Source organism: Taudactylus pleione, unplaced genomic scaffold, assembly GCF_031769625.1.
Source record: "Taudactylus pleione unplaced genomic scaffold, aTauple2 ptg000155l, whole genome shotgun sequence".
NCBI classification, from domain to species: domain Eukaryota; kingdom Metazoa; phylum Chordata; class Amphibia; order Anura; family Myobatrachidae; genus Taudactylus; species Taudactylus pleione.
In genome coordinates, this window is record NW_028284557.1 from 9,703,495 (window position 1) to 9,775,583 (window position 72,089).

Consider the following 72,089-nt stretch of genomic DNA (forward strand, 5'->3'; position numbering starts at 1 on the left):
TATGAGGAAAAATCCTTATACTAATTTAAGTAATACTTATAAGTAGTTTTTTAATAAGCCATATCTCAGTAATGGGATAACAACAGCTGTCACAAATTCAAGCCCGGGTTCACAACTGTCATCCATGTGCACCAAGGAATCTGTGACCATGTAGAGACTTTATTATAAGCAAGACCTTTTAAAATATCAGGAGATAATTGGTGTATTTTTCTTTATTGAGAGAAACTAGTAGCCTGGCAATGTCCTTTTATTCTAGTGCTTACATACAGTATATCTAGTTAATAAACTTAAGGGTGTCTTGGAAGAATCATATAAATCTGAAGGCATATCTTTAACATAACTTGCTTTGTGTTGTTTCTGTAATATGTTATACAAACTTCAGATGTCAATTGGAGTCTAGTTAGAAATGCTATCTAAAAAGGGAAAGTTGCATACACTAGAAACAGAGTCACTGTGTAAAATACAATTTATAGCAGGATTTTGGGATAATAAATTTTACAGTTAATTATTTCATCACTTGAGATTAATGAAAGTAAATACTATAACCTCATAGAGATTGTCTCTAATATAAATAGAGTTTTGTTTGAAACCCATTGTGTGTTTGCTCTATGTCTGGGGAAAGGAATCCTTACCTCTCTGCCAGAAGATATAAATAGCGAACCAACGGTGCTAGTGTGGAATGGACACTATAGAAGAATGGATTTAAAAATCACACCTATTCCACTTCTTTACTTAGAAGAGTGATACATATAGACCATCTATAGTGTTCATTTTTAATACAGTATTACATACAGTATACTACATAGTCTATAAGGAAAGCTATGTGTACATATGTATGTCCAGGACCAATGCTTGGTTCTTCTGCCGCTTTCCATAACTTCTGGACTTGCTCCAATGCTTTGCAGACACTTGGATGGTGGAATGGCACCCACATCTATAGAAAAAAATTCAGCTCAGGTAGGCTGGTCCTATTGCTGCATCTAACAATTTGCTATGATTAATGACCCTGTATATGTCTGAAGTGTTACCTACACTGCAATTTGCATGATGCAGACTATAGTTTCTTCCCTGAAATGTCTATTCCTGCTGATCCAGTTGCTCAAAAAGTTTTGGTTTTTGCTGTCCTGACCTTGTCTCCTAGATTGTCTCTTGCGTATGCCAGCCCTGCCCTTGAATTGTGCACTGACCATTCCTTGTCTGCTACCTGTCCTGATCTTGGATTATTTACTCTTTTGCAACAAATGCAATCATTCTTGTCATGTTCACTGGACTTTGTTCTCTTCTCTGCTATTCTCTATCTGCCAGTATCCTGCACCATGTGGATCTTCTTCTATCTTCCTTTCATTTAAAATACCTCTAGCAGTAGTCTAAGTCACTGTAATCTGAAGTTGAAAACCTACGAGTGTCCAAGTACTTATAAGTGTATTGTGCCTTATGGTCAAGGTGGCTCGCTAAAGGAAGAGATCACAAAGCAGTTCTAGGGAGCTCTAACAACCAAGTAACCAGAGTACACATACACAGGTGCCAAGTAACAAGGAACTCAGCAAGCAAGTACTTTAAATAATAGCAAACTTCAGGATGTCTGGGTTTAGTTAGCAACACTACACTTGGGAGAAGATTTGAAGAGCATCAACATAATCACTTTTTCTTGTTAGTAGACCATGTTAGTCTAAGCTGTTAGGTCTTAGTAAAGACAAATTTGAGTGAAGTTACAAGAGTGCAGGGCCATAACTAGGAGTAGACAGCTGGTACTGCCGCATAGAGTGCAGGATTCTGTGAGTGGCACCATCTCTGCCCCAATGCCCTGGAACAGCACCCTGCAGCCAGAAGCAAGGGCTCCGAGCAGTACACTCCAGGCAGGGCCGTAACTAGGGTAGTGCGACCAGTGCCATGGTACAGGGCATTGCAGGGCAGGGGGCGCTGTTTGAGCCTGTCAATTTTCTGTTTATTACCATTCTCACTTGTAGCTTCTACTTCTTTTATCACCGGCATCTCCTGGCCTCCTCTATCTCTTCCCTGGCTCTTCCCCATGGAGCCATGGCCCTTTTTCGAGTGCGTGTCTTCTGTCCCTAGTTGAAAAATAGGGGGAGGCACCAATGCTCTTTCTGGCACATGGCACCAAAAAGTCTAGTTACGGCTCTGACTCCAGGCATTGGCAAGTGCTAGAGACCCGGCTCCCTCTGTGTTACATCATGACGTCATGCTTTCAGGGGGTGAGGCAGCACATTGCTATAATTCCATAAGTATGTCGTTTTGATTATGTACTGTGTGAAGCCATACACCACAGGGTGCCTTCAAGTGAACTATGAGAAATGTTTAAAAAGATGTAGATGCAGGGCTGAGGTTCTCTCTCTATACTGTGCAAAATTGGGGTCATGGTTCCTGATGGACAGGTTGTAAATTTTCAGCCACAAATGGTTTGAGAAGTAGCCATGGACTTTGCTACTGTATGTAGCTGTCAGAAGCTGGAAGACAAGAGCTTAGTCCCTACCATATGGGTAGAGGAGTGAAAAATATAACAGCAGCCGGAATTGTGCATCAAAGAGACTGGGACAAAGATGCAATGAGATGAACTACTTGTTGCATTTTAGCATTTTTTTTGAGCTTTGTGTGTTTATACAATAAAAGGATGTATCTTTCATCTATTACTAACTTCTGTGATTTAAGCCAGTGTAGCCAGGGGTAACACATAAAGCTGACCATTGTGATGGCAGTATGAAAAAAGCTACACGTTACTCAGTTATCCTCACATCCAGGGCCGACTCCAGGGGTCTGAGCACCCTGTGCCGCTGAGTTTTGCCGTGCTTGACCAAAATTGGGGGTGTGGCCTCATTACTTTAGGCCATGCCTCCTACATGATGTTATTTGGAGGCGTGCCCGCATGGCACGCCTCCAAATAACGTCAGGCTGGGGGTAAAGCCCAGCCCTCCGTCACTGGCTGGGATTCCCCCAGCCCTCTCCCGTCTGTGAATGGATGCCGTGCGCATACGCGCATCATCCATTTACACACCGGGGGTCTGGCACCACCACACAGCTGCGGCGGTGGGGGTCCCCAACCTCCTGATTTCACCACCCGCTGGCCACTTTGGCCCACAGGTGGAACAGCAGGACAGCACTGTCAATCGGGATGTTGGGGAGGGGTGCGCCCTCTATGGGTGGCGCCCCTGTTCGACCACACTGGTCGAACACCCCTAGAGCCGGCCCTGCTCACATCCACCTATCACATCCACTTCAAGAGTAGAAGGGCTTTTTACAGTCTTTGGTCTACAGCCATGACCCCACAAATCCCAAAGTAATCGCATTTGAACTGACAAGAGCAAATATTTATATAATCTTTTATTTATACAGCTCTGACATATTTTACATCACTGCACATTAAGACAATCATCACACAAACACATTGCATACTATGATATGAAGAGAAGGTAAAGATGGACATATATAATGGGTGCAGGGTGTGTTGTGCATACGGGTCCTTGGGTTCAGTGAAGCCCACACCACACACTCTGCACCAGGGCTGGGTTAAAGGGGGGGCAACAGGGGTGATCGTCCCTGGGCCCCCACACCTGAAGGGCCCCCACACCTAGCCATTGGGGTTAAAGTGAACCGGATGAGACGGAACCAGTTCTGCCTCCTCCAGCCAACCTAACCCCGGCGCTGTACGGAGACACCATTTGCCAGGCGCCCGATGAGATTGTAACCTCGTGAGCTCCGGCTTCCGGCTCACGCAATGACGTCTCTCCCTGAGTGGAGGGGAGCAGTGCCAGCCGAGCGGACCAGATGGCAGCAGGAGCGGGGCTTAAGGTAAGCATGACTGTTTTTTTCTTTTTAGCGCAAGCGGCTTTTCTACTGAGGGCATTGCTCGGGGGGGTTGCATTACTACTGGGGGCATCACTCGGGGGGGCACATTACTACAGGGGGCATTACTCAGGGGGGCATTACTACTAGGGGCATTGCCATTGGGGGCTCTACTTCTTGAAGGCAGGGCATTACTACTGGGGCCCTACTACAGAGGGAACATTACAATTAGGGGCACTAATACAGGGGCATTACTACTGGGGTACTACTACAGAGGGAGCATTACTATTAGGGGCACTAATACAGGGGCATTACTACTGGGGGCATTTATACAGAGGGTACTACTGCAGGGGGAATTACTACTGGGGCTACTGGGGGCACAACTAAAGGGGTATTACAACTGAAGGCATTTATAAAGGGGGCATTACTACTAGGGCATTACTATTGGGCACACACAGGGGCATGACTACTGGGGGGCATTACTATTGGGGGCACAACTACAGGGGTATTACTACTGGGGGTATTTATACAGGGGTCATTACTATTGGGGACACTACTACTGGGGGCATAACTACTGGGGGCACTACTACTGGGTGCACTGCATAAAGAGCACCACTACTGTGGGCTCTGCATACGCGGCACTACCACTGTGGGCACTGACACTACTGGGGTCCCCATTGTGCATACCCCCAGTTCGTCACATTCAATAGGGGCCCCCACATGTTTGTTGCCCAGGGGCCTCCACAGACCTTAATCTGGCCCTGCTCTGCACCAATACATTATACTCACTTCTCCTGAGCCCGTTGTTGCAGAAATCACGGGGAAAATGGCTTTCCCACAATTTTCCTGAAGCTTTGTGTATATGCACAGTAGTGAAATCACAGGAAACATGACACTGGCACAGTGCCAGTCCACTCTGTAATTTCACTGGGGAGGGAAGAGGCGGTGGGATCTGCACATAGACTGCACTGGGGCCCCCTCCTCTCTGAAACCACCCCTGGAGATAGTCCTGGCCAAAAAAGCTTACAATCTAAGAGGGGTTGGGAACATTTGATACATAAGATAGTAGAATAAGAATTGCAGCTACTGGTGGGGATAGTTTATAAGTTGGCAGCTCTACACCTGGTGATAGAGGTTTGCGTATACCTGTAGTTTTTTTTATTTTTTTACACTAATCAGTTCAAATAGCTGAATACATGAAAGTGGTAGCCGCAAATTACTTAATATATTTGGCCCTGCAAAGATGCAGAGTTGGATCCATATGTACACATAAATGTGCACTAGCAGAGACAACATCTAGTGAACAACTACAGATAGAAAAGGGGTAGCCTATTAGAATATTTTATTTGTAAAATATTCATTAAAGTAGACACAATAGGTATATTTTGAGTTTTTATATCTCCATTTAGCCAAACCAATGCTGCACTGCATAGGGATCAAATTTAAGTCCAGATAAATTTAGAGGGTAATTCAATTGTTTTTAACGCAGTGTAATTAATGGGTGCCCGACAGAGCAATTCAATTGTTGCTCTGTTCAGGCGCGAGATCTGCGGAAGTTTCCATTTCTGCTTTCAGCCGGAGGTGGCGTACAGAAATGTGAGAAAAGTCCGTGGTTTGGGCTAAACCAGATGCTTTTGGGCACGACATGCACAAAAAAGTCATGGGCGATTGAATATCGCACCTCAATCTCCCGTCAACTTTAGACGGGAGATCAGGCACAAAAAACAGTTGAATTCCGCCCTTAGAGTTGGGATGGGGGTCCTAGCTCAACTGTAAATATAAGTTGAAAGTGATGACCAAAGCTCAATTACTGTCACTTTCAAGGCCATTGTCTGTTTAAAAGGACTAAAATAGCTCTGTGGACATCTGCTGATTGGACATTATTGCAAAAATGTGTAACTGACGTTCCAAATAGGCAAATTGACATTTCAAAGCAGGAAGAACAGCTTTTGCCCTGAATCTTTACATTTGCTTTATTGGGTCAGGTGCTGTGTAGATATGTATTTTGTCCACTAGATGGTAATAATGTTCTACTAATAAAGATATAGTAATTGGAGACATGTTTGTGCTTTTCCTTCTGTCTCAGGCATACAGTCAAATAAAGTCCCCGATTTACATTCACTGGTTTTATACATAAATAAAACCTATGATTTTTGTGGAATACACCCAAAATTGTAGCATGGAACAAACTAAGAAGTATTACCTGTCTTCCAAAATTGACAATTAAAAATACAAATATTGTATTAGGTGCTACCTTGAGTTGCAAATAATTCTATTCACAATTAAACACACACAAGTAAGGTGCTTGAATGTAATAAGACATCACCCAAAAAAAACAGTGTACCATCCCCATACAATGTGGTAAACTTGAGGACAAGACATAATAACTTCCCATATGAATAGACATAAACAGAATATCCCTGTGAATTCACTTCGGGCCTGATTCAGCAAGGAACGCAGTTACAAAGACGCATGCAATCGGTTGCTGCGTTCTGCGCATGCACATGCATTGCAGTGCATGTGCGCGAACTAGCAATTGCGATGGAAACTGTGGACCTTATTCAGAGCCGGACGCTATTTGCGAACGGTTGTTCAGAAAAAGGGTCCGGCTATTTAAATTGAGCGTTCGCTCTTTGCGGTCTGTTGACGCCTCTATGTCTGAGCGAGCGAACGAAACATGCGCTCGCTATTTTGTAAAGACGCCCTCTGGCCGTTCGCATCATACGTCATCTCCGCTATTTATTAGATTAATCGAGTACATCGAAAGGTTCGCAGTGCTTGTGGTAGGTTTTACTTCCCGCAATCACTGCGAGAAGTTCAGGCTAAAAGACAACCAAGTGACGTGGTCGATGATGCTCCTTCACTAATTATGCACACCCATTAAACACCCGTTTTGACCGTTTGGCACGCCTGCGTTCGGATCTCCACTCCCCGTTTTCAAGCACCTTCCCCTGTTACCACCCACAAACGCCTCATCCTGTCACTCAAATTAGCAGGCCCTCGCTGTTTTGCGATCGCACGATTTCCGACCGCAATAACTAGTTGGCGCATGCGCATTATGCCCCATACGCATGCGCAGTTGTGCGAACATCGCTCGGAGCGAATGAGCGGCCGCTTACGAGTGGCTCTGAATCAGGCCCTGTGTTTGCAGAGGCTACTCAGACCCAGAGCAAAGTGATTGACAGGAAGTGCAGTTTGTGGGTGTTGATGGGGGGGATGGTCGGGCGAACACAGATGTGCCAGTGCGTTTCAACGCCGTTACATGGGCGTGCATAAATTATCCTCTGTGATACCTGACGCTTATGGGTCCGATATTACCGATCATTTTGCTATGTTCCCCTAGAGGGCCTGATTCAGCATGGATAGCTATTCTGCTTATACACACGCAACTGCATTGCTAATATCAGCGGTGCAATGTAAATGTGTGCATTCACATTACATATGTAGCCTGACATAAGGACGCCCACTTCCCCTTACTCACATCCGTATACTAGGGGAACATAGCGAAACAATTGCCAACATCGAGTAACATCGGACCCATACACACAGTTAAGGAAGCCCAGACCTCACTCAGGCATAGCTAACTTCTGCGCACGCTATGAGACCTCAGGAGGTGTCAGGTTTCGCAGTGGCTAATTTATACACGCCCATGTAAACGCACTGGCACGCCTGCAATCGCCCGACCACCCCGTCACCACCCACAAATGGCACTTCCTGTCAATCACTCAGCTCTGGGTCTGTGTAGCCTCTGCAAATGCAGTTTCCATCACATTTGCTAGTATGCGCACCCACACTGCGATGCATATGCATGTGCAGAACGCAACAATCAACCGATTGCGTGCGCCTTTGCAGCAGCGTTCCTTGCTGAATCAGGCCCAGTATACTGATGTAAGGGGAAGTGGGCGTCTTTATGTCAGGCTGCGTACGCAATGTGAGTGCAAACATTACATAGCACCGTTGATATTAGCAATGCAGTTGCATGCGTATAAGTAGAATAGCGATCCATGCTGAATCAAGCCCTTTGTCCATAGTGATATATATGTATCCCTCCTTTTTTAGTCAAAAATGTATTTACACATTGCACTCACATTGAGTAGATAAAAACAAGCATGTAAACCCACAATGAGTGGGAGTCCCCTGGATACACATGCTTCAATGGTTAATTGCTCACTTCTGGCCAGATAATCTTGGCTAGCAATGAAGACATACCCAGTCCCGGTAACCAGCAGTCCCATAAGCACCAATACAATATTACAGCAGTGTCACAGAGGTCCTTTGTCACAGTACTTTAACGCATTTTCGATCCACAAGGGTTCTTCCTCAGAAATTTTCCACTTCACTTCATTATCTGATATGCTTCAATCGGCCCATTTCATGGGTCAGATTCAATCAGTCGTGAAGCTTACCCCGCAGCTGATTGCCTTTATTGAATAGTGACAAACTACTGCACGCGCATTAAGCCCCAGAAGGTGCACTTAACGCAAATTTTTCTATCAGCCTCAAGAGCTGAAAGGAAAAATCTCAGTTAAATGCACCCTCTGGGGCTTAATGCGCTGGGTAACCAACAGATTGCTGCTCTTAACACGAACACCTATGGGATAATGCACGATACCTTCAGGTTAACCATTCGAGGACATTTTCTAAAAATTTAATAACTCCTGGTGTTACACCTGGAGTTTTAACCGTTGGTAGACACAACAGGTACTTTAATCTGCCCCTTAGGGTTAACACTGCCCTAGCCCACATTTTACAGCAATGATCAGATACAGTTATTAGTCCTGTTACACTTCTGTACAGTAGTTTTTATTGTTGTGTATTAAAGTATTATTGAACTTATAGAAATGTTTCCAGATCTTTGTAAAACTGGAGCTTGACTGTAACTTTGTATGTTTTGAATATGCAGAAATTACTTAATGGAATTGTGTTTATTGAAAAATATAAAATGTTCTTTCACAGCGGACAACTTCTCATTAGAGATGTGCGCCGACCCCCGTGTTTTGGTTTTGGATCTGTGGACCTGATTCAGACCCGCTCGCTAGATATGTATGCAAATTCAGCAAGGCAGGCGATTGCATAGCAAGGCATAAGCACACCCACTATGTCTTAGCGTGCGATCGCTCTGTGTATGCAGACGCCCACCAGCCTGTCTTAAGACGTCCACTTGCGCACGTCATTTCCAGGAAGTGTATGCAACCATCGGTAACATCGAGTATCATCGGATGCATATGCAGCACTTGTGGTTGACCATACCCTACCGCAAGCACTGCAAACGGTTCAGTGTAAAATTAAGCCAAGTGATGTGTACTATGCGGCTGCCTCTTAATTATGCACGCTTTTGAAACAGCTTTAAGATGCTCAGGCACGCCTGCGTTCGCACCTCCACTCCCCCGATTCTAGCGGCCAGCCCGTCACCACCCACAAACGGCTTCTCCTGTCACTCATTCAGCCCGGCAGTCTATGCGCAGCGAGCGAACGTTTCCCGTTCCCTTGCACTGCGTGCGCATGCGCACAATGCAGACATTGGCAGTCTGCGTGCGAACGCTTTTTAGCGAGCAGGTCTGAATCAGGCCCTTTATCGCCTCGTGTTTTGGATCTGGATTTGCCAAAACCGCCCTTGCGTGTTTTGTTTTTGGTTCTGTATTTTCTTCAAAAAATCATAAAAACAGCTAGAATCACATAATTTGGGCCTGTTTTTGTTCTTACAGTATTATTAACCTCAATAACATTCATTTCCACTCGTTTCCAGTCAATATTGACCACCTCAGAGCTCACAATATTGTTTTCAATATTCCAGTTTAGGCCCAAAATTTGCACCAAGCTAGCTGGCTGACTAAACTAAAAAGCAGCAGTGGGCGGCACAAACATGTGGCAGTTCAACTTCCAACATGGCGCATCAGGAAACAAATGTTTTTATTATTCAAGAGGCCTGAGGGAGTTGGAGTATGTATGTAGCTGAAGGCAGGGACAGGAAGGGTTGATTGGTAGTATATTTAATTTTATATTTTGATTCCGAAGTAAATTTATGAGGGAGAAGGGGAAGGGAGGCATTTACAAAAAATATTTACTCATTCACATCAGTCCTTGCCACCAGAAGAATCCTTGAGTGCCATGCCTGCTGCTGTTGCTGGGAGTGGATTTTCATCCCAGAAGGGGACCAGGAAGACTACTAGTAGTGCTTTCTAAAACAATTGACTGTTAAATAATCCTTTACAAAGATTCCACTTGAAACTTTTTCCCAACCTGTACAGGGACATTAAAAAAAACATAGTTAGTTAGTGGCCTTCAAACTACCGTAGTACCCACTGTCCACTTAACGAGCACAGATGGACAAGCGGAACAGAGCAAATGCAAGATTTCAGATTTAAGGTTTAAGTCTTACATTGTGTATTTCTTGAGAATCCTTGAGTGCCATGCCTGCTGCTGGGAGTGGATTTTCATCCCAGAAGGGATGAAGACGTTGTTTCATCTTCCCAACGGACACAGATCTGAAGAGATGTAAAGAGCTGTTGATAAGCAAATTGTCAGCTCAAGTGACACGTGATGCGATGGCTTCTCCTTGAGTTTCTCCAGCAAGTGCATCTGCTGAGTAAAAACTAAACTTTCAAAACACCCACTGGTGATGCAGTTGAGTCAACACAACCAAGTTTTGACATTTGGTCGGGTCAGAATTGCCTACAATTAATTCCACCTCTACCGTGAGTGATACGGTCACCATTCAAAAAATGGTTGAGGACTATTTAAAAATGTTTAATGATAGCATCCAAATAGGCATGTCAGACAGTCCGTTTGACAACTAGCAGGATTGAAAAAGGTAATTTGGAGGCCCTTGCACAAACTGGCGTTGCTTTACTTGAGCTGCCCACCCTCCAGTGTGTACTCAGAAAGAGTTTTTAGCACAGCCAGGAACCTTGTCAGCAATCGGCCTATGAGACTACTTCCTCAAAATGTGGAAAAGATGATGTCCATCAAAATGAACTACAAATTCTACGAGGAAGACCTTTACCGTCAATTACTTGCAAAAATGACAGAAGTACCTGTAATGGTGGATTCCAGCGGGGACAAAATAATATTGTGTGAAGATGATGTATACACTGATGAGGGTGAGGATTCGGATAATGATGATGGTGACAACATCTTGCCTCTGTAAAGCCAGTTTGTGCACATAGAGATCATTGCCAGCAATGTCAGCTGCCCATTGGTAGCTTGTTTTGTGGAAGGCCAAACAAACCAATCTACGAGGATATTGTTGATATTGTTGGTGGTCAAGCTGGCAGGTGCTTGCATCTAGCAGAGAGAAGGGAGCTAGCTGACGCTGGACTGCTTCTTGTTACTTTTTTAGCCAAAGTTTCTGATTTTTGCAAAAATGTTTTTGATGGATGCACTGCAGATGGTTAAGGTCCCTATCTCTACTAATTTTGGCTTTGCAAATGGTAGTTGTCAGGATTTGAGTTCAAATAATTCCACACTCAAGGATTTTCTGGTCTTATGCCCAGACGTCACCCCTGCCTATAACCCCAGTTTATATCGTTACCCCAGACTATACCAGCACCCAAGCCTATATTGTCATCCCTTCCTGTAAAATTTACAGCTGCGCTCCCTGTTAGATTGGGGATTCATTGTCCACTTTAGTGGATGTGTGCTCCATTTTAGTCCATATCACCACACTCCCTACACATCTTCTGACCTGGGCTACAGCAGGAGCAGCTGCACTCTGGAATACGGTTGCATGGAGTTGCCCCTCTGACTCGCTGAAATTCAGGCAGAGGGGCCATGGGTAGGGAATAGGGACACTATAATGAGAGAACGCAGGTTTAGCTGCTTTATTCCATTTATTAAACCATATCCTCTATTTTCACCATTTGAAAATATGTTTATGTGAATCTCAGCTGAGGCGTTTGTGATGTCATTATGTTTAATATATTATGCACGTTATTTAGCACTTTGTTGTGGTCTTGTAATCGGCGTGTAGACTAATAATTTATTCATGATTGAGGAAAGAAATTAAAAGTTGCATTTTTTTATTGCTAACTTTGTGTTATTAAATTGTAAAATTGTGACGTTTCCACTTAGTGTCACAAGATTTTTTTTATGAATAAGAAAAGAATAACACACTGCGCTACCACTTAGTGTCACAATATTTTTTATGAATACACTGCATTTCCACTTAGTGTTACAATATATTTATGAATACACTGCGTTTTCCACAGTCACAATATTTTTTACGAATACATGCATTTTCGACTATCAGTGTCACAATATTTTTTACGAATACACTGCGTTTTCCACTTAGTGTCACAGTATTTATTATACACTGCGCTACCACTCAGTGTCACAAACAATACATGTATGAATATTACACTGCGTTCTGACAGGCAGCGTTACAGTAAAAAAAATAATAATAATATAGTACACTGGGGTACAGCACAAAAAATATATATATTATCATTAGCTTTTATTTTTTTATACACTGGGCACCCTTGGATGGACAGACCCCGATGGACACAGCAGCCACTGCCCCTTGATGGACACAGATACCCCTGGATGGACACAGCAGCCCTTGGATGGACACAGCAGCCACTGCCCCTGGATGGACACAACAGCCCCTCTTGGATGAAGCACAGCCCTGACAGCCCGGCACTCGGCAAGCAAATGGCGCCGATCACCTGGGGGAGGAAAATTTTTACAATCCAAAACCCGCGAGAATCCGACAGCGGGATGATGACATTTTGCCTCGCTTTGAGATCCGAGTCAGGCGGGAAAACCCGAGCCGGACTCGGATCTGCAAGTTCGGGTGGGTCCAGCTCTCGGAGAACAGGACCCCCTCATCTCGACTTCTCAGGCATATCCCAATATATCTATTTGCACAGACAGAAAATGCAAGGTGTTTTTGGTAGGCACCGGGTGATGGGCTGCAGATACAGCAGAAGAAAGCTTCTCAATAAGGCTCTTGGGAATATGCAAGACACAGATATCTACAGCGCAACAGTGGGCTTACTTAGGTTTCACAGCCTATGTACTTTCTAATATTTAAGGTTGATGTTGTGATTTAAATTAATAGACATAAAGGTGAACCAACAATATTACTCTGATCAGATGATAAATAGATTACTCTCCTTCTGGTGAGCTATGAAATATAAAAATGTCCAGTCAGGTTTTATTTATTCAGAATATAAACAACGATTTCCCTTGCAGGAGCTACAAATTATATATTGGCATTTGTTATAGCCCATTTTTTGGGATATATTGGAAATTAATAGTTTCAGGTCAGAATCAAGTATCACTAGTATGTAACACGATAGAAAGCATGAGATTCCTGATCATCAGCCCTTACAGGAGTCATCCCCAAAGCTTTTTGGAACTTGCCCGTGTTAGCTAACGCCATCTTCATCTTCATCCATGCAAACTTCAATAATTTATTATGGAGAAAGCGCAAAACACTTTTATGCAGCATGATGATCATCTATACCTAGCTCTCATGCTATGTGTACAGTGAATTATGTAAATCTGTTTTAGTGAGCAGTCTTGGACCATGTGGTAGTGTCAGTATTACAAAGTTTTACCATGGCATCCCGTGGTTCTGTACACACTGTGGTCTGGGTATAAGCCACATTGAGTTGATGACAAATCTTAAGAATAAAATGATCATTTCACTATAGGACACGTCTCTACAACACAACCAGGACCAACATTTCAGTAGAAACAGCATATTTAAGGTAAATACCGCCCTCTAGTGGAAAACATTGATTACGAGTCTTCAAAGTTATCTATATAAACAAAAAGTGTTTAATTTATGTTGGGATAATGACCACAGACCATTGAGTAGTAAACAGCAATAATGGACATCTGAAAATGTGCAAATCCTTTAGGGTTATTTTTGGCAGGTTAGTATGAGATGTTGTACAAAATACATTAGTAAGTACTAGTATGTATACAGCGGTGTAACTTGTGGCCTGGATCTCAAAGCATGCTCCACTATGGCCATAAGCTCTGCAACTGCTGAAGAACCTTTTTTTTTTTTTTTTTCAAATGATTAAGTATTAAGAAAACATTATGTAATGACATCACTGTACAGCAGTCCCACTATGTATATTATAATACTGGCTTTATGTTTAAGTACTGATACAGAAGGGGAGATGTATCAAACCTTGGAGAGAGATAAAGTGGAGTGAGATAAAATACCAATCAGCTTCTAAATGTCATTTTACAGGCTGTGCTTGAAAAATAACAGAAGTTGATTGGTACTTTATTTCTCTCCATTTTATCTCTCATTATCTTCACATCGTCTGTGGCTCCAGCACGGTTTATATAGGTGAAAGTGCAGATGAAACAAGGCAACCTTCTATAAAAGGATGAATGGTACATACTGTACAAACAGAGAACAGTCCTGATGCAGGCAGAAGAAAGCAAACATGCATTGCAGAGTCCTCTCAAACGTTTCTCATGTACAAAAGCAATGTTCTGCCAGAACTATAGAGGAATCAGACTATATAATATTATATTATTATTTTATAGCGTGAAAAACTACTAGCTGCCGTACCGGCTGCTGCTCCGGTTCCATGAGAGAGAGAATTCCCTCTAATCTCCCCTGACACTGTTTACAATGTTGTGAAATGTGCAGACAATACAGATTAGTCTGGTACTCTGTACTGTGCAGAATTACAGGACATTGCTGCAGTAATTACTATTTGTTGTGGTTGTAATGAGAGTTATTAGTTTGCATTTACAAGCACACATTCACATCTTACACTCATTAATATGCTCTAGTGATTAACTTTAAATATGTTGTCAGCAGAAATTAATCAGGAAATTAAAAGCTAACACTCATAAAACATTCTACACAGAGAAAAAGGAATGTGTAATCCATTCACTCGTACTAACACGGATTAAACTGTCTACATGTCCCACCTGTTATACATTATTATACCTGACTGCAGAACTGCACCTTATATGATTGAATGTAAAATGGAAAATACGACTGATATAAACAGAGATAAAATACAGATACAGCACCTACAAAAAGTAGTCATCCCTTTGGTATTTTCCACATATATTTTATATAATGGAGTCAAAATGTACTTATTTGGAAATTGTTACCAATGCTCAATGCAAATATTCTCTAACTAGTTAGCAACCCGTCAAAATGACGGGACATTGTCGCGGCCATGAAAAATCTCATTTGAGCGCTCAAACGATTCACTTTTTGGCCATTTCTGCTCGCCAGCTCGGGGGGCTGCAACTAGAAATGTCAGCACCTTGGGAGAGAGTGTTTGGGAGCAAATGGTCGATTACCATTTGCTCCCCCATACATTACCAAAATTTCATTCCAACCAACTAGTTGGATGGTTAAAGAGATAATCTTTAGGCATATGGCCAACTTTAGTAAGGAAGATGAATATTTACTTTCTAATAGTTTGTTGTGTTTACATATTTGTAATTAAGTTAAAGCTTTAAAGTTTTTTTTTTTCTTTAACATTTTAGAGAGTATTATGCGTTGATCATCTAGAATGTAAGCTCTTGCAAGCAGGGCCTTTTTCCTTTGATTTCTCAACATAATTATGTAACCTTCAGGTTATTATGTATGTACTGATGGCAATTTTGTGTGATCTATTCCCTTTATCGGGTGCTACAAAACCCTGGTGGCGTCATATAAATAAAAGATTATGACGACAAGTGGTAAGAATTCCTATATACATGCATCTTTATTTAATGAAGAAGATAGAATATAAATACTTTTTCATAACCACTGTGTTATTTATTTTAATTGTATTAGTTTTATTTAAATAGTTATGATATAATCAATAGTTGCTTAATTTGTATGGCACAAAAGTCACAGCATTATTGGATAACAGCTGTTGGGGTTGGGTATGAAATTCCGGCTGTCGGTATGCCGCTTGTTAGAATACCAACAGCGGCAGCCTGACAGCCAGAATCCCGACACCCGTAGGAAAACATAGTAAGTATTTTCTCATGCCCTACCCCTAACCTCCCCCTCCCCGCACCCTAATCCTAACACTCCCTCCCCAGTGCCTAACCATAACACCACGAAACTTACCTTCGGAATGCCAACGGTCGGGATACTGGTGCAGGGATCCCGACCTGTCGGAATTTCGGCACTGGTATTTAGACCGTTGGAATCGCGCATGCCGGGATGCCGACTACATCCCGTTGAGCGGCATGTTTTTTAAATAAGTACATAAAGGTAAATGGACATATTGTAGTAGATTTACTCAGGAGCAGTATTTCAAAATCACCAATCATCGGTAGCTTGGACTTATAGTTTTAAAACAGCAATAGGAATAAATGCTAAACAACTCTGTTCCTATTGTGGTTTTAAAACTATTGGTCAAAGCTGCAGATGATTGCAACCCATGCTTTAGTAAAGCTACCCGATACAAAAGTAACGAACTGCAGCCAGGTTTGGTATCTTAGCACTAGGTACCAGAGACTGATACCCCTTTTACACCATAGCTAAAACCCGGGTTATTGCAGAGTTAACCAGGGGTTGGTTAGGTGTAAAAGGGGCCAGGGTTGGATTCCCAGGTGGAGTGACCCAGCAATCCAACCCAGGTTATTTGCAGGGTTTAACGCAGGAACGACCCCTGTAACATTGCTGCTTAAAATGGGTAACCCGGGTCCTGTTTACAGAATGGTGATTTCTGAATTTTCATCTCATCTCCAAGCGCCGGCAGTGTGTAGCGTGAATGGCGCTGGCCATGGAATAACCCAGGTCGGCGCCACGGTCTGAAGGGGAGTTGTCCCTGGTTCCAAATCCCATGTCAGACCCAGGAATTTAGTGTAAAAGTTATATGAGAAGATGCACTTTCCATGCACAGCTTTCATGCATAACTTAGATGTACTAAAACTGGATGCACACCTTTACGATCAGCAGCTGATTAGGTAAAACTCTTCCGATGAGCCATGCAGTGTCCCCAATTTGACCTACATTTGTGGAAAATTCTGCAACAATGTTGGGAAGAATTTTACAAACAGTATTTTATTTACATTGTAGAAAGAATGCCCGAGTGTGTTGGCAGTTATTATCTGAAAAAGGTGGCTACTTTGGTAAGTAAAAAAAACTTTGATTACATATTGTTAAACAAAATGATTCTATTTACTTTTATCCCCAATTGTTTATCTGTTCTATGCTTTAATATCAGAGTACATCGAGACATTAAACTACTTAACCTTTAATATAAATCGGGAATAACTTTTGTATAGCTACGGAGAGAAACCTACTTCATCTTTAGCTTTTTCAGATGTAGGGTGAATTTAGATAGATCCCAAGTATGCTTAGTCCCCCTGGAGTGTTCGCTTCAGTTGGAAGGCTATTCAACGTACTACCATTTAAATAAAGTTATTGTTTCAAACCCCACAACTATTACTTTTCCTTTCATTCTTATTTTGTTGAGGCTTCCATTAGAACTATATCTTCCAGCCAGGAAAAATATCCCAATTATCCATTAACATTTTGGCTTAAACATGCAATTGACTGCTTAGAAATATGCTTGGCTTTAAAAACTGTTTACTTTCTGTAGTGCCCCCTCAAACCCATTCATCATGACACTAGACCTGGCCAAAGCTTCCACAGATCAGGGCCTGCCGAGGCAATGAGTTTTGGCTAATACATTAGATGTCTTGATGGAAGCTGAGCTATACCTGAGTGCCACAGCACATCTGCACATTGTTGCTGATTATACACTGCTATTCATGGCAGCAGTTTACCCATTTGCAAAATTATGCGCCATGACACAAGTTTCATAAAGTTCTGGAACGGTTCAAGAAACATGTCAGAGAAATCACCAGACTGCCATGTGATCCATAGATCTCAAACCAAACAGCCTTCAATGTCATAAGTGGAAGAAGCTATTCTAAGTTTATGTTTGCTATGAATTAGTATGCAACTAAAGGTCACATCAAATCCTACAAAGGCCAGCAACTTTGTGGAGTAGTTGAGATCAGAGTTAATTGTCTTTTCTGAGGGTAAATGAGGAGCACTGTAGGTCTGCCTAAAACAAGATGACGCTAAGTAAATATTAATAACACAAAATTAAAGAGAATGTCAAGCAAAGTTCCAAAAAGCATTTATAGAAAAAAAAAAAAAAAAAAAAAAGCTATAAAATGCAGCTTTGATTTAAGGGCTTATCTTCAGGAAAAAAAGTAATGTTAGATATAAACACTAATAACCTATATAGAAAAAAGTAATTAAGTTTGACTTACTCATAAAAATTATTCTTTATCTACAGCCAAACAAAACATCACTATTTATGAAGGCAAAGTTCTTGTAAAAAGCAGGTTCCCAGTGTAATTAGAATCTGGCAAACTGACAGGAATATACTGTAGTAAATATTGAATGGCTGCAGGAGCACCTGTCATTTTACTGACAAGAAACAATTATACCTCAATTCATAAGTTTGGTAACATGATGTGTATTTTTCACATTCCTATCTGTCAGCATTCACCCCTCCTTTATATATGCTGCATTCATTAGGTATTTTATATTATTATTATTATCATTTATTTATATGGCACCACAAGTGTTCCGCAGCGCCTTACAAAGTACATAAACAAGTTGTAGACAAGCGACTTACAGAACAATGCAATACAGGACCAGGACATGGTTATATTATGGTAGATCAAACTCTGTAATGTCCAAACACAGTGAACTTATTTATTAACATTTAGTTATATAGTGCCAGTATATTCCGTTGCACTTAACAATTGATGCAGCAGTACTACATAAATATGTGCAAAATTACTAGTGCCTCAGTTATATCACTAGTTCAGAGGTTCCCAAACACGGTCCTCAAGGCTCCCCAACAGTTCAGGTTTTAGAGCTATCCATGGTTGACCACAGGTGGTTAAATAAAATTGACTGAAATACTAATTAAGTCACCTGTTCTCAACCGTGGATCTCTCTAAAACCTGAACTGTTAGGGAGCCTTGAGGACCGTGTTTGGGAACCTCTGCACAATTTCAGTAATAGACGGAATGTTCACGAATATTAGTTTGTTCAATGGTATCACTGCCTCCACTGTGTGCAGGTCATAAGTACATTTTAAGACGCATCATTTTTATTGGGATCATGTTTCACATACAGAGATTAATTAAATCACAATTATGAATTACAACCACATTATGAAATTAGTCAATGAATGGATCATGCTGGCCATTGTATTACAAAATAGAAACAGCAGGTAAGATCCACTTGGCCCATTTAAAGATAACCCAATAATGACACTTGCTCGCACTTTTGTCAGAATAACAAATTATACTTCCACAGAGCAGAGCACCAATAGGACTTTAGGAAGCCGTCTGCTGCACTGTACAGACATTCCAGAGAATTGCGTTAACAATACAGGTCAAAGCTGTATTTTCACATTGATATGCTCAGGAAGAACACATACCATCATATTGAAGGTCCATATATACTACTCCACCAGACAATGCCATCATAGGATAGGATGCAATTCCATGCACATATAAAAAGAAATGTGTGCAATATTATTGCATTGTACTACAGCAAATCTCTTTATAAATAAAATAAAGTCCCTAGTTTAGAGGTCTGTCACTGCGTTCGGGCTAATCTCTTGAACCACTGGACGGATCTTGACGGGGTTTTCACTATTCTATACAGCATTGGTCGAGGAAGGTTTAGTTGAATGAACCATTCATCTGTGACAAAAGGGAGCCAAACAGATGATTTTAGTGGAGTTAAGTCACAGAAAAAAAAAAAAATAAATCTTGCACCAAGCTGTTGTATAAGAGCTGGCCAGGGTGCTAATACAGCAAGAGCATCTAAAACGGAGGCTAGGAGGAAAAAATTGTTGTGCCGTGTAAGTAATTTACTGACTACTGCTGCATGGCCGAGGGCTGCGCTTTGATTGACTCGCCAAGACAGTGAGAGCAAGAGATAGCAATGTGCCCTGTTGCTTAGCAGCAGCCTTGAGAGGGGAGGGAGTCAGGGACTGAGCAGGGTTACGTCTGAGGCAGACAGAGTGAGAGACAGCGAAAGCATGAAGATGCCCTGATGCAGAAACAGGAGCCAAGAAAGGCATAGCTAGCAGGATTTTTTTTTTTAAACCATCGGAATGCCATCAAATGATTTCCATTAGATGGTGGCAAACACCAAATGGTAAAAACACTACCATCAGAACAAAAACATCAATGGCTAGTAACAACCCTACGCTGAACCCACAGACATACTACAGCCACCACTCCTCCACCGTGAAATGCTTCCTCTGCAACAACCTTAACACACACACAGTATACATACATATTCACTTAAGAAAAAAACCATACCGTTACACTGACAAACATGCTTTAAATGAGCAGTGCAAAAGTGTACACTACTACACAGGATAAGTATGCACATGATATATTCCTAGATTGTCTGTTAACACATCACAAAGCTAGATGTAATTACTGTGACAGGAGCAGTGATATGAAGTGCGGGGAGAATGGAGACAAGCAGGAAACTATAGTGTTTGTGTGGAATAGGATGTTGGAGTTTCAGGCAACATGAATTTATTTTGGATAGTATTACATTTATTTGAACTCAATTATTTGAGTAAATAAATATTGTATTTACAATCACTCGGGACAGCCATGGGGCATGGATTTGCACCCAGGTTTGCAAATCTGTGTGCAATTGGCAACAGCCATATAGAGACAACTCAGTCCTCTATGGTCCTTTTATTGACAATTTATAATTTGGAAAAGGAGACATGATCAGGAACTAGTTTGTAAATTATTCAAATTCAGACACTTTAAATTTAAAAGTTCACTTACTTTTGACTTGGCCAACATTAAATTTACTGAATTTGGCCTTTATAGATTGAAAAGGAATATAGTTATTAGCATTCACCAGCTTCTCAATGCAAAGTGATTATTTCCTTCCATGGATAAATAAAATACCACTAAGAATAAATTACATAAATTGAAACGTAATTGCACCCTAGAATCCGATTAAAATTTCAGAGTGATTTCATACTTAAAAACTTTAGATCCAAGAGATATATAATCAGAACCTCAAATTAGAAGATGCTAAACATGCCAACAATCTAATCGTTAAGCTTAGTGGAAATGATGAAAAAGGAGAGCTGGATGGAGATAATACACACAATAACCCGAGGAAGAATAAGTTTTTAGATAATGTTCCATTCATCTCTAAATGTAATCTTAAATCTAGAGAAATAAAAAAGAGCCACACATAATAACTATCCCTTTCTAAATAGGACATGATTTTGTCCACTTGCATTGCACCAGAACCTGTTACCGTATTTAATAAAAATTTTAAAAAGTATTTCAGCCTCCCATGAGTTGAAAACCCATCCCTTGGTTGCCACAAATGCTACCAGGTTGCTATTCATGGTCAGTCTGTGCAACTTGCAATATATAAAGTACACGTGCTCTCCAATACATCGGTAGGACCACAAGGACAGTTAGATCAAGACTCAGGGGACATGGGCTCAATATACTGAAAAACAAAACTCATAGTGTATTGCAACACTTCACCTCATGCCATTGAGGTAATATAGAAGATTTATCTCTGACTCTAAAGGAGATAATTGAAGGGACCAAGAGGAGGGATAAATCCTTCTTAAAAATTATATTTGGGTGAAACATTAATTCCCTGGCACTTAAAGGATTGAATGGTTCATTAGACTAGAGTCTATTGTTGCCTAGATTAAGATCTGGTGGTAGCATATATTAAAGAATCTGGATGGACCTCTACACAGTTAGGTCTGAAAAAAGGATGTTGAGGATTTGTGCTCCATATCAGATACAATATTATACCTGGTTCAACCAACAGGTGAACGGGAATATGAACGTCCAGTGGGGAATACCACCTATGTAGTAATACAATTGAAGTGTCCACAAAATAACAATTATATCTGCAAGTCATACCTGTGATATTATGATTGTAATTTGACTAATTGTAATTTGTGATTTTAGGTTTGATACATTTTTTATTTTATGAAACAATTTTCTTCAGTATTTACTTCTTTTATTAAAATGGTTTGTAAATAAACCTACACCAGCACAGTGGAAATCCTTTTATGCATGTGTAAATTTGTCATCAAAATCCTTTGCATATAAAACTACTTTTCCAAACCAAAAAAAACAACAAAAACAAAAAAGTTGTCAATTATTTTATTTTACTTGCAGTTCATAAAAAAAGGTATTAAAATTACAACTTGATACACTTGGTTAGCTAATAACACAACTGCATAAAGATCATTTGTAGATCATATTCCGCTACAAAATTGTAGTACTGTGGGGATTAAAATGTAATTTAGATTGCACCCGAAGAGTTAAAACAACCACAACTTGAAAGAATGAGGTTTCACTGCTGTCTTAAGTATTGGAGCAGGACTATTCTATACCTCAGTGTATGAGAAGGACAATCTGCCAACAGTATACAATTTAGAGGGGATGTCCGTTAGACTGTAGATTCCTTGCTACAATATCCTTTGACAACCATCTCCAAGGGGCAGTTGTCCGTTCCTTGCTATCCTCTTCCACACTGCATCAGCAATTCATAACATAATAAGGAAGCAGTACACTGTTGACAACAGTACCATGGAGAAAGATATTAATGAACAATGTACACAGAAAATAAAATAAATCAGTAGTAACTGAACTACCACTGTAGGGGGAAATGCACAATCTTCATATTTTAGGAATGACACCAGCAGCGCTCACTGATCAATCCATGGGTGACAAAAATACAATAAACAGGCTGTTTTCAGCTAAATAGAGTTCAGTCCTTCCGGTCTCCTTCTTCTGCCACTTGGTCTGTAGGGGGTTCTTCCACTGTACCACTGTTACTCTCAGAACCTGTGTTACTGTCACTTGTTCCTTCATCCAGTGTACTATCCACTGCCTCCTGCCCACTTTCCTTGTCATCAGGGGTTGATGTACCTTCCTCTCCATTCTGCTGGCTCTCACTTGTCTCCTCTGGAGGGGGTATAGAGGGGGTGTCAACTGGATAGAGAAAATGGCACAAAATGTTATATTGTGTGTAGAGGAAGGAGATAAACTGATTTAAAAAATATAATAATTTTCTCAAAACAACCTAAAATGTCCTGTCCTATCTTCAAGTACCATTAAAAACATTCAGAGTAAGGGAGGGGAAAAGCAAGCGGTCAATAAATTAAATTTTGCTTCCAGAAACACAATGCAAGAACAGTGTAAACAATAATTCACCTGGCACTGTATTCACATCTTTCACTGTCTCATGCTTCCAGCAAAGTAGAAGCCAAAAGCCTAAGAGGACATTTTCTTTAAAAAATTAAATTAAAACAGCTTAAATTTGAATTGTACAGTCCCCTTGGGCTATCAAATGCTTGCTACTTTCTTTTTCATCGCAAGAATGAATTGTAGAGGTACATTTCAACAAATACTATATTATATGGTATTATAAAGGGCGTTTTACTCGCTATTGGCCCCAAAGTTATTCTTTTAAAGCAATTGACATGATTTAGTGAAATGTGACACAGACATACCTTGGTCTATGAGAAACATGACGAAGTCATAGCAAGTGTTCGCCATAGCACCCAGGCGTGAAAGCCAGCTGTTCACCACCCTAATCAGCAGAGCAGCCCAAAATTCAAATAGGGGTGCCACACAGCGTGCCAGTGAGGATGGCAGTTGAATTTTGGAGCCACCACTGCTAGTCAATAGGTATTTCTGCTTCTGACAGTTCTGTTGTGTATGGAGGAAGACACATTCATCGTGTCTGCGTTATATCCTTCAGCGCAGGGGTGCCAGACTCATGGCCATCCAGCTGCTGTGGTACTACAAATCCCAGCATGTCCTGCCACAGTTTTAGCATGCACGAATAGCCAAACTGTGATACTGGGATGTGCAGTTCCACTGTAGCTGGATGGCCACGAGCTTGACATCACTGCTTTAGCAACTCCGTTTTCCACTATGTGTGGACAATAAATACACGATCAACTGTGTACCGGTTCATATCTGCACGTAACACATAGACACAAGGTGGGGCTGTAATAAACTTCACTAAATTACATCAATTACTTTAAAAGATATAAGAAAAAACTTTGGGGCCAATAGAGCGTGAAACACCCTGTATTAACTTGTTCTTCTCAGGCCAGTCTACCTACTATTACACAATATATAGCTTAATAAATGTGGCATTAAAACAGAAAACAAGTAGAACATCGGCATCAACAGTCTAAGGCTAGTGTCAGACAAAAAGTTTACGGAATGTGGTCTTTCTCCACTAGAGTATTGATATGCTAGAGTTCCCTTACTAACAATGCAATTAGGTGTACAATTTACACTAAACCAGACAATTGTTTTTCAGAATTTAATTTTCAATAGGGAGATAAAAGTTGGTTGCAGTGGTTTAGTACAAACCCTAAATGTAATGGTAGCGCTGCTATACTCAATGAAAGTTGTGGTTCAGGTACATAAATAAAAATGCCACCTTGTAAAATGCAGTATGTAGTGCTTTAAGAGTATAAGTGCATTCGTGTCAAGGGACTGACTCCTACAGCCATGGCCAAATGTTTTGAGAATGACAAATATGGGTTTTCACAAAGTTTGCTGCTTCAGTGTTTTCAGACCTTTTTGTCAGAGGTTACTGTGGTATGCTGAATTACAAGCATTTCATAAGTCTCAAATGCTTTTATTGACAATTACATTACATTTATGCAAAGAGTCAATATATGCAGTGTTGACCCTTCTTTTTCAAGACCTAGCGTTCCCGCTAGCCTGTTTTAGCGGGGCGCGGCGCCCTGCCCTTCTTCTGGAGGGCAAAAAGCACCCTGCCCTCGAGGAGGGCAAAAAGTGCCCTGCCCTCACAGCCTGCGGGTGCCGTTCTCACCCGCGGGACGCAGTGTCCCGCGGGTGGAGAAACATGCGGTGTCCCGGTCACCGCCGGAGAATAGACGCCGGGCGCATGCGCCCGGCATCTATTCTCCCTTTCTGCAGCGCTTGGGGGCTGCCCGGCATGACCACGCCCCCTTTGCGGACGCGCGCGCCTTCGGCGCGTGCATAAGATTGCCCTCTCTAGCTCCGGCGCTCTGCCTGCCGCCGGAGCTAGAGTTAACACTAAAGACCTCTGCAATTCGCCCGGGCATGCTGTCAATCAACTTCTAGGCCACATACTGACTGATAGCCGTCCATTCTTGCCTAACCAATTCTTGGAGTTTGTCAGAATCTGTGGGTTTTTGTTCGTTCAATGCGGAATAGTTTCCTGGCCATGGACCCAAAATGTTAATGTTTTGTTCCCCGAGCCACTTAGTTATCACTTTTGCCTTATGGCAAGGTGCTACATCATTCTTGAAAAGGCATTGTTTATCACCAAACTGTTCTTGGATGGTTGTGAGAAGTTGCTCTTGGAGGATGTTTTGGTACCATTCATTATTCATGGCTGTGTTCTTAGCCAAGGGAGTGGGCTAACTCACAATTTTGCCTGAGAAGCAACCCCACACATGAATAGTCTCAGGATGCTTTACTGTTGGCATGACACAGGCCTGATGGTAGCGCTCGCCATTCTTTTTCCAGACAACAGTTTTTCCAGATGCCCAAAACAATCTGAAATGGGATTCATCAGAAAATAACTTTACCCCAGTCCTCAGCAGTCCAATCCCTGTACCTTTTGCAGAATATTAGTCTGTCCCTGATGTTTTTCCTGGAGAGAAATGGCTCCTTTGCTGCCCTTCTTGACACCAGGCTATCCTCCAAAAGTCTTCGCCTCACTGTGCGTGCAGATGCACTCACACCAGCCTGCTGCCATTCCTGAGCAAGCTCTGCACTGGTGGTGCCAGTTTCCGCAGTTGAATCAACTTTAGGAGACAGTCCTGGAGCTTGCTGGACGTTCTTAGGCGCCCTGAAGCCTTCTTCACAACTATTGAACCTCTCTCCTTGAAGTTCTTGATCCGATAAACAGTTTATTAAGGTGCAATCTTACTAGCAGCAATATCCAAAAGCCCTTTTTGTGCAAAGCAATGATGACTGCACGTGTTTCCTTGCAGGTAACCATGGTTAACAGAGGAAGAACAATGATTTCAAGCACCATCCTCCTTTTAAAGCTTCCAGTCTGTTATTCTAACTTAATCATCATGACAGAGTGATCTCCAGCCTTGTCCTCGTCAACACTCTCACCTGTGTTAATGAGAGAATCACTGACATGATGTCAGCTGGTCCTTTTGTGGCAGGGCTGAAATGCAGTGGAAATGTTTTTGGGATTAAGTTCATTGTCATAGCAAAGAGGGACTTTACAATCAATTGCAATTCATCTGATCACTCTTCATGACATTCTGGAGTATATGCAAATTGCCATCACAAAAACTGAAGCAGCAGACTTTGTGAAAACTAATACTTGCGTCATTCTCAAAACTTTTGGTCATGGCTGTACATAAAAGGTGTCAGCACTTTTGGTCTGCAGAACTTTGCTTTTTTGATCAATCAGGAAAACTTGTGCTATTTGTTGGCAGTATATTCCATCCTAGAACAAATTGTCAACATATTTGCCCAAGGCAAGATAACACAATGGCCTTTTTAACAAGAAAAAAATAAATAAATAAAACAATAGCACAATATACTGTACTCTTGTTGCCGCTTACAGCGGAGAGTGGGGCCAGAAGATGTAGCTGCAGCACTGCATTGTCAGTTGTGGCGAGTTTGGACCCTCACAACGAACTGTTAGTTGCAGACACCGCTCGTGGTCAAATACAAAGCCCATACAGTTTGTATGTGTGGGAAAACGCACTAATTGATACCGGAAAAGTGCTTAAGCACCTTTTACCATAAGAAGAAGGGGAGCATGATAATTCCCTTTTGTATACAAATAAGGAAACAGACCTCCAAATATTTAAAATATCAAGAATACACTATTTGAATGAAGAATAACTTTGAGACTAAGGGGGTCAATCCTATTAGCCGCGATGATCTCGCCGATGCGAGCCATCGCGGCAGTGGCAGCACTTTACGGCAGCCTGGGGCAGCAAGCAAAGTTTGGTGAATTCAGGGCCAAGTCGGGCTGTGAAGGGTGCGATGTGCTGATCTGTTGCCGGCGTTTTAACGCCGTTGCAAGGCACATCGCACCCTTTGCGCGGAATAGGATTTGACCCCCTAAACCGTGTCATATGTCTTGCCACTGACTTAACAAAATATGCATCTTGGTCGCATCGCTAATGTGACATTATCCTGCAAAGGTACCCTGGACATTTACGCTGGCACTGCATGCAGCTGCAGTGTGTGACTCAGACGCTAACCTGTGTATGGTCATGCTTAATCTGCAACCTTCTACCAATTCCTTTACACCAAAACTAGTAATCCTGTGCACTATAAGAGACTTTGTATGCGGCTATGAGGAAAATAAAGCAAAATTGGAGAAAAAATATGAAATACGGCGCAAAAAGGATGGGTGTGAGGACACATCTGTATTACTGAATAGAGAGCAAGAAAAAAAAATCCTCAAGAGTGTTTCAACATACATTTATAAATGAAAACAAAAAAAAGCTAATTGCCAGAGTGTCACATATGTATCAGTATACATTTGGTAATCTGTACTGGATGCCACAACATACCTATTGGTGTGCACACACCCGTCTCCATCGCCATCTCTTCCTCTTCATTTTTCTCCTCGGACTTTGCAGATTCCGGCTCCTCATCGGCCACAGACGCAGCAGCAGCTGCCGCCACTGCGCTCTGGTTGCGTTCAGCCTGCTCTGCCGCTTCCTTCTCACGCTCCTCCTGCCGTTTGCGAGCCTGTTCCTCTGCTTGAGCTATTTCTGCTGCAATTTTATCCATGTCAACCTCCACTTTCAGACTGCACAGCTGTCATAGATAGAGAGACGGTAGAAAACAAAAATACAATGACACAAGATTGCAAGAGTTAAGAAACCTGTAAATTCGTGAAAATTTTAAATGGTTACACATTTATTTTTTTAGGTTTTAAATCTCTTCATTTATTTAAGAGTATTAAAAAGACAGTAGTTGAAAGGAACTATTAAAATTCAGATCCCATGATGGAAAAGGCGAGGCGTACGGAAAAACTGTCATGTTTAAAATGAATTATAGACATTTTAATGAAATACCCATAGTGACTATTAAGTACACACGATAGCTTACAACACACGTGGGCCAACTTTTTCATGGCAATTTGACATATTGTGATCTGCAAAAGTGAATGGGATAAACGAATAACAAATACGGGAGAGAGAAGGTGAGGAGCAAGTCGGGATGTGGGCCACTGCATAACAGAGTCACCATGCCTGGCAGTAGAGTACTAAAGAAGGGGAATCAGAAACACCAGACCCTATAAAACTGAATGACTATATTGTGTTGGAACACTACATATATTTTTATAAAGCATGTTCCACAGTGCTGTAGAACGAAACAAGAGTGGAATGTGAAGCAAAGGGTAGGGATGACATTCCTGGTGGATCTTACAAATATAATAAGAAAAAAGGGAAGCAAAACAAAAGGCTGACATTATTTGAGCAGTAGTGCTGCTGCAGGTGGAAAATCCAACTGTTCGTGTATTCTCAATGTACCATACAGCTGGTTTCTGTCTGGACACAGAAACCAATTATGTGCCACAGAAATAAAGTGCTTTGGGAGGGCACCGAACAAATGATTAAATAGGGGAAATACGGAGTTGTGCTAGAAGAGATTAAACAGGTGATGACTTCAAATCCAGTCGACATGAGAGAATAGATGGGGAATGTAATAGCTGCTTGAAGGTGTGCTACCATGGTTCATTTAAACTGTAAAAAAAAAAAAGTTCCAAACTAAGGAACATGGGTAAGCATTCCATAGTACAGTACTTGCAGTCAGGAAGAGAAATTGGGTGATGAGGTATAAATGTAATTTCCACATTTACTCGTAAACATACAAAACAGATAATCATGCACTTGTAGTAGATACTGTTATTGAATATGTAATACGTTGAATTTTGCAGGAAAGGCCTACATTTTCAGCACTGTAACTAACATGCCCTTTTGCAACTTTTATTGTGCAGAGTGATTTATCAGTCTTGCTTCCTAACGGGTCTCACTTAACCAGAGTAGTTTATTTTATAGCTGCTTTATGAATACAACTGTAGCTTAATACATTGCTCAAAGACGCTAAAATAAAAAAAATAAAAAAGAAGAAGAAGAAGAAGATTGTAGGTAGATATACAAGAAATAAATTACATCAACTAAATGGGATTATCCACATTCAGATAACTAACACAGCTACCAGTAAGTCAGTGTACATATACTCTCTTCTCACACCAAGAATTACCCTTTTAAGTTCATTGTTGAAGGATTCAGTACTTTCCAAGAACTTTCTCTTCTTTTCCTGGTGACGATCTTCAATCTGTAGCAGCTCGGCCTCCAACTTGCGCTAAAGGAAGAGAAACTTATTGGTCAGTAGACACTGGAACTTGGTCATCCCTATTAACACTTTCTAGTGGATGCAATGCATTCAGAAACTCTGCACAGTATACAATCAGGGACACGGCATGTGAAGAGAACGGCAGTGATGTAAAAGCAGAATATGAAGCAACCTCTGATAATAAGAGCTTACAGAATATAAGGGTAGTTAATACAGATTATGAAATGGTTACTAATTCTTTGTCTGGAGAAAACAAAGTGTTAACTAAATACAATGCTAATAACCACCTTTTCACATCACTAATCAATATCAGATGAATTTTCAAAAAATCCATTTACAAAATGAAAGTTGCCTATGTAATAAAACAAATTATGTAATTACCTAGTCAAGGGCTACAAAAACATTTAAAGAGAAAAACACACTCCCAAAAAATTCAAATAAATAATCGAGCAACAAACTTCTACTTCTAAATTGTTTTGACTAAGAGGTTCGGCAGAATGTCAAAGGACATTTCTCCAGCAAACTTATCAGTGTACGTGGCAGTGTTTCTCAGATCGCAGGCACTAATAGCCCACATAACAATTAGGAGTTGCTCTTACAAAAGATATTAAAAAAAGACATACATAAGTCTGAATTTGAAAATGCTCTTATACGAAAACACACACATTTGAATATATATGGGTATTGTAGGATCTTGTCCTAATTGAATATATTTAAAGTAGGGATGTGCAGGCTCGGTTCTACTCGGTTCCGTTCGGTTCTTTTTACCGGATCTTATTGGGTTTCAGCTGTCACGAGTTTTGGATAGCCAATAAGATTCGGTAAAAAGAACCGAACGGAACCGAGTAGAACCGAGCCTGCACATCCCTAATTTAAAGCAGACCTGTAACTTACACAGTGGAGACAGCAATTTTGTGGGTTTTCTTTTTTTTTTTTTTTTAAAGTCTTTTCAAATGTAATAAACTCATAGGGATGGATGTTCAGTGAAAATTGCATTTTTATTAAAAAGACAACCACTGAATTACTTAAATAAATTTTCAGGTCCACTTATATCAAGGAAAACACTGCCAGCCAGCTTACAATGAGTGCAGCTGAAGTAGCTGCCTGCTGTCAAGAGAGTCTGTGGTGCAGGGAGAGAAGAGATTGTTCACAGCAGTGTAAATTGTACATAACTGTGTTACGTCGTAATTAATTTAGCATTAGCCTTTCAGATACGCACCCATTCACCACACCTGTGGATTTGGGTGAGGTTAGTTTCTAGTTAATCTCATCCTGTTCTGTCTGGATCCCGTTCCTAAAACAATTACGACTACGAGGCGTCTAGAAGCATCATTTTACCCCTCCTACTTCCTTCTTCTCAACAAAAGAGATGTGAGAGACATAGCATCCCCCATCAGCAAGATAGACTGATGATGCCAAGAAGGGTGTGGATAACTAATGAACCTACATGAACTACGTTTATGCTTGATCTCTAAAGCTCAGACAACATGTTATCAGCGTTATACATAAAGAAGGTAGTGGTTGGGCTTAATGCATTTGGCTACTCAGTCACCAGAGGCGTTTTACACCTCAACCCATTTGCAGCAAATTGATAGCAGGCGTTTACTTAATGCCGCAATTGCTTGACCCAGTCAATGACAACAGATATGTCCCAGCATTGTGGCCAGATTGTTGTGCTGGTGGTCATAAAATTGTTAAATAGCTACTACTGATACTAACACAGAAGAGAAACATGACAGGGAGCTGAATAGGAGCAGGGGGCCACTGTAGTCTGTGTAAACAGATTTGAAAGCAAGTTGGCATGACAATGTATTTTTGATCACAAAAAGGAGAATCATAACAGTATAAACACAACTGTGGAGAAATAGTTGAGAAAATATTGGAGTAACTTTTCTAGCTAGTTCAAAGTGTACAACCAAATCTAGGGGAATAATCCTTAATCGCTGTATTTTATAGTTTTTTACATATATAATGCAATTACATAGGTGGCATTATATGGTGAAGACACATATATACACAGAATAGCATATCTTATGTTTAAAATGTATGTGATTGCAATTACAATGTTTAACATTTTGCATGTGAGAGTAGGGAGAAGACTTTGGCGCAGCTGGTCAGCTTAATGTTAGAACTAACATTTTATGATTTTATAAAGAATGCAGTTTGGAGTGTTCATAATATTGAGTATATGGTGAGTGCAGAGACATTATGAGTGACATGTGTACAGAGCTTTGCAATGCAACAGCACTTTGCTTGACACAAGTACAATGGAATAGAACACTGTACTTGCGTTAGAATTTGTCCTTGCACTAACCTGATGGACCATGAGAGACTGGACTTGTCTTTTAAGAACCTGCATTCTGGCTGTGGTGACCACCGATCTCACGTCTGGCACCACACTCTCACTCAGGATCTCACTTATTAAACGGTGATTCCTCTGGAAGCGTGCTGCTGCTGTGTGTTTCATGGAAAAACCATCATCGTAGTCTAGACGACGAAGAAAATATCAAGTTAGGACAAGATATTGTTAGATTTTCTAACTAAGGGGTCTATGTACTAAACCTTGGAGAGATAAAGTGGAGAGAGAAAAAATACCAGCCAATCAGCTCCCGTCGCTTTACAGACTGTTTTTGAAAAATGTTAGGAGCTGATTGGATGGTACTTTATCTCTCTCCAAGGCTTAGTACATATACCTCTAAGAGTTAGTTTGCAAAAATTAAGAAATGTGAGCAAGCAATAAGAGATGCTGAGAGTCTTTCTTTACAGACAAAATTAGTGAAATAAGACAGAAAATTAGAGAAAAGAGCTTACAATCAAGGTAGGCAAAGACATCCATTTATATGCAGTTCAAAGGGAAACTACAAATCAGACAAAAAAGCTTGATTTAACGGACAAAATAAATATAATTACAAAAAAAGCAATAATGAAAGCATTAATACTACAGCAATAAATCTCAGCATCCTATATCACATTCAAAGCACTAGGGGGAGCTGGAGTACATATTAAAGAGATGGGTTTAAGCTCAGAAAACAACAAAATGGAATTTAGACTATAAATGAAAATTATACACACCAAAATATCTAAGATAAAGCAACTAGTTACACCTTTGCTTCTATTTTCTAATCTATACTATAAACACATTTGAACCTGTTTTATTGATATATGTTACAATTTCAGAGTCTGGTGTAGTAGCAAGTTTCCTTTGTGGAGAAGCCGTGCTCCCCTAACACCTTCAAAGTGTCCAATATATTGAAGAACAAGGCTATGCACCTTTAAATTTAATGTTTCAAAAGAAAAAAATAAACAGAACTTTTTATTAGTGCAAGCAGACAAACAGATATTTTAAAAAATAGAAAAAAATTGTTTTGGGGCAGTACAGTGGACCCTGCGTCAGTGCAATATGATGTGCAATATGATGTGGGGTTATCTTACAGGGACCAACATATGGAGATCGTTTGGAACAATCAGTGCTCAAACATTCACAAATGTGGCTACTGAAAATAATAGGGTTAACTACTAGAACAATGTAAGCACCTATTCTCCAAATGGTACTTGACAACACAAGCATTTACTCATTACATAAACTATTTTAGACATGGTTTACCTGGTGACCAATTCCATTATATTTACAACCTATAAACCATAAAAGTGGCTGAATAAGAAAACATACTCAGTGTTAAAAAAACAAACAAAAAAAACCAAAATGTTGCATTTCTAAAGGCTTTTATAATGGTAGGAAGAAAAAAATCCATTTAACCCTCAATTAAAAGGTGCATATAAATTTATAGAAGGGACTCCATGTTTAGATTTTATGTGCCATACGGTACATATATGTACATACAAAACTAATAACAGGGCCTGGCAAATACCAAATCACTTCAGCCTGCTACCCACTCCTTTCCGCCCCCTTCTATTCACTGCTCCACACCCCGACTGCTGCTCTGTCCCATCCCCCATCTAAAATCTATAAATTATAGTATAGTGACTATTCTGTATTCAAAAAAAATAAATAAATCTACTCCCCTTTATGTTAAGTGCACACACACGTAACGATTTTTTTTGAACGATTTGTTGTTAACAACGTAGTTATTGTTCAAATAATAGTTCAGTTTCTGAGTTATAGCGATGAAACTTAATCGTTCAAGCGTGCTCCTGTTTGTAGTTATCGTTCATCGTCCATTTCAGACTGTCCAACATAACAATTTTCATTAAGGGAAGGAACATTTTTCGTTCATCGTTGTAAAAATAGTTCATTACACTTCAAAAAATCGTTCACTTTTTCAAGGGAAAATCGGACAGAAAATCGTCACCTTTAGGCTGTATGTTTCCTCGTTTTCAGAAATGTCCTCCTAAGACAGGGGTTCCCAACCACGGTCCTCAAGGCACACTAACAGTCCAGATTTTAAGGATAGCCATACTTGAGCGCAGGTATCTTAATTAGTACCTCAGTTATTTAACCATCTGGGCTGAAGCATGGATATAACTAAAACCTGGACTGTTAGTGTGCCTTGAGGATGGAGACTGGGAAATACTGTCCTAGGAGTTTCACTTCTTTATACTGAAAGCTAGAAAAATCAACAGGGTTGTCGTGTGAAAGGGTTACTGAAAGTTAAAACAAACCATTTTCTATTGTTTGTGCAAAAGTGTTCTACTTCTTTTCACACGAATAGCATGTACACATTAAAATAGGGACTCATACATTACGGTGTGTATGACAGTACTTGCATACGTTGCTGCAAATTGATTTCATTGTCGCAATGTGTTATCCAATTAAAAGAAATCTCATGCATAGATTTTTGTTTTAATATTGCATAAAAGTGTTTGAATGGGGTTCTGGACTAACAGTTTCCCATCTGTCAGTAAAATAAGTAACTTTTTGCAGTAAAAAGTATTCTACTCTCGCAAAAAAAAAATAAAAAAAATCCATAACAATTTTTAAGTATAGAACAGTTGTATCAATGAAAATATTGATTTGTAAATCGCTGTGGAAGTCACCCAAAAATTTTTTATTGCAAATTTCAGACATTCAATTGTGTTTTACATTAGTGACCTCCGAAAATCTATTGCGATTGCTGGAGAGCGCCAAGTACATGAAAACATGAAAAAAACCAAGATTATTGAAATTGTCGGGTCTATTTTAAATTGAGTATTTTGCCATTAATGGAAAACTCTACAGTTTGACAAAGAACGCTAAAATAAATAGAAATTGAGTTGACCTTCCCCTTAGGGTTAAATCTCCATATCAGTGTTGTGACAACTGTTAAGCATGCAGAGAGTTGGAGTACAATAGCTGAGCCACAGGTTGCTGTACTAACCATCAGGATCCTCTGCCGGCTGAATACTCATATACGGTTCTCCCTTATCAATGCGGGACTGGCGTTGGCGACTTTCTTCTTCCAGGGCGGCCTCAGCTCTACTTTTGGCATTGATGTAAGCAAGATAAGCAGGTGAGTTGTGGTATGTCTTCATTGATTCATTGTACTCTATCTGCAAAGGAAGCACAATAAAAAAAACTACAATTACAAATTTTATACAGAGAAGCCATTAAAAATGTTAGGATTTCAAATTGAGTCATGTAATAGCATTAGTGTGTCCATCTTTCCAATGCTTCTGCTATTTTAAAAAGGCACGCTATTGGTACAGTCCTTAATGCTTTTATCATCAACTGAGAAAATGAGACTCATACTCAGGAGTTAAATTCAAGTGATGGTCTTGACTTCATGCTACAATACACAGAGGGACGTGTTTATTTAGAATAGACAGCAAAGCTGCCCATATGAAGCATGCAGGCCATCCAATGCCATTTTATGGCCCTCATCAGCACTGACAAAATAGGGACTGTTTTTGAATAGAGATGTACTTGGATATGTTCGGATCTCAAAAACTGCATCATATTGGCTATCCGAACTTGATTATTTGGCGATAAGAACCGAATACAACTGAATCTGCACATCTCTATTTTTTACGAGCCTACATCACAAGAGTGAGTTTACAACCTATGTAGCACTAATATATGGAAAATGAGTGAGATGAACTGCAGTGCACATCATATAATCATGCAAAAACTAATAAAAGAAAGGTCTTTACTTTTATTTTAGTAAAATATTGTGCAGATCAGTGGCAAGTTAAATGTCAGAGTAATTGTATTAATCACTGCAGCTCCAAACAGTAACGCAAAGTTTATAGCTAGAATATCCAGAAAATATATGTTGCTAAATTTACATGTAGAGCGCCAATGTCTTACATTTTAAAGGGTTTAACAAAACAAAACCCCACACACCTATAGATGGAAGACGGGAATGGTAAAATACCATAATAATTAGGCACTAATCATTGTAGAATATACAAACATTTGTTTAAAAGGCCAAAATATCTAAAATGTAAGAGTACATAACAGGGATACTAGGACAGTTCACAAATATGCAAATATTGTGCAACGTCAGTGCTACCATTGCTACATGAGAAAAACATTGATCTATATCCAACAGTGTTACTTTGGGAAGTGGTTCATTTAAATGTGTTTTATGCCCATCCATCGAAGACACGCAATACCCTCTCATTTTGGACATCACACAGATAAAGCAGAAGAACCCATCAAGGTAAACACAAAGTTTTCACAAGTTGGAGGATCACAATGCAGAAAGCATTTATAAAAAAATAAAGAGCATCAATTATATTTAGTGCCAACCCTATAGGTACTCCATGTATTTTCATAAAACATCTGCAACATTAGGAAAAGTCAGCACATTTTTAATCTCTAATGTACTGTATATATGAATGCATAATAAATATTCCTTTTGGAAAATGTTACCTAAATTCCACTAGGGGTCCTGTTACAAACCTGGATATTTTGTCCCTAAACCCTCCTTACAGTAATATTTATGATAATCCTCTCACTATACAACAGCTGAGGCAAATTACCTATTAGAATGCGGCCTGATTAGACAGCGCTCACTAAAAGAAGACAGTCATAACCATCTAAGTTTGCTCACAGCTTCTTATTCCCCACTAGGGCACCTAACACTTGGATGCTTATACTTTGTTGCTTATTTGGGTGTTATGGTCGCTTATATGTTTATTATCCATGTCCTGCATTGTATTTTATTGTACTGTTAGACATTGGTCACTTAATGTACTTTGTAAGGCGCTGCGGAACACTTGTGGCGCCTTATACATAAACAATAATAATTGCTTCCTGCTTCATGTCGGTAAGAGGCGAACCAGGAAAGGAGAATATTCACTAATAACAATCCTAACAAGTATAACAGTGTAAAGATATAACAATGAATAATAGACAGGTTAAAAAGAATACATCCAGTGTTTTTAGACTCAAAGAAAGGGATTTAAGTACCCTTTCGTGGGGGTCACTAGAACACTATGGACGTCCCTAACCTATTCCTAAGGGAGGTTACACTCCGCAGTAGTGAAGCACAGCACCTTATGTCCAAACCAGGCATCTTCTGATGCTAAATTATTGCATTTGCAGACTTCCTGTGAAAAAGTGTACCAGGTACCAAGTACAGTGCCTTGCAAAAGTATCATTAATCAGAGAGGCAGCAGAGACCAAAGGTAACCCTGAAGGAGCTGCAGAGTTCCACAGCAGAGACTCGTGTATCTGTGCATGTGACCACAATAAGCCGTACACTCCATAGAGCTGGGCTTTATGGAAGAGTGGCCAGAAAACAGCCATTACTTAGTGATAAAAATAAGAAGACACGATTTGAGTTTGCCAAAAGGCATGTGGGCGACTCCCCAAATGTATGGAGGAAGGTGCTCTGGTCAGATGAGACTAAAATTTAACTTTTCGGCCACCAAGGAAAACGCTATGTCTGGCGCAAACCCAACACATCCCATCACCCCAAGAACACCATCCCCACAGTGAAACATGGTGGTGGCAGCATCATGCTGCGGGGATGTTTTTCAGCAGCAGGGACTGGGAACCTGATTTGAGTCGAGGGAAAGATGGATGGTGCTAAATACAGGGATATTCTTGAGCAAAACCTGTTTCAGTCTGCCTGTGATTTGAGACTGGGACGGAGGTTCACCTTCCAGCAGGACAATGACCCGAAGCATACTGCTAAAGCAACACTCGGGTGGTTTAAGGGGAAACATTTAAATGTGTTGGAATGGCCTAGTCAAAGCCCAGATCTCGATCCAATTGAGAATCTGTGGTCAGACTTGAAGATTGCTGTTCACAAGCGGAAACCATCCAACATGAAGGCAAGCTCATAGAGACTTAGCCAAAGTAACTTGCAGCTGTACTTGCTGCAAAAGGTGGGTCGACAAAGTACTGACTTTAGGGGAGTGAATAGTTATGCACGCTGAAGTTTTCTGTTATGCTGTTTTAAATGTTGTTTGATTCACAATATTAAAAACAAAAACAAAACTACAACTGCAGTTGTAGGCATGTTCTGTGAATGAAATAATGCACACCTTCAAACAATCCATTTTAATTCCAGGTTGTGAGGCAACAAAACATGAAAAATGCAAGGGGTGTGAATACTTTTGCAAGGTACTGTAGATGCCCAGCTGACTCAGTGGCAAACGCAGCATTTCTAGAGGGGGGTTTCCAAATGCTTGATTTTAGAGTGAGTGTGGCCAGTCCATGAAGAGGGCATAATTGTCACTTATCCAGCTTTAATATGCGTCATACAAAGTGTATTGTGTGTCATAATTTCAGCATATACAGGACCAGAGATCACAGTAAGCAATCCTGCCTGATCTGAATGTTTGTTTTTATTTTTGATGTGGGCACCATTCCAGGGCATGGGAGCAAGCCTGTGGGTCTGGGTGGGCAGCACAATAACCTAGCACTGTACTGGACATATATGTAAATATTGGACTCTACAGCAGTGCATCCCTAACGGTGCATGCTTTCCAAATCCCCTAATTGGTGCACAAGTGTATTTATTACTGGCTGATACATGTTAAAAGATTCATAGGTGGTGCTATTTATTTCATTTTTGATACTGAAAAGAACATGCAGCGCTAGTAAAATTCCATTATATTACTATTCATGGTGTGGGCTGGGGAGGGGAGTTTCCAGGCAGACGGAAACCCCCCCTGCGTTTGCCATGTGACTCCCAGTGTCACCCTTCTCAAAAGACATTCACCCATCAGGTCAAATATGGCCTCACATTTTCAGGAACAACTGTATTGCCTCTATGTAAGACATGAGTAATTACCCAAGTCTCAGGGCCTAGTTGGACCTCAATGCCCTCACAACATCCCGAGAAAACTCTACCTCTGTAGACTTGTCTGTCTAATGCTGGAATTACAATGCCCTGATTTAGATGAAACTTGAAGACAATTGTGGGCTGTTATTAGGACCAAACAGTCTTTTCAGTCTTCCTAAAATAGGAGAAGCTGAGCCCACAACTCCAAAACTCTCCTAGCTGTGGAAATAGTCAACAAGTAGGCAGTCTTCCAGGAGGTTAACTTGAACTCTATCCAATCCAATATTTCATGATGGTGCTGGAAGGCGATCGACACCAGGTCAAGATACCAAGCATCTATTTGGGGAGCGTGGTGGGTAATCACTTCCTGAAGGAAGGATCTGTACATCAGGTAAAACGCTGTTTCTTGAAAAAAAGAGGGGGAATCAGACCTAAGCGCTTAAAAAGTTAGTTTTAAACGCTGTTCCAGACACTACTGCAAGAACAGCGGCAAGTGGTTCAAACGAAAATAAGAGGCAAGTAATCCCTTCATTCCACACTAGGAGATGGTCTCTTCCAAAATGTAATAATATTTTCTTGAAATAGGTTTCTTAGCCTTGTACATGGTCTGAACCACACTGTTTGAAAACTTCGAAACAGCCTCACCATAAAAGATAGTCAAGTTAACTCTGGTGAGAAAAAGAGGCCATGGCTAAATAGATTTGGTTTTGGAGGCACCCAGGACCATCTGCCATGCTTAGAATATCTGTGTATCATGACCTTCATGGTCATTACGGTGCCCAAACCATCCAAACGCTGTCTTCTTTTTACATATTTGCTCCTCCATGGTACCATCGCTACAAAAGGTTAACTGAAAGAGCAGAGGTCAACTCCAAGAGAATGACAAGGCATCTACCAAAAATGCCTTTGGCTCCCTTGTCCTGAAGCTAAAGAGCTACACTGTGGTTCAACAGAGAAGTCATAATGGTAAATATTTGACTGTGACCACATGTCCATGATGGACTGGAAGACTTTGACGGGACCATTCCCTAGGGTTAATGGTCTGCCTGCTAAGGAAATCTGCTTCTCAGTTTTCAATATAAAGACCGATTGGCAGAGCAAAATCTTCCAGCCCTAAAATCACATGATCCTGCTGATCTGGGCACTCAATGCCCCTGGTTATTTAGGAAAGCCACTGCTGCAGCACTGTTTAATTGTATCTTGATGGTTCTTTATTGCAAGAACGGTCATCCTCTGACTTGAGTGCTGAAATACACTATATTATATGGGAGAGTTTTGACTGAAGAACGACAAACCCACAGTCTTGAGGGTTGAATTTCATCCAGTCCAGATAGAGACCAGTTGACCTCTGTCAAGGCTGATAATTCTTGGCTACTAGCAGAGCAACAGACCCACCTCTGAAGACAAGTCAAGTGATGTTGATACTTGCTCCATTTAGAAATGAGCTCAATCTGGAATATTTCGATATTTTGATTGACACTGAGCAAACTGCACTGCTGCTAAGGCGGAAACCATATTTCCTAAGATCTTCAGTCAAAGGTGAAAAGACAGGGTCCACAAGCTAACAAAGACTTTAAGTCCCTGTAGAGAGGACTTGAACTCTCGAAAGAACAACCTATGCTGGCCATGATTTTTGTGATCACTAGCGAGATCCTAAAGGGATTGCAACTTGCAGGACACAGTTATAGCCCATGCTTCACTGAACAGTTACTCCAACTCAGACATAAGAAAAGAAGAAATTAATTCCTTGCTGTCTTTACACTATAGTGTCTGCAGAACAGCATGCACTTTCATTAATGCCTCCTGTCGGAGCCCTCATCAGGACACTAGGTAACTAGGATCTGCCACCTCATCTTACTTCTAGAAAGAAAACTCAACTCGATCCTTCTGAAGTGTCAATGAAAGCGGAGAGTTACATAGTTTAGACGTGGTGTCAATTTCCATAGTGCTCCCCAAAGAAATGGACCATTTCATGCAACAAAGTCGCCAAGTTTTGAGCCCAAGTCAGCTGCAGAAGAGCCCTAAGGGTTCTTGCAGAGAGGCTCAGGTGGAGACAAGCAACTCCCATAGAAAAAGCAGGATGGTCACCCGCTCAGCAAGCCGCGCAAGTTCTCCGATAGCCTGGGCCAAAGACTATATCCACCTCAGTGTGTGTGTCTGGAGGCTAGCGCAGCCGATAGTTCTCTGTCAGTCACACATGCTTGCAACCAACCAAGACTAAGCACAGGGAAACAAAGTGGCTCATAAAACAGGGAAAATATGAGATATGGTAAGAACTTACCTTTATTATCTCTATTTCTATAAAGTCCATAGGGTTCCACAGGATACCTTAGGGGGTATATGTGATGACGTCAGGCATCGGGCACCATAGAGTTAAGTTTTCAGCCTCCCAGGATGCATCAGGGTCCCCCTCCTATACCCTGCCCCCGAGCCAAGGCATCTCAGTTACGTACCAAGCCATAGGCTGGAGGAGGAGAAGGAAGAGAGAGAAGAAAGATCTGGACACACACAAGAATCACATTCTCACCAGAGAGAGACGGAAAAACCGGTGAACAGAGTAAAGCCCATCTGCAGCACAGGTGCGAAAGGACGGGAGTCCTGTGGAACCCTATGGACTTCGTAGAAATAGAGATAACAAAAGGTAAGTTCTTACCATCTCTCATATTTTCTACATCAGGGTCCATAGAGTATCCACAGGATACCTTGGGATGTCCCAAAGCAGTATCCTTTAAGGGTGGGGATGCTCCTGTGCAGAAAGGAGAATCCGCCGCCCAAAGGAAGCATCCTGAGAGGCAAAGGTGTCAAAAGTGTAATACCTCACAAAGGTATGAACAGAGGACCACGTGGCAGCCTTGCAGATCTGGACTGCAGAGGCACCACGTCGAGCTGCCCACAAAGGGCCCACAGACCTAGTGGAATGAGCCCTCAAAGAGGATGGAACCGGAAGGCCTTCACGAAGATAAGCTTCTGAAATTGCCATACGAATCCAACCTGCCAAAGTTTGCTTTGAAGCAGGCCAACCTCTTTTACGGAAGCCATAGAGGACAAACAAAGCATCCGACTTCCTAAAAGAAGAAGTGCGGGCACTCGGGAGCTATCAAGAGGAGCATACCTCCTTCCTGTTTGAATTTCCGGATTACCTGCGGAAGAAGGGAAAAACGGAGGAAAGAGGTAGGCAAACTGGAACGTCCACTGGACGGACAGAGCATCCACCAGAGACGCCTTTTCGTCTCTTGTTCGAGACCCGTACACCAGCAACTTGTTGTTGTGCCGGGACGCCATGAGGTCTATCTCTGGAAGACCCCACCTGTCCACCAGAAGTTGAAAGACGTCCTGGTGCAAAGACCATTCTCCCGGATGTACGTCCTGCCGGCTGAGAAAATCCGCTTCCCAGTTGAGGACTCCCGGGATGAACACCGCTGATAGAGCTGGGAGATTGCGCTCCACCCAGACCAGGATGCGGGACACTTCTGCGAGTGCCGCCCGACTTCGGGTTCCTCCTTGTCGATTTATGTAGGCCACGGTGGTGACGTTGTCCGACTGGATCTGCCCTGGGTGACCTTGGAGAACCCGATGTGCCTGCTGGAGAGCACTGAACACCGCGCGGAGTTCCAAGATGTTTATTGGAAGCTCCTTTTCTGCCTGAATCCACCTGCCCTGGAACAAGTTTTGTATTGGATGGTAAGACCCATTGGGATTCTGCACCAAAAACAGATTGGAATAGAAACCCTGACCCCTCTGGGAGAATGGAACAGGCACTATACCTGGAGCATAGTGTGCAAAACCTTCCGCAGTTCCAAGGCTTTGTTCCGGTCTAGTGGAAGGCCTGTGGTGAAGAACCAGGATGGAGGCCTGTGCCGAAAGGAGAGGGCATACCCGTGAGAAACCACCTCGTGAACCCAGGTGTCAGTCGCAGTTATCGACCAACACTGGGCGAACTGAAGCAGGCGGCCTCCCACTTTGGGATCCCCCAAAGGGAAGCCCAGACCGTCAGGCCGTAGGTTTGTCATCTGACTTAGGGGCCGGATGTCTGGTACTCCAGGCCTGTTTCCTAGGCTTGGCCGATTTCTTGGGCCCAGCCTGTCGGGGAAAAGACTGTGCTTTAGGCCTATCCTGTAAGGCCGAAAGGACGATGTACCAGAACTTGAAGGGACCGTAGCAGACGGGAGACATGCAGATTTGGCTGCTGCCAGCATAGCTACAATTTTGTCCAGATCCGGACCAAATAGGACTTCTCCATTAAAATGCAAACCTTCTAAGCCATTTTTGGAATCAGCATCCGCTTTCCAAGATCGCAACCATAAGGTGCGACGAGCAGCAACAGCTGCAGAAGAAATCCTAGAGGTGAGGACACTGATATCCAAGGCCGCTTCATTGATGTAAGTGGCCGAATCCCGGAGATTGCCCACCAACTCGGCCTGTTCAGCCGAACAGTCAGAGTCCAAAGATGCCTCTATACTATCAGCCCAGCGCTCCATAGCTCTGGCTACCCAACACACGGCCATAACCGGTCTGGAGGCCCCCCCCTCAAGGGAATAAATTGACTTTAGGCAGATTTCCACCTTGCGGTCCGTAGCATCCTTCAAGGAGGACATGGAAGGAATGGGCAAAGTGGCACTTCTGACTAGGTGTGTCACATGGGAATCCACCTGCAGAGGGGATTCCCACTCAGAAAAATAATTGTCAGCAAACGGATAAGCCACGGCTAAGCGCCTCTGAGGCTGACACCGTTTTCCGGGATGTTTCCACGCCTCCTCTAAATGGTCTACTAACTGACCAGAAAGAGGAAACACTGTGGAGTCACCCTAATATCCTTGAAAAAGGCATATTTGGATACCGGAGGATCATCATCCTCAATAACTAAAGCCGTGCGGACTGCCCGAATAAGGCCAGGAATATATACCTTTGACTTAGCGTCCGACTCTTTAGTACGGAGAGGTTCCTGGTCAGATAGATCCAGAATCTCCCCATCATCGAACGTCACGTCATCATCCTCATAAGGAGCAGACAGACTCCACAGGCCGCAACACAGACTCCCCTTGTAAAACATCCGACAAATGCTGTACTGAAGATGTCAGAGATTTAACCCACGCAGGCTCCTGTGAAACTTGGGGAGGTGAAATAGGGAGACTGTGGGGTACCATCAGTTGTCTCGGGAAACCCTGCATGGGTAACGACACCACTGACTCCTGGGACAATCCCATCTGGGAAAACACAGGTGGCGGAGCTAACTGGCCCACTAGGGTTGTAAGAGCCTTAGCGAAACAAGCCCAGGGAGGTTCCTGTACCGGAGCCGTGACAGTAATTGGCCGTGCCAATAAATCACACTGCCGACATAGCCCCTCCGCGTTACCCCCCCCCCTCCGCTATTGGTACATTGCACTTAGTACACATAAGCTGGAGAGGAAATTCACTCTCAGACATGATGGGAAGTCTGTGACCCTCCTCACTGATACTCGTTAGTATAGTGGGAGAAACACCCTGCAATCACCGCACCGCAAGGGCTTTAGCAGAGTAAGAGCAGGGACAGTAAAATGGCTGACAGTAGAAAGTGAAAGTACAGGCAGCAGTGCTAGCAGAAGTCACATACAATGCAGAAGAAATTAATCCCTGCACTATCAGTGCTATTTCTCAACTACACAGAGTCTGGTAGGACACAGCGCTGCATACACTGACCTTAAGCCAACGGAGGAGAGGTATGCCGGAGGACCCAGACCGCGATGCCACCGATCAGCATCTTCCAGCAGCGTTCACCATGCAAAGATGGCCACCGAGGAGCAGAGAGGAGGCCAGCCTGGGGGAGGAGCGCTGCCACAGGACCAATCGGCAACGCAGAGAGGGCTGTGTGCAGCTGGGGAGGCGCCGGCTGTATAAGGGAAGGCGCGCTCCCCTGGCATGCAATTAACCCCAGGAACGCGGCAGCGCTTGCCGCTCAGCTGCGGCCCGCTGTCCCAGGGGGATAGTGGAAGCGCAGATTAGTACCTGGCTCCACGCTGCAGCCAGTCCCCAGGGAGCCCCCTGCCTGGGGACTGTGGACCATGATCTCAGCAGGGACCCACCGCGGGACCCCCGCTGCTTACCTGCTCCCCTTGAATCCGGCCATGGTCCGAAACATCTGGGGTCACCGCTAGCCGTGACCCCAGATGCTTACCAGCATCCCCGGATCAGTACCGGCGTTCTGGTACCGGCGGGGTGTAGGGGAGACAGCATGGACGTCAGCAGTGACTGTCCATGTTGTACGCCCAGATGTGCAGCCACAGCTGCCTTGAAAGAAACTTCAGGGGCAAATCTTAGCCCCCCTCTAAACAGGTGCTCCGACTCCAAGCCGGGCACCAACGAAACTGTGATGCCTTGGCTCGGGGGCGGGGTATAGGAGGGGGACCCTGATGCATCCTGGAAGGCTGAAAACTTAACTCTATGGTGCCCGATACATGACTTCATCACCTATACCCCCTAAGGTATCCTGTGGATACACTATGGACCCTGATGTAGAAAAACAAACCGCTGTTTCTCCTCTATGTATGACCTGGGACATACTCCCCTTCCCATGCATATAAAGAGTTGAAGAAAGGAGAGGACAGGTAAAGAACACAATCAAAGAGGAAGTGAAGACTCAGAAGAGACATATAAAGAAAACCGAATAAGAAAATCAGCACCAAAAACCTCTCACTACTACTTTCCTACAGTAGAGAGGGCAGTCTTTGGAGGACCAGAAGCTGCTGCTTCTCCCAAAAAAATGGCTTGCCAGTCTGGGAAGCCCAACAAGGAGGAGATCTATACACATCACCTCAAGGGCCAACGCTAATGAAAATCTGGGACAGCCCCTTCAGCCTTTTAAAGTCTAGTCAGGGGCTCTTTGAACAAGGAGTTGCCTTTACTATACATTAGCAAACAAAAGTTTTGTTCTTCAGAGTAAACTAGTTCCCTACACAGAGTGCAGACAGCCATCTTGTGACATGAAGCATTATTAATGACAATGCATTCTATCAATGCAGTAGAAAGAATGATGTAATGATTTACTTGGAGTATGGACCCTAGCTTCACAATTCAAAATAGAGCCAGCTCACAAAATGGCTGCCTCCTCGTGTGTTGGAGATAGATGTGCTTTAACAACAGTTGAACTACGTGGAAACAGCACACTACTACTTAATGCTAGAAAAAACATATAACAAAATATTTTTTAAAATTTCAACTTCAATTTCCCTCTAGACTCGAAGAGCAACACATAGAAAATAGCAGATTAAGCACATTGGAGCTTGGCATAACAAAAAGCTGCAGCATCGTAGCACTTTATATACAGATTCAGACTTATTTGCACACAGGTGTACCAATGTCACACATCAGATTGATCAGTGCATTCTAGCAAAGTAGTTATTTGCACAAAAAACTTGAAGCAACATAAGTTGCACATTTCGCCTGGCGCGGCTGAGTCGCCTGGGAGCTGAGAGGGGCATGAAGCCACATAGTATGAATACACATATGTACAATAACTTGGAATTTGATAATCAAGACAACTTAAGATTTGGTGTGCATCCATTTTCTCCAAAATATCGTTTTTTGTAATAAAACAGAGAATACGGTTTAGTATAGGCACATAAAAAGGCTAGCTCTCCAGAGTACCAAACATGTAGTCTATTTTAAGTATTTTGATATTTAACAAGAGGAATTCCTGGTTTGTTGTTTGATGGGACCCTCCTTTTGCCAGCACTAAAGCATTCATACATTGATACACTAATGTTGTCAGGGAGGAGAGGCCTGATCCAGGTTCTACCTGCACTGCCCCGAGTCTGCCTCTTGCTGGGGAAGTCCATCTGACAGGATTTCTTGTACAGACAAGGAAGCAGCACATACAGTTCAAAGGAAAATGCTAAGTGTTGCAATTTAAGATGTAGTTAAATAAAATGATCCCTAGTAGCTTCTCCTGGGAGAGGGCAAGATATAAAAATGCCATTTTGAAAATGGCAATGCTGGGCTAATCATTCACCTCTGCGCTATTATAGAAAGGCTCAAAAGCGGTTAAAAAGAATGGGCCTAATTATGCCTCACAATTGTTTAAACATATTTTAGAAATACTATAAGTTTTATTACTTGGAGTAAATGTTTCTGTGGGCAAGGAAGACCGATCTATTAATGTACTTCCACCTCAACTAAACAGGACAATATCCAGCCTGGGACCTAGTGAACAGCAGTGTCAACCCTCACACTTCAGAGGAAACAGTGGCATAAGCCTGCAGAGTGGCAACTGAGGCTCTATTGGGATTTTTTCTATAGGGATTTTGTCTGTTTTCTAAATACTAATTCCTCGTACCTTTTCAGCTTCATATTCGTTCAAGTACTCTTGCTTCTCCTCATCGGTTAGGTCTCGCCACATCCCACCAATGATCTTGCCAATCTCCCACAACTTAAGGTCAGGGTTGGAAGCCTTCACTTGGTCCCAGACCTATTCAGAGACATTAAGGGTGGCGGAGAGTATTTTTTTGTTTTGTTACTAAAAGGTCTACATGTACTTCTACGTACAATGCTTATTCTAGATTTATTCTAAGGGAATAATGGGGCTTTTAGGAAGCTTTTCATAGGGAGACAGAAAGCTGCACCTCCCAGTACCCAGTCCCATCACTCACCTTCCTGCTGTATCTCATGTACGGCATCAAGGGCTTATCCGGCGGCTTTGGAGGTTTTGGGATTGTAATCCCAGATGAAGCCTAAAAAAGAAGCATATAAAATCAAGCTTAGTATTTTGTGGTCACCTCACACTCTTAACCGATCTAGTGTGTCATCTGCATACTAGCTACAAAATGTCACACTGCAAGCGGTTAGCTGCTTTACTTCCTTATTCGTTGATTTGAACATTAAAATACATCCCCCTTAGTTTACTCAAACTACAACTTTTACCTCTGGCATTATTCTATCACCACTAAGCATTAGACTAGAATGAAAGGGAAGGGGAGGGGATGAAAGAAAAAAAAAAAAAAAAAAAAAGAAACCACCACACGATTGGGATTCAATTGTTTTAGGAAACATGTTAATTAGTACATTAGCGAATGCCGCTGCTGCACACATTTCTGCTTGCTGCCTCCAGAGATGTGCGAAAAGTCTGTAGTTTGGGCACCCTAACTAGGACTTTAGACCAGGGCTTGACAAATGTTTCTAAAATCTAGGAGCCAGGATGAAATTGTAGGAGCCAAACCACCGCCCCCCCAAAAAAATTACAGTAGTAAGGAGCACAGCTCTGTGTGTTATGCAACTGTTATACACACTATACTATCCCACAAAATGGTCACAGTTGAATGGATACAGTAAAATGGAGGCCCCCTCACTGCTCTGCACAGCTCCCCTGCTCCACCCTCCAGTAATAACGGACCACATTTCACATAAAACAATTGTGCCAGAAAGTACAACAAAACCCCCCACCCCTCATGGTCACACCACTGTCCCTCTGAAACCACTCCGCAATCCCTGGCCACACATAGACCCTACTACCGGAGAGCTCTATGCAGCCAGAAATAGGAGACAGTAGACAGCCGGGACGTACAGGAGGATCAATGTAGACTGGGACAGACAACAGGGATAAGAGCAGGCCAGGATGGAGAGGAGTCGTCAGCGCAGGCCGGGACGGACACAGACACAGCAGTCACCGCAGGCGACACTCAGTACACGCACTCCTGTGCATGATATGAACACCGCAAATACTAAGCTCTCACGAGCAGGGACCTCTTCCCTCATGTGCTTCTCTTTTCTTCTATTCCTTACTCCCCATAAGAGCATCTAACACTTGACTGCCAACTCCCTGCTTATTGTGAGTGTTTTAATCGCTGTTGCAGCAATGTATATAAGTCGTGCCCTTGCCCTGCACTGTAAGTTTCTTGTTCACTTACTAGTTTTATGTACTATGTAAGGCGCTGCGGAACACTTGTGGCACCATATAAAGGATAATAATAATAATACTATAGGCACGAATCTCTGCCAGAGCTGATGAGGATCTGCTTCCTCCCTTACTGCAAAATCTGGTAGCCATGGCGACCTGGCCCCCGGGATTTGTCCAGCCCTTCTGCTCCACGGGAGGTTTCTGTCCTCTCTGAGCTTGTCTTAGGACACCTGCGTTACGGTTTGACAGGTGTGCTGCCCCAGTCAAACTCCCCACCTGCCACTGTCCCCGGAGCGGGTTTATAGCTGGTCTTTTTAGGTGCGACAAGCGCAATAATTAATGGCCGTCCAAAAACAATTCAATTGCTCCGACAGACACCCATTAATTATTGCACGTGTCTCCCCCAAATAGAGTGGGTTTAGCCGAGTAAAGTGGCTAAACCCATCTAAAAGTCCTGGTTAGGACACCCAACAACTGACTTTTCACAAATTTCTGGTTGCCACTTCAGGAGACAGTGAGCAAAATTGTGTGCAGCCGCGACATTTGCGCCCAAACAGAGCAAAAATTAAATTGCTCCATGGGGTGCCCATTAATTATCAGGGCACTAAATACAATTGAATTGACCGCCTATGGGCCTAGTGCAGAGTTGGACGTAATTCGAGCTTATAGTACTGCTCATCCACAAGTTGAAGACATCTCGAGATGCCAGGTTTGCTACTAGTCATCATCATCTACTTGCACATGTCCTATACTAGGTGCTAAGGATGTGCCTCCAAAAAATGCATATTTTCGTTTACATCCAACTCTGTATAGGATACATTTCGTCATTCTGCCCTCATTGAAATTTGTCTACATAAGAATGCTCCGTTGCAAACTGGTTCTACCTCTTCGGTTTTAAGCGAAAATACAAATGAAATGCATACAACTCTGCTCTGCCAGTACTTGCATTTTTTGATCATGTGCTGAGAAAATGTAATACAACACACATTCTGCAAACTGGACTTAAGTTTGACTCTAAAATATATATCAACCGGGTGCAATGTAATTTAAAATCCTGAGATTAAAATAACTAGGTGGAGCTGCTAAATTATTTAACACTGGGTTAACCAACTCAGATAAAAAAAAGGGGAGAGAGGAAATAGTGAATACCTCACTAATTGGAGCACATTATCTATTAGAAAGCAATTAAACACATTTGTATAGTTCCATATAAAAATACATTTATTCACAGGACACAAAACATAATAAATATATAAAAAGGTTAATATCAAGTGCTACAATTAAGACTCGCTTCTAGTGAAATTGACCCTTCCAAGAAAATTAATAAACACAGTGAACAATATGCAAGATGGTTATATTATATTTTGTAAACTCAGTCATGAATAATGCCACACAAGTTGGTTATTGGTGTTTGCTCCTAGATTAACTGAAAACGGATCAAATGTTCACTTAGTATATCCAGACAGGGGAGAACACAGACTGAGCTTCAAGTCTGTGATATGCTCAACCCTGTACTTGATTTAGTGATAAGCTTCCAGACAGCTGGTAGATGCAGGGAAGGAGAGCACTGCTCAACCTCCTTTATATTCATTATTGCAAAGTCATCATTATTGCAAAGCCACATTCAATAGGCAAATTTAGTATTGTAAATGCCCGGTAAGCTGTACCTCCTGCTCACTTCAGAAGCCACAATCACAAACAGTCAGCATGCTTGGGGGTACGGTGGCCTGTGGTCTGAGATGTAAGACACCTCTTGTGGCTGCAGCAAAAGATCAGTGATATTGGCACCTTGGTACAAGGCACCAGAAGGGTGATTTTTCCAGTCCTAATGCTTTTAACCAGAAGTGAGTCTAATTGTGGCACTAGATATTAACCTTTTATATATTTATATATATGTTTCATGTCTATTGTCAATAAATGTGTTTTTATCAGCACCTATGGGCCTGATTCTGACTCGCACGCAATACTAATGTTCATGGAGTGGCGAGATACTTTAGTACTGCGAGTGAATATCCTTAAAAACATGTACGGTGCATGTGTTACACTGTTGGTACAGACGCGATTGAGATGAGCGGTATTAGAAATGCGCTTCCTGGTCGGTGACTGGGAGTTAGCCACTCAGACGCATGGACAAGGTCCGTCTTATGGGCACGTTATAGGAAAGTCACAGGCATAGCGCTGAAGTGTTTGCGCAAACAGACTCTTAAATCACTCACATTAGAGGCCATAGAGAAAATCAGCACCTACCATAGGGCTGGTGCAAGATTCGATACTGCGACCGATGGCAGCATCTAGAGAGGCACTAAGCAGTATTGCAGTGTCTAAAGACGGTTAAAGTGTGCGTCTCAGTCCTTGCACATTCAGACACACTTGTACACCAGGGGAAAAGCTAATACCATTAGCAAATAGTTGCAAACTCAACTACGGAAAAAGACACTAAAGCGGTGACAGCAGTGTGCAACTCTGAATAAGGACCTTTTATGTCTTTGTGTTGCCTCTACCATGAAATGGTAATATGTTCTTAATGGAATGTGGTCATTAAACAATATCTACAATAACTCAATAGTTTAAGATAATTAAAAAGTTATGGGATTCTTTTAGCCAGAAAATCATGATCAAATAGAAAATAAAGGAATTGAAAAAGTAAATAATTGCTACCTGGTGATGTCATCACCAAGCACCTCCTCTCACAGGCACTGTGAGGAACGCAGTAACAGACAGCAGGTATAGAAAAGGCATCGAATTTGTTTTATTTGGTTTAATGAATGAAACCATAGTATAACTCATTCTGGGTTAAAATATCCAAAACCAGCAATAACTTGTCAAATACTATGGATGGTTTCATTGAGAAAGCCAAGGTGAATCAGTTTTACATATCTTCATCCAGTTTCAGTATGAAAGGGGTTTTTTTACCTTAATTTAACTTTAATACATAGTACAAGCCAATACATGCCCTCCTGTAACTTACTAAATAAACTGCTTTTCAAAACAGCTTCCTATTGAGCTCTTCAGACATATTTGGGTACATTTGCTTATTTTAAATGCTGTGTGAAAAAGTGCTTTTCTACCCCACACTGAATACAAATTGTATATGGACTGCAGCTCTGCATTGTACTGTAAGGTGAAAACTTCAGCCTTATGCTGAAAACACATGGCAAAACAGCACAGCAGGGTGGTAGTACTTGCAGCATACTTGATAAAAATTACAGGAGGACATGTACAAGACAATACATTAAAGTTATCAGAAGGATGAAAAGCAACACTTGAATAGACCATGAGGTAATCTTCTACCTGGATGCACAGCATTTTCCTTTATGTGGTCCTGTCTTAACACATTGAGCATGATTCAATTCAACGCGAATTAATTAGCGCCGGGAAGGAGCTCCCGGAGCTGATTCAATTCAGCGCACTGTTTTTTGTCGGAGAATGCTGGTTCTCGTGCCTTGAACATTGTGTTTAGTCCAAGAACCAGCATTCTCCGACAAAACTTTCCGGCACGATGCTGTTTCCACGGTGCTAAGGGCAGAAAACAGCATTGCGCCAGTAGTTTTGTCAGATTTCTGCTGGCATCCCAAGTGGGATGCGAGAAGAAATCCTTAGTCGGGCTTAACAGTGCGCCGATTTGAATAGCTCCGCGAGCTCTTTCCCAGCGCTATACAATTCGCGTTGAATTGAATCCATTCATTTTAGCACAGTTACATTTACAATGAACGAACACATAGAACATAGGGTCCTATGTAATATTTTCAAATTTTTGTGAAAACAATCCTCCAAATATCACGGAGTTTTGCAAGACCTATGGAAAAGGAGGAGCTGTAAAAACATGGAAGGTCTTCTCATACATCGGTGGGCTCTCAGATGCCCCTCTCCTAAAACCCCTTTTTATCAAAAAGCTATTCCTATGCAACCTGAGGCATGCGATAAACAGGAGAAAGAAAATCTAATAAATATTTGCGAAATTTCAAAGACACATTCGAAAATATCGCATTTCTACTATTCTTCAATTGCAAGACAGCGTTTATGCGATCGAGAATCACAGCCATCTTCCATGAAAAAAACATTTCATTTCCTGCTTGATACATATGACCAATACTACATAGCATTTAGCATGCAATAATTAATCACATTTGTTATGCAAAATCCAGCTTGATACATCGCCAATTAGCACAACTACTAAATGGACACACATTAAAATCAGATCCAACAGATTCTGCACCACAGTTCTTGAATAAGACCAACCCAGCTAAATCTTCAGATGCTTACATCTATGCAAGATTTTAGGTGTGTAAAATATGATAAATTAGAACTTGATATTTTTAACACTATTTCATTAGAGTACTGTAATTGCCATATTTTAGAGCAATTCCCATTTAATTTATAGAATGTGAAAAAGAAGGCAATATCACAAAATTGCATGTCACTGCATTGGTGCGATTGTAACAGAAATCTGATCAATATCAATCGGATTGTGTAAGGGGGGTGCTTGTGAGTCTAGCCGGCTTATGAACAATGACTGTTTGCAGTTACAGGTTGACTCAATTAACTGGGCCGCTGTGTAATCCACATGGAAAGCCTATGCTTCAAGTGGCTAGAGTTGAACATGGAAAAAGATCCTACGGTTTTGAATTCAGGTTGAAAGTCAGGACACGCCAGTATGCAGGCATACATAAAATAGACAAGTAAAATAAATGTTCAAGGCCACATCGTAAAAGGGCTAGAGACTTTAGTTATACCCAAATAATCAGATTTGTTACAAATCATTTACACAGCAACTAAAAATGTATTGTATGTCATACTAAGAAAACCTTGCTAATAAAAGAACAGTCATGTACATAATTTACTGGGAACCAAATGCGGCAATAACAGTTTACTGTAGAATACCGCATTTTTAATCCATATACAACCAAAAACAGTTTTATCTGAGAATGAAAAATCCACTTTAATTCTTTCACTGTAACAAACTTGCTACCCATTCAAGTGTCTTTACAACAACACAGATTATTATCACCGCTTAATTGCAAATAATTGGTCAAAGAGAAGATCTTGTAATAAATAGTCTCAACTATGTGGCCAACATAAACTGTCAGCAAAGAATCTATTATGCCATGCATTAGCTTTTTAACAGGTGAAGTCAGTCCACATTACTGAGCCACCAACAGGGATATTGAAGTGATCTGTAAGGACCATTTATAGTGTTCTCGCAGAGCACCGTGTCCTGTCCGATTTTAAAATGACAATGCGCCCAACCCTTATGGTGGCACCCTGCTGAAACAGCCTGTCCTCCGTCGCCCGACCCGCGGGCCATAGTTTCCCGCGGATGGGAAAAGTTGAGGTTTGGCAATCACTCTAGTGAATAGATGCCATGCGCACGTCAGCTATTCACAGTGCGGGGAGAGCTTGGGAGCAGCCCAGCATCTCTGTAAGTGCTGGGCCTTCCCCCTAGAGTAACGAACAAGGGCGTGTCATGAAGCCATGCCCCTTTTTGGGAAAGGCGAAGTGCCCCTTCTCCCTGCGGCGTCGCCCTGCCTGCTGTTCACCCTAGAGTGAACATTCACTATATGCACATGGATAAATTAGATTGCACCGATAACTCCACTTTGCGAATACAGGCCAGACTCATCTGAAAGTACAATCCCCAGTTCCGGCTGTTCTGTAACGCCTCAGGTCACACATCATTTCAATCTCCTACCGTTACCCTGCTGTTGCTGCCTGGGTTCCCTCCCAGCCTGTAGTTGTTGTAGGCAAGATGGCTGTATGGATTGTATCCCACAAACCCTGGTGTGCTGGGCATTTGCTGATGGAAACAAATGAGACAAAAACACGAATGAGAAATGAGTTTTAACAAAGAAAATAAAATTAGATATTAAATTAAAAAAAATAAATAAATAACAAAATGAAAATGATTTGCATATGACATGAAAAAGCTAGAGTGGGGAAAGTCAGAGTACACTTACTTTACAAAAACACAAATTTGACAATATTTGAGGCACTGGCCTATTAACCACTGCAATAAGAAGTAAAAGCAGAGGACAAGTGTTAGGGAACCTTGCAGTGGATGTATGAGAATACAGAAGCATCACAAATCAGTGGGCATAGCTAAGTGTACAAAATTAAATGGTTACCCCTAATAACTGGATACATTCTGGAACTTGCCAAAACTGTCTTTGCAATTGTATATATGGACTGTATAGTATAGATAAAATTAGGTCATTGTTCCTGCATATGTATGACCTACACTACATTTATTTAGAGACAAATTATGAAATTATACAACATTCTACACTCTTGGGGTCACTGCTGCGATGAATTTTACTATTCTAAAGATCAAACCCCAATTAGCTGTATACTTCCATCCAGTTACCGGGTAAACAAAACAAAAAAAAAAAAGTAATACAAAACGCCTACTACTACCCATCAACCTGGTAATAAATCATCATCTGCCATTCCTGGAGAACCAATAGGGCTTTTGCCATTGCCCACTTAGTGCTTTCTAGGGAATATAACAATTTATGGAAGTGTAGCTTGTTGCCTAGAACTAGTTTTGAGGAGAAGAATAAAGTAATTTGAAATAAAGTACAAAATATTCTGAAAGCAGGAACCATTACATATAGTTTATAGCACTGTGAAAGTGAACAAGCACGTGTGTACACACAAACGCAAGATGACAGCATGTATCTGACAAACAACATGTAAATTTATGAGAAGCAAGCATGGAGATTGTTTCAAATACAAAGCTGCTATTTCAGGGTAAGGAATTTGCCCATAAAAATATAACTAATTTTAACTCACATACAAAATGTGTTTAAAATTAGAGCACATCCATAATTTGGGTTAAAGATTTTATATGAATTTCACACTTCAGTTGTCTCGGTTGCCTCTCAGGAACGGCTGTGGTTTCATACGTACGTTTTATCAGGCCAGAGACATGTTCACCTATAAACAAGGCCAATATAGCAAAAGGTTTCTCTAGTAGCTCAAGTTCAGCAACAGATATTTTAAAGGCTTATATGCTAAAGTAAAGGTCAAGCACCAGAGCCCACTTTATGGTACAGTATTTATGCTTAAACATGTAGAAGAGTTATTTATATCACTCCGATAACATTTTAAATAGTAAATAGGTTTCCTTACCGTTGTGGGGGCCGGGGCAGGGGGCGGAGCATACGAAGGCCGCTCTGTTAAAACAAAATAATGAAATTAGAGCATGCAACAACAAAAAAACTGTGGAAATGGTCTTTTATCAACACAGCATAAAAGTAGGTGATTTGTATTCAGATAGCTTTTTCTTTGTATTCAAAGTGTTGCACCAGTTTATATTCATTGCAAAAAAATTTAAAAGGTATCATGAACAACAGAAATACAAAATTGCAGTACTTGGCAAATCTTTGGCTGGTTGAGGTTGTTTACTTTACAAATGATGACCCTAAATCAGAGGTTCTCAAACTTGGTCCTCAAGACCCCGCACGGTTCATGTTTTCCAGGTCACCCAGCAGGTGCATTCATTACTCACTGACACATTTTAAAAGATCCACAGGTGGAGCTAATTATTTCACTTGTGATTCTGTGAGCCCTGGAAAACATGCACTGTTGGGGGTCCTGAGGTTCAAGTTTGAGAACCTGTGCCCTAAATAATTACATGGTCTAAATATATAAACGATCTAAACAATAAAATCACTGCAGAGATGCCCTACCCTTGCCCGTTATCTGTCTTACCCAGACTGTGGTGCGACAGTTTGCCATTGTGTACTGTATTTATGCTCTGATACCCTGTTACTGGTTTTTATGTTTATGCTCATACACTCTGTGGTGCCATAGAAATAAAAGATAATAACAATAGGGTGTAGTTGGTATTACCGCCGGCCGCATGGCCAGCTGTTCAAATCCCGACAGCGGCAGCCCGGCAAGGGTGAACATCCCGATCGTCAAAAGGTAAGTATCGCTAACCTAATTCTACCCCCTAACCCTCCTTAGGGGTGCCTAACCCTCCCTTCCCCTAGCCTAAACCCAACCCTCCCAGGGGGGTGCTTAACCGGGTGGTCGGTATTTAGACTATCGGCTTGCTGACTACATCCCTCACAATATGTGGTTTATGCTTACCCTTACATTTTGTTAAAATACAGACACTTAATATTTAACCCAAAGCATTTAGAGTGATACATACTAGTGTATAAAGTGCTCCCAGAGTGTTTTTTGGCTAGAAGTAGGTGCCATATAAAGCAGCTCTGTTCCATAATGGAATGGAGGTTATAAGGATATCAGAGCAGGCTGGAGGAGAGGAAACAGCATAACTGCAAATCAGTGCGTCCTCTCCATAGCTCTATCCCAAATCCTCTAGCCACACAAAGTGGTCATCTGAAAGTAAATATGGGGGATCTAAGTGCCCAAGAGACAATTAAGGTGTGAAAAAGCACAGAATGTCAGTTCTGCTGGCCATACTCCTATGTGTGAATTCACTTCTGGTATTTACAAAACAAGTAAAATCACTTCTGCCAAAGTTTCTGTACACTATCTGCCTATCGAGCAGAAAACCCTTTACACCTACAGTAGCTGTGCAGGGATTGAAAGAGAAGCTGAGTTATCACTAAATCCATCTCAAGTGGGCTGAACGATAGGGGTAGTTGTGAATATATTATAACTGGGTTTACTAATCATTTATTTATAAACACTTCAGGTACTCCAGGGATATTACATAGCCTAACAATATAGAATTTTTTTTTTTATGTCAATGGCTGTAATAAATAAATACATGGTGCAGAATGTAGGTTCTTGTTACCTATTTTGTAAAGAACATATAAAACGTAGACATTTTGTTCTTTGGAAACATAACTTACTTGACATGTTTGCAGATCACTTTTCACAGTTCACATTGACCTTCAAAACAAAAATAAATTGTTACAATGATAATACATATAAGATAGTTCCCTTCGCCCCTACTTTACACCTAGCTGTACATCATTATACGGACTTAAGAGACAGGACCATGGACATAAAAGATTACATTTTCAACAAATAGCTATATCTAGATAACTAATGAATAAAAGATATACACTACAACTGTGGTTCCCAAACTGGGTGCCGTGGCACCCTGGGGTGACACAGGGCGCTTGGAGGGGTGCCTCGGGTTGGTGGTCCAGTACCAAATAAAATGATTTTTAGTCAGTGTGATAGGCAAAATCAGTGCTGGTGGCTGCCAATGAAAAGTTATGTGGACAAAAAGAAGCTCAGCCCTGTCATCCAGCACATAGCTGAACCCAAGGGTGACATATAAGCACAATTTACTTCATTTCATTTTTACTGAATTTCTCAAAAAGAAACCTTTGGGCCACGGGTGCTGTGGAAAAAATGCTGATACGCTAATGTGCCGTGAAAGTCAGGGAACCACTGCACTACACAACAGTGCAGTTTATTAGCATGCGTCCTTTCCTATATCATTACAATGTACTCGCTGTGCTCTTCCTGGCATTAAATCTAACAACAAATAGAAAAGAAAAAAAAAAAAAAACCAACATCCTTAATTTGCCTTTGCAGCATGGTATGATTGGCATCGCCAGGGGTGTCTGAACCAAATGTTCTGCAGTGAGACCACATGCCCAGAGCTAATCTTTTAATACAATGCTCTGTGCCAGAGGAGACAGGTATTTTGAACATAATGTGAGCAATATTATACTGTTATTAATGACATGTTGTTTGTTATTATCCTATTTTTTATTATCCTTCCATTGCAAGCCCATTGTGTGACTGAGCAACGCCCCCAGCTACACGTTACCCACATAGGCCTCACCTCCCCCTGCTCTGGCGTCACTGCACCGGGAGCCCAGGGTATCCATGGTTGCCGGGTGCCCCCCCTGACCTCCCCGTTGCCCCGGTCCGCACTCACCTCGCTGCTCCAGCACACCCCTCTTTCTGTGCTGCTGCTCTTTGTCCCAAGCACAGGAAGCGCCTGGCTGCACTTCCGCTGCAGCACTTTCCATACGGTGCGGCGGCCGCGGCACATTGAATCAGCACAATATAATAATACGTAAAACTTCACCTAACAAATTCCATTAGTCATGTAGTGGCTCACGCTAGAAGGGTCTATAGACTCTATAACCACAGCTCGTCTTATGTTGTTTCTTGCAGTAAATGAGCAGAAAGGCGATCATTGGCATACGTTTTTGTTTTCTATTATTACAGTGATGAAAGTTATTATTTTTGGATTTTAAAGAGCGGTTGTATTATGTGCCGAATCTGCGTCTCAGTTTCGTCTGTGGTCGAGACTCAGAGCAAACGTCACTGCCGCACTCACTGACGCGGCGACGCCCTGCTTTATGGCTGAGCCAACTAAGGTGTAAAACTCATTATATTCTATTTGTACATGTAAAGCAGACGTTTCAAATGGCATCATGTTATGTTCAAATGATATGTTAATATAGCTTCTCCCATAAGGCTTAATTTAGGAAGCAGTGGTTCGGTAGTGGATAGATCCCCTTCCGTATATGTACCTTGACGTCATCAGTTACTGTCTAACTATCCACGCAGTGATTCCCCAGCTAGTTGCAGGTGAAAATTTAAAACGGCGCACACAGTCAAGGACACCGGGCATTAAATGCTGTTTTCAATTTTCACCTGCAACCCGCTAGGAAGCAGACACCCTGGGGCAGATGTACTAAGCTCTGGAAAGTGATAAATTGGAGAGTGATAAACTACCAGCCACTCAGCTCCTAACTCATATTTACAGCCTGTAACGTGACAGGAGCTGGGTGGCTGGTAGTTTATCACTTTCCAAAGCTTAAAGATCTCCCCCAGAGTGTGGCTTACAAATGTCACTGCTTTGTAAATAAAGCCCATAGTCCCAAATATGGCTGGCCAGGGGCGTATTAAGAGAGGAGGGGGTCCGTGTTCACTCACCTCCTCTCTCCCTGGCTGCTGTCTGCGAACTGACAGCAGCGGTAGACTCTGGGCACTAGAGCGTGCCCGGAGTCTACTGTGGCAGCCATTTTCCTGGTGATTTCCTACTGTGCATGCGCAAAATGCTTGGAAAATGGCGGTGGCATTACTCCGTGGGACATTGGAGAGGTAGGTAAAAAAAAAAAAAAAAAAAGTATGTGTGCGGTGCGGGTCCCCGCTGGACCCCTTTTAAATGGCTCGCCATTGGCCATTGATGGTTAGGCTAAGATCCAATGTTTCTTCATCAGTGGCAGAGATCCAGCAATATTTTTCTTTTCTCCCTGTGCACGCACTTAAGCTGGGTACACACTAGTCAATGCATACCTCCCAACATTTTAGGTTGGGAAAGAGGGACAGGTCGCGCACCAAAGCCGCACGTGGCCGAAAAGGGGCGTGGCTTTAGGGAAAAGGGCCGTGGTTTACTGAAAATGTGGCGGAGCCTCGCGGCTTCCCCCATTTTCGTCACTTTGGGGGCGTGCCCAGCACGCTACGAGACGCTGGGCAGCCCCCAGGCGCTCCGTACAGAAGAGAGCAGATGCCGTGCGCATGCGCACGGCATCTGTTCTCTTCCTGCACACCCGCTGCTCTGCTATGCAGAGCAGCGGTTTGTGCTCTCCCAACTTCCCACCCACCGCGGGACACTGCGGCCCGCGGGCGGGACAGTCCCAGAAAAATGGGACTGTCCCGCTGGAAGCGAGACAGTTGGGAGGTATGCAAACCCCCGATCACACATCGGGGAGAAGAGGTATCAGCGCACATAACGTGCGCTGATAGCGCTCAGGGCTTCATACATCTCCAATGACTATCAGCAAAGTACAGTAGATAAAATTAAAGTGCCCAGCATTATTAATTTTGGAAAAAACAAATCAGTCTATTATATATATATATATATATATATATATATATATATATATATATATATATGTATTTAAAAGGAACAAGGTATTGAAAATAAAAAAAATTATAGATGAAGGATGTTCATGTTTATAATATAAACATGAACAGTTCATGTTTATATTAAAAAAATGAACATCCTTCATCTATTAATTTTTATTCATTTTCAATACCTTGTCCCTTTTAAATACATGGCTTGACCCTTTACACTATAATTATTACCTGCAGTATATCAATCAGAAATCATAAATGCCAGGTGAGTATTATATACACCGCATGGTATGTACACAGCCAGCCTGGGAAAGCAGAGAAAAAAACTCTGCCCTTGCAGTCAGGCAACGGTTGGGGGGCGTGGCCGAGCATCTTTAGTATTAATAGGTCCCCAGCAGCTCTCTGCAGCTTGCCATCAGTAGTGGGGAGGATGGGCGTGGCCGGCCAGAACGTCCCTGCGTCATCATGCTGATGACGCAGACTCAGGTGGGCAGGCCAGCCCTGTCGGAGCTGCTGGATGCAGGGAGAGGTGCGCACACAGCGCGGTAAGCTCACTGCTGTGTGCGCAAACAAGCACAGCAGCGGTGACAGAGATTTCCCTCCAACCTCCCCCGCCCGCGGGACACTACAGCCCGCGGGCGGGACAGCTCCCAAAAAACGGGACTGTCCCGCGAAAATCGGGACAGTTGGGAGGTATGGTCAATGTGTGTACCCAGCAATGGCAGATGCGCAGCACGATATATCAGGCGGTCCTTACACACTGCACAATCTGGTGTACGACCACCCAATATGTTGTTCCCCCGCCGCATGCAGAAGCATGGTGTCGTTTCTCAAATCTTCAGATTGGCCTGCATGTGTACCCAGCTTAAGCCTCACCACCCATCACTCCTCAGCCCAGCCACTGCTGCTGATTGATCTGCCGCATTCGCTTGATCCACAAAATACTGATGAAACCATCAATGGTTAACTATTTGTTGGCTATCCCAGACCTTTAAATGGGTTTTACATTTAAGTAGGTGGGTAGAGCTTTTCTGAAAAGCAGGTTGATGGAAATAGGGCGTACACCCAGTCCAGGTGAGTTGGGGTGTACTTTATCCAGACAGGGACTGCTTTTATATTGTTCTGATTTTACCTGGATATTGTGGGAGATATGAGAAACCTTTAATAACGTAAAGAAGTGTATGTAATAACGGCATATGGGGCTACTTTTTGGTCTCAACAAAATCTGTGCTTGGATAAGTAAATAAGGCAGTCTGGTGCCTTAGGGAATTTATGATTCTCATAGCTGCCAACTATAGTTCGTTTCCAGATTAAATTGATCTAGCAGATAAGTAAGGGCCTGATTCAGAGGTGCTCGCAAATAACGTCGCAACTGAGATTCTGGGCCTGATTCAGAGCCGCTCGTAAGCGGCCGCTCGTTCGCTCCGAGCGATGTTTGCACATCTGCGCATGCGTATGGGTCGTAATGCGCATGCGCCAACCAGTCAGTGCGGTCGGAAATTGTGTGCTTGCAAAATAGCGAGTGCCTGTTAATTTGTGACAGGATGAGGCGTTTGTGGGTGGTAACGGGAAGGTGCTTGAAAACGGGGGAGTGGAGATCCGAACGCAGGAGTGCCAAACGGTCAAAACGGGCGTTTTAAGGGTGTGCATAATTAACAAAGCAGCGTCATCGACCACGTCACTTGGTTGTCTTTTAGCCTGAACTGCTCGCATGATTGCGGTAGGAAAATGCTACAAGAATAGCGAGCAGTTCATACGCCTTTCGATGTACTCGATTAATCAAATAAATAGCGGAGATGACGTATGATGCGAACGGCCAAGGGGCGTCTTTACAAAATAGCGAGCGCATGTTTCGGACGCTCGCTCAGACATAGAGGCGTCAACAGACCGCAAAGAGCGAGCGCTCAATTTAAATTGCCAGCCCCTTTTTCTGAACGAGCGAGCGCAAATAGCGTCCGGCTCTGAATGAAGTCCTCTCTACGCAGGGTTGCTGCAAAAATATGATGATGTTTAACTGATGTCATATGCACATAGATGCCCACTTGTGGCGTATCACATTCACAGCTTGTATACAAAAGGCAAAACATCTTTCACACATCGAACATCTGAGCAACCCTATGGTGTCTCAGAATGTTTGTCTCACCTAAGATGCTGGAGCTTCTGCAGTTGTGTACGAATTTGCAGAGGCTTACTAGGGCACACACAGAAAGCGGTCCAACATGCCTGTGTTTTTGTAGCCACCCCCTGTTACCATGCTGACTACCTGTCACTAGGGATGGACATTGGGAGCCCAGAATCAAATGGTTGTCGGACATCCGACATCAAATCAAGTGATGCAATGGTGCATGCGAAGAAGCAGTCAGAGCTTGGCACAGAAGCTGAGCTGCGGAAACCACTTCCAGGTGTCCGCAGGTGCATACAAGCCTGATGGGCTTCGGAAAGCTGCATCCAAAGGCTGGCAACCATTGGAAAAGTATTTTCTACTTCAGGGTCCATAGGGTATCCACAGGATACCTTGGGGTATAGGTGTGACGTCAGTCGCAGGGCACCAAAGAGTTAAGCTTTCAGCCTCCCAGGATGCACTAGGTCCCCCTCCTATACCCCGCCCCCGGGCCAAGGCACCTCAGTTTAGTTTGGTGCCCGGTCGGAGTCGGGTGCACCTGTTGGAGTGGGGGCTAGAAGAGCCCCTGAAGCTTATTCTTCATGCAGCTGTGGCTGCACAACTGGATGTACAGCATGGACAGTCAGTCCTGACGTCCATGCTGTCTTCCCTACACCCCGCCGGTACCAGAACGCCGGTACTGATCCGGGGATGCTGGTGGGCGTCTGGGGTCACAGCTAGCGGTGACCCCAGATGCTCCGGACCATGGCCGGATTCAAGGGGGACAGAGGTAAGCAGCGGGGTCCCGCGGTGGGTCCCCGCTGATCACATGGTCCTAAGTCCCCAGGCAGGGGGCTCCCTGGGGACTGGCTGCAGCGTGGAGCCAGGCGACCAACCTGCGCTTCCACTACCCCCTGGGACAGCGGACCGCAGCAGAGCGGTAGCGCTGCGGCGTCCCAGGGGTTAAATGCATGCCAGGGGAGCGCGCCTTCCCTGTCTCACAGCCGGCGCCTCCCCCGCTGCACACAGCCCTCTCTGCATGCTGCCGACTGGTCCTGTGGCAGCGCTCCTCCCCCAGGCCAGCCTCCTCTCTGCTCCTCGGCGGCCATCTTCTCCAGAACGCATGGTGAACGCTGCTGGAAGCGCTGGACGGAAGCATCGTGGTCTGGGTCCCCCCGCATACCTCTCCTCCGCTGTGGTCAGGTCTGTGTATGCAGCGCTGTGTCCTACCAGGCCCTGTGTCTGTGTAGTTGAGTGATCAGCGCTGTTAGTGCAGGAATTGTTATTTCTCTGCATTGTATGTGACTGTGCTAGCGCTGCTGCCTGTAATCTTTTCTTCATCTAAACTGTCAGCTTTATTACTGTCCCTGTTCTTTCTGCTAAAGCCCTTGCGGTGCGGTGCTGCAGGGTGGTCTCTCGCCTATTTAATACTTAATTGGTGAGAGAGGTCACATACGTGGTGCCATCATGTCTGAAAGTGATTTTCCCCTCCGGCTACAGTGTACCACGTGCAAAGTACCGTTAGCGGAGGGGGAGGGTAGCGCGGAGGGCCTTTGCCGGCAGTGTTTGTCCATGGCGCGGCCTATTACGGTTACAGCACCGGTACAGGAGCCGCCCTGGGCTTGTTTCGCTCAGGCGTTAACAGCTTTAGTGGGCCAGTTAGCTCCGCAGCCCGCGTTTACTCCGATGGGTTTGTCCCAGCAGTCTGTGGTGTCGTCACCCATGCAGGGGTTCCCACGACAATTGGTGGTACCCCACAGTCTCCCTATTTCCCCGCTCCCGGGTTCTCAGGAGCCAGCGTGGGTTAACTCCCTGACGAGTTCTGTACAGCACTTGTCGGATGTGTTGCAAGGGGAGTCTGTGATGCGGCCTCATAAACGGCCGGTGGCGTCTCTGTCCGCTCCTTATGAGGATGACGAAGGGACGTCTGATGATGGGGAGATTCTAGATCCTTACGATCAGGAACCTCTCCATACTAAGGACGCTGATGCTAAGTCCAAAGTATATATTCCTGGACTTATTCGGGCGGTCCGCACAGCCTTGGTGATTGAGGACGAAGTTCCCCCAGCGGCTAAATCTAAGTATGCCTTTTTCAAAGATGTGAAGGGCGATGCCACAGTCTTTCCTCTTTCGGGTCAGTTGGTGGACCATTTAGAGGAGGCGTGGAAACAACCTGGCAAAAGATACCAGCCGCAGAGACGCCTGGCGGTGGCTTATCCGTTCGCGGATAATTATTTTGCGAAGTGGGAATCCCCTCCACAGGTGGATTCTCACGTGACCCGTCTTGTCCGTAGTGCCACATTGCCGATGCCATCCATGTCCTCCCTTAAGGATGCTACGGACCGCAAGGTAGAAATCTGCCTGAAGTCCGCTTATTCCCTTGCAGGGGGGGCAGCACGGCCGGCTATGGCCATTTGCTGGGTTGCCAGAGCGATGGAGCGCTGGGCGGATTCATTAGAGGCTTCTTTTGAATCCGACTGTCCGGCCGATCAGGCGGAGTTGATTGGCAATCTCCGTGATTCGGCCACCTACATCAACGAGGCGGCTCTAGACATTAGTACTCTGGTGTCTAGAATTTCTTCAGCGGTAGCTGCTCGTCGCACCTTGTGGCTGCGATCCTGGAAGGCGGACGCAGATTCCAAGAAAGGTCTGGAAGCGTTGCCGTTTACCGGAGAAGTTCTCTTCGGTCCGGATCTGGATAAGATTGTGGCCACGCTGGCGGCAGCCAAATCTGCCTGTCTCCCGTCGGCCGCTGCTCCTTCTGGTTCGGGACCATCGTCCTTTCGGTCATCTAGGGCCCAGGGCAGGCCCAAACCACAGTCGTTTCCTCGACAGGCTGGCCCTAAGAAATCGGTCAAGCCCCGGAAGCAGGCATGGAGTACCAGACGTCCGGCCCCCAAGCCAGATGACAAGCCTGCGGCCTGACGGTCCGGGCCTCCCTTTGGGGGATCCCAGGGTGGGAGGCCGCCTGCTACAGTTCGCCCAGTGTTGGTCGACCACTACGACAGACACTTGGGTTCTGGAGGTGGTTTCTCACGGATACGCCCTCTCCTTCCGGCACAGACCCCCGGCTCGCTTCTTCACCACGGGTCTCCCATCAGACCGGAACAAGGCTACGGAGCTGCGGAAGGTATTGCACACTATGCTCCAGGCTGGAGTTATAGTGGCGGTTCCATTCTCCCAGAGGGGCCAGGGTTTCTATTCAAATCTATTTTTGGTACAGAAACCCAATGGGTCATATCGTCCGATTCTCAACCTCAAAGCACTCAACAAGTCTTTGCGGGTCCCGAAGTTTCGGATGGAGACCCTACGGTCCATCATTCTGGCGCTGGAACCTGGGGACTACTTGGTGTCATTGGACATACAGGACGCTTACCTGCATGTCCCTATTCTTTGGCGCCATCAACAGTTCCTCAGGTTCGCAATCAGCAGCGACCACTTCCAGTTTCGGGCGTTACCTTTTGGCCTGGCAACAGCACCACGTGTTTTCACCAAGGTGATGGCGGTCATGGCGGCTTCTCTGCGGCTGCAGGGAGTCCGCATGTTGCCGTATTTGGACGACCTGTTATTGGTGGCAGGATCTCCAGAGCTCCTGTTACGCCACTTGGACCTGACCATTGCACTGCTGCAACGGCACGGCTGGCTAATCAACTGGCAGAAGTCCACTCTAATCCCGTCTCGGAGGATTCTGCATCTTGGAGCCTTATTGGACTCGGGACAGCAAAGGATCTTCGTGACGGAGGACAAGATCTCTGCTTTACAGTCAAGGGTGCGCAGTTGTCTGCACAGCCGCCGGGTGTCCTTACACTCGGCGATGAGGTTACTGGGCTCCATGGTGTCGGTGTTCGACATGGTGGAATACGCCCAGTTTCACTCCAGACCTCTGCAGCACCTGATCCTGTCCAAGTGGAACGGGCTGACTCAGTCTCTGAAGTCCCAGACGATTGTGCTCACCCAGGAGGTTCGCCTGTCCCTTACGTGGTGGTTACAGACGACCCACCTCAACAAGGGACGTCCGTTCTGGGTTCCAAATTGGGTCCTGTTGACAACGGACGCCAGTCTTCGGGGCTGGGGAGCCGTTTCGGGTCCACACTTGTTCCAGGGCAGGTGGACGCCGACAGAAGCGGAGCTTCCAATAAATATCTTGGAACTCCGTGCGGTCTTCAATGCTCTCCAGCAGGCACAGCGGTTTCTCCAGGGTCGCCCGGTGCAGGTCCAGTCGGACAACGCTACCACCGTGGCCTACATAAACAGGCAAGGAGGAACTCGCAGTCGGGCGGCTCTCGTAGAGGTCTCTCGGATCCTGGTTTGGGCGGAGCGCAATCTTCCGGCCATATCAGCGGTCTTCATCCCGGGAGTGCTCAATTGGGAGGCGGACTTTCTAAGTCGCCAGGACGTTCATCCGGGGGAATGGTCCCTGCACCCGGACGTTTTTCAACTACTGGTGGACAGGTGGGGTCTTCCAGAAATCGACCTCATGGCGTCCCGGCACAACAACAAGTTGCCGGTGTACGGGTCTCGCACAAGAGACGAAGGGGCGTCTCTGGTGGATGCTCTGTCCGTCCGGTGGACGTTCCGGTTCGCATACCTGTTCCCTCCGGTCTCCCTTCTTCCACGGGTAATCCGGAAATTCAAACAGGAAGGAGGGACGCTCCTGTTGATAGCTCCCGCGTGGCCCAGACGGCACTGGTTCTCAGACCTTCAGGGTCTGTCCGTGGACATTCCTCTGCGGTTGCCGCTACGACCGGACCTTCTGTCTCAGGGTCCTTGCCTTCACCCGGACCTGACTCGGCTGTCTTTGACGGCGTGGCTGTTGAGACGGCCATGCTGAGGTCCCGGGGGTTTTCCAGCTCTGTGGTGCGTACCATGTTGCGAGCTCGGAAACCGTCTTCCGCGAGGATATACCATCGCGTGTGGCATACGTTCTTCCAGTGGTGTCGACCGAGAGGTTATGCACCGCGGGAGTTTCGTCTGTCTCGGATTCTCGCCTTCCTGCAAGCGGGACTAGATTATGGGCTTCGCCTTGCTTCTTTGAAGGTACAGGTTTCGGCCCTATCTGTCTGGTTTCACCGTAGGATTGCTACAATCCCGGATGTGCGCACCTTTATGCAGGGTGTTCTCCGCATTCAGCCGCCCTTTGTTCCACCTGTGGCGCCTTGGGATTTGGCTGTGGTCCTGAGGGCTCTCCAAGGACCGCCGTTTGAACCACTGGGCTCAGTGGATCTTAAATGGCTAACAGCTAAGACTGTTTTCCTTCTGGCCATTGCTTCGGCCAGACGTGTTTCTGAGTTAGGGGCTCTTTCTTGTAGACCCCCTTTCTTGGTTTTTTATGGGAACAGGGCAGTGCTCCGCACTCGGCCCGAGTTTCTTCCCAAAGTTGTTTCCCAGTTTCATATTAACGAGGAAATAGTTGTTCCGGCCTTTAACTCACCGGGTCTTTCCGTGGGTGAGGCCTCTTTGGATGTTGTGCGGGCCTTAAGGACTTATGTTGACCGCACTTCTTCGTTTAGGAAGTCGGACGCTTTGTTTGTCCTCTTTGGCTTCCGTAAAAAGGGTTGGCCTGCTTCAAAGCAAACTTTGGCAGCCTGGATCCGTATGGCTATTTCTGAAGCTTATCTTCATGAAGGCCTACCGGTCCCTCCTTCTCTGAAGGCTCATTCCACTAGGTCTGTGGGTCCTTCGTGGGCAGCTCGACGTGGTGCCTCGGCAGTTCAGATCTGCAAGGCTGCTACGTGGTCTTCTGTCCATACCTTCGTGAGGTATTACAGGTTTGACACCTTCGCCTCTCAGGATGCTTCCTTCGGGCGGCGGATTCTCCTTTCTGCACAGGAGCGTCCCCACCCTTAAAGGATACTGCTTTGGGACATCCCCAAGGTATCCTGTGGATACCCTATGGACCCTGAAGTAGAAAATATGAGATATGGTAAGAACTTACCCTTGTTATCTCTATTTCTACGAAGTCCATAGGGTTCCACAGGACTCCCGCCCTGTCGCACCTGTGCTGCAGATGGGCTTTGCTCTGGTCACCGGTTTTCCGTCTCCCTCTGGTAAGAATGTGATTCTTGTATGTGTCCAGATCTTTGTTCTCTCTCTTCCTTCTCCTCCTCCGGCCTATGGCTTGGTAACTAACTGAGGTGCCTTGGCCCGGGGGCGGGGTATAGGAGGGGGACCTAGTGCATCCTGGGAGGCTGAAAGCTTAACTCTTTGGTGCCCTGCGACTGACGTCACACCTATATCCCAAGGTATCCTGTGGAACCCTATGGACTTCGTAGAAATAGAGATAACAAGGGTAAGTTCTTACCATATCTCATATTTTAATCTGAATTGGAACATCGATGGTTGCTAACCATCTGATTCTGATGTCCATTCCTACCTGTCACTCACTTTGCAAAAAAATTCTCGGTGTAAACGCAGACCCTCCAACATTACCCCTTCCATTAGGTACAAAATGCTCTGTTCCTGGACTTCCCACCTAATTTATAATTGCAGCCACCTGTGGTGAAACACCCTCTCATCAATAAACTAGTTTAACAGAGGTGACTGCAATCATAAAACTAGTTTAACACAGGTGACTGCAATCATAAATTAGGTGGGAAGTACAGGAGCAGAGCATTTTGTACCTGATGGAAGGGGTCATGTTGGAGGGTCTGCAAACGCCTTCTGAAACCCATCGCTGTGCCTGCAGTGTGGCTTTGGATTATGGTATACTTAAGTAATTTTTGTCCAATTATGTGAGGCGGAACTTCTGGAGGTCTGGAGAAAGTGATGGCCAGGTTATTGAGGTGGGGGCATTGAGCCCTGAATCTTGGCCCGCCCCGTTTTATGGGTGTTCTGTAGGCAGTGGCTGTGTCTTTGGACGCAGCCTCACTGGTCCCTGCAGCATGATTTACCAAGACATCCTGAGTAACCTGAGGGATACTCAGATGTCTGATTTTCACTCAGTTGATCCGATGGCTGCATCTCCCGATGCAGCATCGGATCAGAGACACGTCCGGTGGCTTTTGCATATTGTAGCATAGCTGCTGCGTGCAAAGACGCATACAGCATACAACTATGAATCAGGCTCTATGTTTACCATTGCCATCTTCAGGCATGGTTGGGGAAGGATTTCTTGATCTGTCCCTTTAGGCCAGACGCCCCTCCCTTGCCTCTTTTGCCCAAATTATGTATGTGCATGCATTGCTAGATGGCTTCACATGGACAGTAGGGAAATCCCGGAAGTATTGCGAAAGCTATCGCAATCACTATACTTTATCACTTTGCTTATAATAGCATCTTATTGCATGCTCTGACCCAGCAGAGTGTCTGCATAAATTGCATAGCAGTAATAACAGACGTTATGTAATTGGGCAGTAGGACTAAAATTGTTAAATACTGTATGCTTCAAAGGGAGAAAGACTCAGAGAAAGTGCAGAATTGGCCTCTCCTCATGTGCAGACTTTCTGGAAAATTTTTACTACTTGTACTGTGAAAACGGGAGGTAGGATCCCCCTTCTCTCTCTAGTCACATGTTTTTTTGGCTTGGATCATTAGACAGAGTGAATAAGATGATTGGTTAATACATCATTAATGCTCTTACTCTGGCTAGGGTCTGTATAGCCAGAACCTGGTTGGCTACTAGACGACCTTCCTTTCATTAAGTGGAGAGGTCTAATTCAGGGATGGACAATTGTTTTAGCTGAGCGGCCACTGTGCAGTTTTGCCGAACTGTCAAGTGCTTGCGAGTGGTGGGCTGGACCTGTAAGCCTATCGTGTTCCCTCCAGGTGCGCCGGACCGTAAAAAGGGCACTCTCATGCTCCCGAAATAAGGGTATGACCCCTAGAAATCGGGTATATCCTTAAGATGCGTCCCCTTTTTATCACTCTTTGGGACATGCCCAGCATGCTGGACTTCCCCCATGCACTCCCCTCACTGTAAATAGAGTACGGCATCTATTCACCGGCGGTGAGCGCTGCACCGCAATTTTTTTCCCTCTGCGGGACATTGCAGCCCACGGGTGGGGATGGCAACCGGCTCCCGTGGCAGGCTGTTTCAGCAGTGCGCCGCCATAAGGACAGGGAGCATTTTGCCGTTTCAAAATCAGGCAGAGTACTCCGCCATGCTAACACAACCTAGCAGGAACACTAGGCTTAGGTCCTAAAGCAGGGGTTCCCAACCACGGTCCTCAAGGCACACTAACAGTCCAGGTTTTAAGGATAGCCATACTTGAGCACAAGTGACTTAATTAGTACCTCAGTTATTTTGATTTAACCATCTGTGCACAATCAAGGATATCACTAAAACCAGGACTGTTAGTGTGCCTTGAGCACTGAGGTTGGGAATCACTGTCCTAAAGGGTTGAATTCCCCCGCCTGTAAGTATGTCTGTGTATGTATGTGTCTGTCTATCTGATGTCAGCATACTACATAAAATACTGAATAGGCTCCTCATTTCATGTTTAGAGTTTAGATCTTTACCCCTCACAGACTACCCACTGTCACTCTTCCCCAACTCCTACTTTACTTACACAGCCCTTCTCTGAATCCCCTGTCTGGGCCAGATCTCTGCTCTCCTCTCAGCTCATACCTGACCACTCTGAATCTCCCTCTCTATCTCTTTCTTGCTCTAAACCCAGAGAGTACTATGTGTTCAGGTGTTTGGCTCCAGGCACCAAGGGCTGTCGGAAGCTGTAGTTTATTTTGAACTCACTGCGGTGCAGGCCAGCGAAAGTTCCAGCACATGGGCTGCAGCGTCAATCAGGCTGGAGCCAATTACATTACAGGCCACATCTGGCCTGCGGGCCGTATTTTGCCCCCCCAGGTCTAATAAATGATACCGTGGGCCATGAAAGAATGGTTTACTCAAATATGAACAAATCTGGAAGTGTCGTTATGAGTTTCCTTATGGGTTGGACTTAGGAGATAGAGGGGGCCAGGGAGTGGATGTGTGGGCCAGTAAGTCAGACCGTGAGTATTGTGTCCATACAGTATATATGCTTTTATCTTTTCTGAATACATTATAGCTCTGCTACAGTGGGCCTGATTCTGAGTCGCAGGAAATGTGAATATTCATGGAGTTGAGTGTACATCCCTAAAAACTCCTATGGTGCATGCGTTCCACTGTGTATATGCACAGAGTCACAGTACCGATTATGATGCACAGTCTCAGAAATGTATTGAAAATCTACTTGGCGTACCTGGGCGGTGATTGGGAGGTGGCTATTTAGACTCATGGAGATGGTTCATCTCATGAGCATGTTATGGGAGTGTCGCTAAAGTGTTTGCGTGCAGCCTGGCAATTGTGATCCTTGCTGAATCAGGCCAACAGATGCTTCATTATTCACATACCCAGATAAAAAATCTCCACCTGCCATAGGGTTGGTGAAAGTTTTGATGGTGGCGTCTAAAGACACAGCAAGCGTTATTACATCGTCTACAGACGCTCAAAGTGGGCATCTCAGTCCTTGCACATTCATTTGTTAAAAACTGTACTTTTTTATTGGACGGATGTACACAAAGGAAGGGCATTGTAGCGGCATTTGCATAAAGTAGTAGACGCGCGACTGCCAAAAGATGCGGCTGCAACTGCTTCTGACACAGAATTAGGCCCTATGTCTAAAGATTGTTTTGTCTGTGCAAAATGTGATTGGCGATTCTCAGCTCCCCTGCTCTGTGAGGATATATTCTGTATCTCATTAGATTCATGCTATTATACACATTTCAATTTGCAGTACTTTTTTAATAATGACTTGTAATGCTTGATATTGTTGTCTACATCTGCATTCTAGTTTTTTTTTTTGTACACTGGGCCTGATTCAGAGACATACGCTAACCCAATGGTTAGCACATATCTCCGATGTTTGGAGGATTGCGCATGCGCAGCAGGTGTACTGCGCATGTGCAGCCTGTGTCCCAGTCGCAGCCTGATTGACAGGCTGCGGCGTTTGGGAGGCGGAGCTGGGGCGTTCCCTGGCGGCGTTCCCTGGAAACGGGGGCACTTTGG

The 72,089-nt window shown here is 43.5% G+C and overlaps 1 protein-coding gene across 4 annotated transcripts; it reads right to left on the minus strand.

The window, feature by feature from the left end:
- Positions 1-21,935: 21,935 nt before the first annotated feature.
- Positions 21,936-58,472, minus strand: SMARCE1 (SWI/SNF related BAF chromatin remodeling complex subunit E1). Of its 4 annotated transcripts, none has more exons than XM_088474653.1 (11): positions 58,073-58,472; positions 57,027-57,066; positions 55,327-55,370; positions 53,888-53,992; positions 46,955-47,035; positions 46,642-46,773; positions 34,473-34,644; positions 31,472-31,644; positions 29,065-29,166; positions 27,363-27,612; positions 21,936-22,785 (listed from the first exon to the last, which is right to left on the minus strand). In XM_088474653.1, the coding sequence occupies exons 2-11, from the start codon at positions 57,031-57,033 to the stop codon at positions 22,562-22,564; spliced, it is 1,290 nt and encodes a 429-aa protein (XP_088330779.1). In that variant the 5' UTR covers positions 57,034-57,066; positions 58,073-58,472; the 3' UTR covers positions 21,936-22,561. The 4 variants fall into 4 exon arrangements, with proteins under 4 accessions (XP_088330779.1, XP_088330781.1, XP_088330780.1 ...); XM_088474655.1 differs by having other exon boundaries at positions 53,894-53,992; positions 58,073-58,471; XM_088474654.1 differs by lacking the exon at positions 58,073-58,472 and adding an exon at positions 57,977-58,061.
- Positions 58,473-72,089: the final 13,617 nt, after the last annotated feature.

Bases quoted from the DNA above. Each gene is read 5' to 3' on its own strand.
- SMARCE1 (XM_088474653.1), bottom strand. The intron at 29,167-31,471 runs GTTAGTGCAAGG...CTCTTCCTTTAG, and splicing joins AGTCTCTCATGGTCCATCAG to CGCAAGTTGGAGGCCGAGCT. The intron at 27,613-29,064 runs GTAATTCTTGGT...TATCTATGACAG, and splicing joins TCAACAATGAACTTAAAAGG to CTGTGCAGTCTGAAAGTGGA.